The 62,500-nt window shown below is 43.0% G+C and overlaps 1 protein-coding gene across 1 annotated transcript; it reads right to left on the reverse strand.

The window, feature by feature from the left end:
- Positions 1 to 21,108: 21,108 nt before the first annotated feature.
- LOC138363110 (calcium-binding and coiled-coil domain-containing protein 2-like) lies at positions 21,109 to 48,201 on the reverse strand. The gene is made up of 2 exons (XM_069322099.1): positions 48,154 to 48,201; positions 21,109 to 22,071 (listed from the first exon to the last, which is right to left on the reverse strand). The coding sequence occupies exons 1-2, from the start codon at positions 48,199 to 48,201 to the stop codon at positions 21,109 to 21,111; spliced, it is 1,011 nt and encodes a 336-aa protein (XP_069178200.1).
- Positions 48,202 to 62,500: the final 14,299 nt, after the last annotated feature.

Here is a 62,500-nt window from a genome sequence, read left to right on the forward strand (position 1 = left end):
TGGCAATTAATAAGCTTATTAAATATAATCTCTAGTTTCCATCCTAACAACCTAGCAATAAGCTTAATAAATTTTAAGCATTTCTTATTATCGGCTTTATCAGTATATATAAAAATCATGTATGTTTTGATCATATCTCTATCCCGTTTATCCCTTCCCGTCATCACATTTCATCACACAACTCATACGCTATCGAACTCATCTTCGAACGTTGATGGTTAGGCACAACCACTCTAAATTTTACAGTTGTCGAGTCGTGAGAACGAAGTGTTTTTATTCCAGTGTGGTAAAGTCTGGCTCCATTAGCCTCTCCTCGAGGCTGAGCCACGTAAGTACAGGGGACCAAGGTCCTACTCCGGTAAAACAAGCCAAAAGATTAATGTAGAGAATGGCCGAGGAGTTCGTAAAGCTGCAGGATAGCACAGTAAAAGTGAGTGAATGCCGCCAGCCATTTAGGTAGATTGAGACAGACGCAGCCAGTCTTTATTGTGGCAGACGGGCGAGGGAGAGAGAGAAGGAGAGGGAGAGAGAGACAGAGAGAGACAGAGAGAGACAGAGAGAGACAGAGAGAGACAGAGAGAGAGAGAGAGAGAGAGAGAGAGAGAGAGAGAGAGAGAGAGAGAGAGAGAGAGAGAGAGACAGAGAGAGAGACAGAGAGAGAGAGAGAGAGAGAGAGAGAGAGAGAGAGAGAGAGAGAGAGAGAGAGAGAGAGAGAGAGAGAGAGAGAGAGACAGAGAGAGACAGAGAGAGAGAGAGAGAGAGAGAGACAGAGAGAGAGACAGAGAGAGAGAGAGAGAGAGAGAGAGAGAGAGAGAGAGAGAGAGAGAGAGAGAGAGAGAGAGAGAGTGAGAGAGAGAGAGAGAGAGAGAGAGAGAGAGAGAGAGACAGAGAGAGACAGAGAGAGACAGAGAGATACAGAGACAGAGAGAGAGAGAGAGAGAGAGAGAGAGAGAGAGAGAGACAGAGACAGAGACAGAGACAGAGAGAGAGAGAGAGAGAGAGAGAGAGAGAGAGAGACAGAGACAGAGACAGAGAGAGAGAGAGAGAGAGAAAGAGAGAGAGAGAGAGAGAGAGAGAGATAACGCTGGATTAGGGTTTCGCGTCTCCATATTAATTGTGACCTTTCGGCTTAGAATGCATTTGCGCTTATTAGGGCTTATTGCTTGTCTGTTGCAAGCCTCGTTTGGTTTTGGTAAGGGGAGGTGGGAGGCTCGAACTGTTGTTTCTCATATTAATTTATGTAGGTTAAATTGCTGTGTTTGAGCATATCAATTGTTGTGTTTGTTAGTCGTCTAACAACCCATCAACTGCTGTGTTTGTTAGTCGTCTAACAACCCATCAACTGCTGTGTTTGTTAGTCGTCTAACACCCCATCAACTGCTGTGTTTGTTAGTCGTCTTACAACCCATCAACTGCTGTGTTTGTTAGTCGTCTAACAACCCATCAACTGCTGTGTTTGTTAGTCGTCTAACAACCCATCAACTGCTGTGTTTGTTGGTCGTCTAACACCCCATCAACTGCTGTGTTTGTTAGTCGTCTAACACCCCATCAACTGCTGTGTTTGTACATCGTCTAGTACTGCAACTATGATCTCGCGAGTCAAAAGGTAAATCCAAAACAATAGATAATAGCAAGACGCATCTGATCCACCACGTGTTGCTGCGCTGGCAACACACACAACACGTGTCAATCAAAACGTACAGAACACATGTCAACCTAAAACACACACAATACCTGTTAACCTTACAAAACAAAATTCCCGTAGTGTTTTCGTTATTTTTCATGATATGTACAACTTCTGCCTTAGAATTGACATGTATTTACGCGTTCGAGGTATTTTCTACGAAATAAACATATTTTATAGTCAAAAACTTTTGGCTCTATAAACTTCGATTCTTTTTAAACAGAAGACTGTTTCAAATTCACTTAAACAGCTGCTTTAACGTAGAGGGGAAAGGTTGTATACCTCACTATCACGCAAGGGTCTGTTGGCTGGGATCTTGGAACTCCTGGTAGAGGCTGCCACGCCAGTCTGCCAGGGGGTTGAAGAAGAAGTGAAAACAAAGCTGCCTAACCCAGAATTGGGATGTCGTACGGGTCGTTTAATCCACCCACCAGAGTATTTGCTCCTATGGCCACTGTGCGGAGGAGGGCAAGATGTCTGGGTCAGGGATGGTGTCTTCACTCCGGTACCTACCGGCGGCTGAATTAGAGTGCTCTCTTCAGGTAGGATTGTGTGAACATCTCTGTGAACGAGATCTATACCCGGCCAGCTGTTATCAGCGCTCAGCCTCCTTGTTATCCTGGTAAGGGGTATCGGTCACGCTTGAGATGTTAAACAAATGACTCAAGGGTCCAGGACGGACCGAAACGTCGTCAGTTCCTTTATTTTCAGAGGTGTGAGGTGGGTGTCTAATTTTTAGCCCCGTTATTGGAACACATTCTCTGCAAATTACGCTGTGATTGTGGCTTTCCTTGTATTGGCGCATTCGGGCTAGTGGTAATTCGTCGCCAATTTACGAAGGGCTCGGAGGGAGGCTTGAAAGGAAAGAAGAGAAACATTGAGAGAGTAAAAGGAGGCAAAAAGGGAGGGACGGAGGGAGGGTGGGAAGGAAGGAAGGAAGGAAGGAAGGAAGGAAGGAAGGAAGGAAGGAAGGAAGGAAGGAAGGAAGGAAGGAAGGAAGGAAGCGAGGGAGCGAGGGACAAAAGAAAGGATGGAAGTGAGGGAAGGAAGGAACAATAGAGGAGGACCTTTGTAGTTCTCCACAAAATCCTTTCATATTAAGAGCCGAAAGAATCGCCTCACTCACGCTTTTGATTCCTATAGTATCTTGGACCACTGTCTTGACGTCCAAGAGGGTGGGGGGAGGGTGGGTTGTGGGTGGGGGAGGAGTGTCCGTGTTCGTGTGGTTGGGGGTGGGAGGGGAGGAGTGCCCGTGTTCGTGTGGTTGGGGGTGGGAGGGGAGGAGTGCCCGTGTTCGTGTGGTTGGGGGTGGGAGGGGAGGAGTGCCCGTGTTCGTGTGGTGGGGGTGGGAGGGGAGGAGTGCCCGTGTTCGTGTGGTTGGGGGTGGGAGGGGAGGAGTGCCCGTGTTCGTGTGGTGGGGGTGGGAGGGGAGGAGTGCCCGTGTTCGTGTGGTTGGGGGTGGGAGGGGAGGAGTGCCCGTGTTCGTGTGGTGGGGGTGGGAGGGGAGGAGTGCCCGTGTTCGTGTGGTTGGGGGTGGGAGGGGAGGAGTGCCCGTGCTCGTGTGGTGGGGGTGGGAGGGGAGGAGTGCCCGTGTTCGTGTGGTTGGGGGTGGGAGGGGAGGAGTGCCCGTGTTCGTGTGGTTGGGGGTGGGAGGGGAGGAGTGCCCGAGTTCGTGTGGTGGGGGTGGGAGGGGAGGAGTGCCCGTGTTCGTGTAGTGGGGGGGGGGAGGGGTTATGGAGGGGAAGTGCGTAAACTGTTCACTGGGAGAGGGGGGGGGTGTGAGGAAGAATGAGTTTGGAGGTATTATTGTGTGTTTAATGTTGTGTTTCTTCAGTACCAGCCACTGAGAATAGATCACTTTACAAAGATTGAATGGTTGTTCATAAGCAGTTTCCGTGTTTTTATAGTCAGGAGTGTTTTCTCCGGTTGTTAGTATGTGTTTTTGTATGTTTTATTTGTTGTCTAAGTTTTTTTATTAATTAATATCAGTTATATATATTCCTTTTCGGTTTAAAATTAATTTGGCTTTCCGGTATCGTTAAATTTTTATTTTCTTTTGTTAAAAAATAGTTATTTTATATCCCAATTTAACTACATATATTTTTGTGGGCACTTTCTTCATTTTTATTAATATGGTAGTTTTCGCTTAGTCTCAAATGTTAAAACAATTATCAATTTATCTTTTTTTTAATTTAATTTTAAATTTTTTTTTCTATTTTTACATGCAAGCATGCAAGTTAAAGACAATAAAACAACAGAACACACCATACATCAAGACAAGATCAGAACACAAAATAGAAAACAATGTAAACAAGCAATCATATCAAGCAAATAATGACAAGAAAACAAAACATATTAACAAATGAAACAAATCAGACAGAAGCACCGGCCGGAAGGGCCGACAACAAAGCACAACATGAAATATAACACAAGAAAACCATAATAATACAACATGTAAGACAGAAAATAACTCACAGGGCATAGTAACAACACTGAACAAACACATGAACAAAAACACGCACACCAATCCACCTGCCTCGCAACAAAATATAGGGAGAGGCATGAGCACATAACACAGTAGGGCAAGCAAACAGCCAGAGGGGCATACATCACCACATAAAGCACAGAAATGAAATCAGTGAACATACTTTCCCGGAAAACAGGCCCGCGGGAACCGCACATTAAACGCTTCTAAGAGCATCCACCGCCAAGGGTCTCGGCCGTCCACTGGGAAGCCATAACATCTGGGACCCTGGCAACAAACACCCGCAAACATGGGACCCAGATGGAAGTACTGATGAGGCGAGTAACCGCCACTCGTCCCCACATGCAGGGAACGTGCCCACCATGAAAGTTCTCCGGTTCGTCAGACAGCATCCACTCGGCAATCGCTGACCAGTGACCCAACGGCATCACAGACGCTAGCAACACGTCCCCTAGTTTCCCAACGCGCACCCTCACAGGAGTGAACTTGCGCACATCCTTCCGTAATGTCACTACCAAGCTACGCCCAGCACCAGTATCCACACCATCCCTGGCAGCGGAAGCCACCACCTCCACTGCGGAGAGTCACCTGGCGGAGAAAGAACCGAAGGCACGTCCGAGACACTGGCACCAGCACCAGCAGGCACATGGACTTCCGCCACCACCAACTGCGGAGACACCGACGTATCCGGATCCACACCATCAACACCCGAAGACCCACAGTCAATGAAGTCCCCAACATCGGCCCAGGCAGAAGACGAACGCCGGGAACGTTTGGGCTCCGGCAGGATATCATCAGAGCCTGAAGCAGACTCAGAAACACGGGTACCACTAGCCGGACGAACCGACGCCCGACGCAGAACGGCAGCAGCCTCTACCACAGGGGGAATCGGGCCACACACAGCAGGAGGCTCCGCAGCCACCCCAGCACCCAGCACAGCTGGGACCCGAGGCGAGGATACAGGGCCAGGCGCTGCAGCCGAAGACGAGGGAGAAGACGGCGACGCTTCACAGTGATCACCAGGAAGGCCCTCAGGAGCAGCGGAGACAGTGACAGGAGCATGTAGACCATCCGACGGCACTGCAAGACCCGGAGGAGGGTCTGCAACAACCGGAGGAACGTCGGGCGACGCATGGGGAGCCGCATCTGCTAACTGGACGCTCACCTCCTCATCCCCGGAGACCTCCTGCAGAGGGAGCGGCGGGAAATCCTATTCCCGGAACAAGTTAACCGGATCCGCAGGGCATCCGGCAGCCTGATGCCCCCAACATGCCACACCGGAAACAAGTACGGGGTTACCGGGCATAATACACCCGCACGTAGTACCCTAAAAGACGGACAGAGGATGGAATGTCCGACCTCAGGCGCATCCCGAGGGTACGAATGTTCGTCTTTACTCCTGTATATTTCCCAGAAAATAGCTTGTGCATCCTCACACTGATGATGGCGCCAAATCTCTGGAAGAAACGCCGGAGTAGGGACTCAGGAAGCTCCATTGGGGCTCCATGGACACTCACATACGTCACGGCACCGCTCCGATCTGAAATGGCCACAGATCCAGTGCCATCCAGCAACTTTAAGGTACGTTCCTCGTACCACCGGAGAAAGTCACAGTACGCCGCCTCTCCCACAAACTTGATGATCACCCGGCGAGCAGTCACCAGCTCAACCTCGTAGATCTCCAAGACCGGGACATGGAGCACGTCACACATGACCTGCTCCACGAGAGGATATCCAGCACGGCAAGTTAACTCCAAACCCATGGAGTTTACCCACACAACAGGGGGAAGATGGCCGCTCATCGCAAAAGCGCCACATCAACACCAGCCAGGGACAGCAGGGAGGGTAGAGACACCCACACCCCCTGCCGACGAGAAAGGCAAACACCAATTTATTTATTTTTTAATTTTAAACTGGTGTAGAACGACGATAAGTGAACGCGTCGTGGCGTGCCCTCGTCATGTCCTTAACAACCTCTCCAAGTTGTTTACTCACTCGACCAGTTCGTTAAAAAAGCGACGTTATTATTAATCAATTACAGCACCTCAATATTGACGTTTTTGTATGCATGGGCCTCAATAGGTTAGGTAGGTTACTTGGGTTTGAATGTTTATGGCAAAACAGTTGCATTTTTGTACGGAGTGACAGACTGTGAAAACATTCTCTTTATCGACCGCTTCACCTTTACTGTAGACAATATATTAATCACATTTTCCCGGCTGCGTTCACGGCATCAAACGCTGGTGGTGTAAATAAATATTTTTTTTTTTAAATAGTTCGTCCTAAACGCTGGGAAAAAAATTCTTCGTAAATTTTAATTTGGGCGGTCTTTGATCAGAACAAAATAATTAGAGGTTATGTGTAGGCTGTATGTTTTTGTACGGGACTCGGGGAGGGAGGGAGGGAGTTGGGGGAGGGATGGTACGGGAAGGGAGAATGGGTGAAGATGGGACGGAAGGGGTGAGTGGGAGAAAATGGGACGGGTGAGGAGGAAAAGGGGTGGTAAGAGGAGGTAATGGGGGGATGGGTACTGGAAGACGGGTGGGGAGGAAAGGGGGTGGTGAGAGGAGGTAATGGGGGGATGGGATTTTTTTTTTTTGGGGGGGGAGACACAAGAGAGGAGCGGGGAAGAAGTGTTAAATAAATTCAGAAGCAACAGTGTTTTTCAGACTCTTTTAACTGTAATTCGGAGTACAAACGACGCTTCCTCTTTGGCTAGTCCGCTCTTTAACAGACCCGACCTATACAACAACACAATAATATGTATATTTGCGTGTGTTTATATAGTCACCTACTTGTACTCACATATTTGTGCTTGCAATTTAAAGCTTCAGCTCTTGAATCCATGATTTATCCAGACACTGGTTGTTTAATTCAATATCTCCCGACCTAAATTTCTCCTGACTGACTCTGTGAGAGGTAAGTGATTTTCCGTGTTTCAATATATTTTATTGTATTTCCTTACTCTTGTTAATTAGTGACTGTGTTGTGCTTTCTGAATATCCATGTAGTTTAAGATAATTTACGAATGATTTAGGATAGATCAATAGATTTAGATTTTGGATAGATCAATAGATTTAGATTTTGAATAGATCAATAGATTTAGATTTTGGATAGGTCAATAGAATTAGATTTTGGATATATCAATAGATTTAGATTTTGGATAGATCAATAGATTTAGATTTTGAATAGATCAATAGATTTAGATTTTGGATAGATCAATAGATTTAGATTTTGGATAGATCAATTGATTTAGATTTTGGATAGATTAATAGATTATAATGTATGGTTCAAAGTTTTAGGCTTGTGCCTAAATCAACCCATTGACGAACCAATAAAAATGCGATAAGATTCAAATACCAAAAGTCAATCTTCAGTCAACAATGTTATTATTAAAATTCAAAGGCAAATGCACACACGTGATTGGTAGTTTCGGATCATCTGACGTTCCGAATGTCGGCGAACTGGAAATTTCCTTTATCAGGGGTCGTTGAATTCCAGGAATGGCGGTACTGGAAGAGGCAATTGTCTGAAGCACCGAGCGGTAAATGGGCCTTTTCGGGAGCTACTCAGCATGGATGCTTTTGGAAAGAGCATCCTGGAACACCAACAGGTGCTGCTGGGCTACTGAGGCCACCATCCTGGAACACCAACAGGTGCTGCTGGGCTACTGAGGCCACCATCCTGGAACACCAACAGGTGCTGCTGGACTGCTGAGGCCACCACCCTGAAACACCAACAGGTGCTGCTGGACTACTGAGGCCACCATCCTGGAACACCAACAGGTGCTGCTGGACTACTGAGGCCACCATCCTGGAACACCAACAGGTGCTGCTGGACTACTGAGGCCACCACCCTGGAACACCAACAGGTGCTGCTGGACTGCTGAGGCCACCATCCTGGAACACCAACAGATGCTGCTGGACTACTGAGGCCACCATCCTGGAACACCAACAGGTGCTGCAGGACTGCTGAGGCCACCATCCTGGAACACCAACAGGTGCTGCTGGACTACTGAGGCCACCATCCTGGAACACCAACAGGTGCTGCTGGACTGCTGAGGCCACCATCCTGGAACACCAACAGATGCTGCTGGACTACTGAGGCCACCATCCTGGAACACCAACAGGTGCTGCTGGACTGCTGAGGCCACCATCCTGGAACACCAACAGGTGCTGCTGGACTGCTGAGGCCACCATCCTGGAACACCAACAGGTGCTGCTGGACTGCTGAGGCCACCACCCTGGAACACCAACAGGTGCTGCTGGACTGCTGAGGCCACCACCCTGGAACACCAACAGGTGCTGCTGGACTACTGAGGCCACCATCCTGGAACACCAACAGGTGCTGCTGGACTGCTGAGGCCACCACCCTGGAACACCAACAGGTACTGCTGGACTGCTGAGGCCACCACCCTGGAACACCAACAGGTGCTGCTGGACTGCTGAGGCCACCACCCTGGAACACCAACAGGTGCTGCAGGACTGCTGAGGCCACCATCCTGGAACACCAACAGGTGCTGCTGGACTGCTGAGGCCACCACCCTGGAACACCAACAGGTGCTGCTGGACTGCTGAGGCCACCTCCCTGGAACACCAACAGGTACTGCTGGACTGCTGAGGCCACCACCCTGGAACACCAACAGGTGCTGCTGGACTGCTGAGGCCACCTCCCTGGAACACCAACAGGTGCTGCTGGACTGCTGAGGCCACCTCCCTGGAACACCAACAGGTGCTGCTGGACTGCTGAGGCCACCACCCTGGAACACCAACAGGTGCTGTTGGATTGCTGAGGCCACCTCCCTGGAACACCAACAGGTACTGCTGGACTGCTGAGGCCACCATCCTGGAACACTAACAGGTGCTGCTGGACTGCTGAGGCCACCTCCCTGGAACACCAACAGGTGCTGCTGGACTGCTGAGGCCACCTCCCTGGAACACCAACAGGTGCTGCTGGACTGCTGAGGCCACCACCCTGGAACACCAACAGGTGCTGCTGGACTGCTGAGGCCACCACCCTGGAACACCAACAGGTACTGCTGGACTGCTGAGGCCACCACCCTGGAACACCAACAGGTGCTGCTGGACTACTGAGGCCACCACCCTGGAACACCAACAGGTGCTGCTGGACTACTGAGGCCACCACCCTGGAACACCAACAGGTGCTGCTGGACTACTGAAGCCACCTCCCTGGACCACCAACTCATACAGCTGGACCACTTAAACCACCACTCTGGAATTTAACAGACTGAACATTTTTATGCCTTGTGTTATATATTATATAGGTTGGATGCCGAAGCTCCTGGAGTAATCGATAAACATTTTTTAAATAGTATTAATTTTTTGTTTACATATTGCCTGTGATCCCAAACTGTATATACAAACATTCATGACTTTTTTCCTCTCGTGTTGAATTTTCAGTTTATATGATTATTATTATTATTGTTGTTATTATTATTATTATTATTATTATTATTATTATTATTATTGTTATTATTACTATTTCAAGCAATTGAGAAGATTTTGTATTTAATTGCTCCTAAAGATTTTTCATTTTTCATTTACTAATTAATATATTCAACTGGGAGGTAATAGCAAGAGCTCCTTATACTCTGCAAATTTCCCCTGGGATTCTTTTGATCTCTCCTGGCATACTTAAGAAGGTTTGGGAGCTCTGACCACCGGCTCAAACAGCACTTCCGCATGCACCTTGTACTTATACTGCTTCATGTAACTCATACCTGTTGCAACATTGCTTCTGGTAACTCATACCTGTTGCAACATTGCTTCAGGTAACTAATACCTGTTGCAACATTGCTTCAGGTAACTCATACCTGTTGCAACATTGCTTCAGGTAACTCATACCTGTTGCAACATTGCTTCAGGTAACTCATACCTGTTGCAACATTGCTTCAGGTAACTAATACCTGTTGCAACATTGCTTCAGGTAACTCATACCTGTTGCAACATTGCTTCAGGTAACTCATACCTGTTGCAACATTGCTTCAGGTAACTCATACCTGTTGCAACATTGCTTCAGGTAACTAATACCTGTTGCAACATTGCTTCAGGTAAATTATACCTGTTGCAACATTGCTTCAGGTAAATTATACCTGTTGCAACATTGCTTCTGGTAATTTATACCTTTATGAAACATTGCTTCAGGTAAATTATACCTGTTGAATCATTGTTTCTGATATATATTTTTATATTAGTATATTTTGGTAGCAGTCTTTCCTGTAAACATATATTGTTAAATATGACCGAAAAGGTAAGATTAATCATTCTAACACGAAATTTCTCAATATTTCTTATGTTTTTCTTAACTGTCGGTGGTAATGGAAATATCAATTATCCCAAATTAATTTTTAACTATGTTATGACGCCTGTACGCGTTTCGTAATGGCTTATTACGTTAGTAATAAGCCATACTCGGCTTATTAATAATGTAATAAGTACTCGGCCTACTATGCAAGGCCCGATTACATGATCGGGATCGGATATAAAAAATATATATGATTTATTTAAAGGAACGCATAACACTTTTAAAGATAATAATTTTTTATTTAAATTTTTAATCTATTATATATATTTTGAACATTCCTTTTTTATTCGAAATTATTTACCTTTAGCCAATTAATTTTCGTTAAAATCGACAGCTTTTTACATTTCTCACTTAATCAGATGCGTTAACCTGAGAGCATTTATTGTTATTTATCTCCAGGTCGTATAGTGTTTAACCTGGGGTTATATAGTGTTATCCCCCAGGGAGGGGAGGCAATTATCAGGGGAAAGCACCAAGCCATTTGGACTATATATGGCACTTGGAAGGGGTCAGGATAAGGATTCGGGATGGGACGGGGGGGGGGGGAGGAATGGTGCCCAACCATTTGGACGGTCGGGGGATAAACGCCGTATTAACCCTGGGTTATATAGTGTTAACATCGGGTTATATAGTGTTAACATCGGGTTATATAGTGTTAACACCGGGTTATATAGTGTTAACACCGGGTTATATAGTGTTAACACCGGGTTATATAGTGTTAACACCGGGGTTATATAGTGTTAACACCGGGGTTATATAGTGTTTACACCTGGTTATATAGTGTTAACACCGGGTTATATAGTGTTAACACCGGGTTATATAGTGTTAACACCGGGTTATATAGTGTTAACACCGGGTTATATAGTGTTAACACCGGGTTATATAGTGTTAACACCGGGGTTATATAGTGTTAACACCGGGTTATATAGTGTTAACACCGGGTTATATAGTGTTAACACCAGGTTATATAGTGTTAACACCGGGGTTATATAGTGTTAACACCGGGGTTATATAGTGTTAACACCGGGGTTATATAGTGTTAACATCGGGTTATATAGTGTTAACACCGGGTTATATAGTGTTAACACCGGGTTATATAGTGTTAACACCGGGTTATATAGTGTTAACACCGGGGTTATATAGTGTTAACACCTGGTTATATAGTGTTAACACCGGGTTATATAGTGTTAACACCGGGGTTATATAGTGTTAACACCGGGGTTATATAGTGTTAACACCGGGGTTATATAGTGTTAACACCGGGGTTATATAGTGTTAACACCGGGTTATATAGTGTTAACACCGGGGTTATATAGTGTTAACACCGGGGTTATATAGTGTTAACACCGGGGTTATATAGTGTTAACACCGGGTTATATAGTGTTAACACCGGGGTTATATAGTGTTAACACCTGGTTATATAGTGTTAACACCGGGGTTATATAGTGTTAACACCTGGTTATATAGTGTTAACGCCGGGGTTATATAGTGTTAACACCGGGGTTATATAGTGTTAACACCTGGTTATATAGTGTTAACACCGGGGTTATATAGTGTTAACACCTGGTTATATAGTGTTAACACCGGGATTATATAGTGTTAACACCGGGTTATATAGTGTTAACACCGGGTATATAGTGTTAACACCTAGTTATATAGTGTTAACACCGGGTTATATAGTGTTAACACCGGGGTTATATAGTGTTAACACCGGGTATATAGTGTTAACACCGGGTTATATAGTGTTAACACCGGGGTTATATAGTGTTAACACCGGGTTATATAGTGTTAACACCGGGGTTATATAGTGTTAACACCGGGTTATATAGTGTTAACACTGGGTTAAATAGTGATAATCAACTTCATGTCATGTATTTTTCACTTTGGTGAGGGACCAGAGTTCGAGGGACCGAGGGAAGACTTTCTATACACTTCTCTCTCAAATTTGATATATTTCAATTATTTACATTTTCAACAAGGCTTGTACGTTATGCCGCGGATCACAGAGTACTCAGTATTCATGATTTGAGAAAATTCATAATAATTTCCTTTGTCGAGGACACGTGAGACTACTTAGGCTTATCCTGCATCCCCCCCCCCACCTAGGGTCTAGGCCTACTACTAGCAACCCACAACAATTGTCTTGCTTCCTATATTTAGGCAGCAAGGTGAGAAGTGGCATAAGGTGAAGGGAAACGTGCCCAAATGCTTTTGTTTTACCCGGCGAATGAACCCGGGTCCTTTATTGTTTACCGAGTACTTAATTCGTAATGTTATTAGGTTTCCAGAGCTATTTGTGTGCTCAACCCAGTTTTTAAATGTACAAAATAAATATTCGTGAACTGTTTTGTTCTAACTCAGACAATATAAGAATAGATTCCGGCTTTAATGGTTCGGCTCATCAAAATACATTTATTTCAGTTCTCTGTTAAAGGGGAGCCATTGTTCCCATTTTAGCTTCACAGTATTGCAATAGCAAGTTAGGTATCGCAGTTTCCGATATCCGCTAATCCTAGCGCACATCCGATGATCCTGTCGCAGTGATATGTCCTCACATTTTGAGAAATTTTGACGATATCAACCGTTAAAATGCCGATGCTTTAGTAAAATATAAAGCACCGTGATATTGACGATGCTTCGTACTATAGGGCATCGGTTTCGATAGGTTAGGCAGGTTGCCCGTGGTGGCTCAGTGGTAACACACTCGCCTTGCGAGCTATTCATCCAAGTCCGAATCCTGACTATAGAGTATTATCTAAGCGTCAGTCCGTAACTGTTTGCCCCTGTTCACCCAGCAGTAATTGGGTACCTGGCTGTTAACCGATTGGCGGGGTTGTGTTCCAGGGGGAAAACCAATGGGTAGGACTTACCATGAGCTATGGGAAGGAAAAGCCTTACCAACTACGGGAACTCTCAGCCGAATAACAGGTGTCAAACGTAACTCTCAGCCGGATAACAGGTGTCAAACGTAACTCTCAGCCGGATAACAGGCGTCAAACGTAACTCTCAGCCGGATAACAGGCGTCAAACGTAACTCTCAGCCGGATAACAGGTGTCAAACGTAACTCTCAGCCGGATAACAGGCGTCAAACGTAACTCTCAGCCGGATAACAGGCGTCAAACGTAACTCTCAGCCGGATAACAGGTGTCAAACGTAACTCTCAGCCGGATAACAGGTGTCAAACGTAACTCTCAGCCGGATAACAGGTGTCAAACGTAACTCTCAGCCGGATAACAGGTGTCAAACGTAACTCTTCCTGTACTCACAACTGTAAAAAAGAAAGGAAAAATGAAGCTCTGCTTTGGCAAAAACAGACTTGAAAATTTGACGATTGTCAAATCGTGACCAGGGGCACGTAGCTGGTTTTATATCTCAAGTTGTAGGAGTAATTTCGAGTTTTAATATTTTAGAGCCGAGACATAATGTGTTATATGAAAAGGAAGGGTAGGGAATTATCAGGCGAAATCGCCAAGCCATTACAACTATATAGCACTTGGAAGGGGTCAGGATAAGGATTTGGGATGGGACAGGCGGATGGAATGGTGCCTAACCACTTGGACGATCGGGGATTAAACGCCGACTTGCCTGAAGCCGACCGTCGTTCTACCGTCCACCCCAAGTGGTTGGACTAGAGACAATTCGGTTTTTGCTTAACAGGTTTATATGTGTGTTTGTGTGTGTGTGGGTGTGTGTACTTAGATTACTTAGATACTCCCTTATCCACTGGAACACCTTAACCTTTACTCCTGCCTGTTTCCCAAACTTTTGTAAGTGCCTTTTATGGGGTACTGTGTCAAAAGCTTTCTGACAGTCCAAGAAAGTGTATTCTGCCCATCCTTCTCTTTCCTGCCTAATTTTTGTCGCTTGGTCATAGAATTCTATTAAACCTGTGCGGCACGATTTACCATCTCTGAACCCATACTGGTGGTGTGTTACAAAGCTCTTTCCCTCCAGATGTTCTACGAGTCTTTTCCTCACGATCTTCTCCATCACCTGGCATGGTATACAAGTTAGGGGGACTGGCCTGTAGTTCAGTGCCTCTTGCCTCTCACCCTTTGTGCATGCGTGGGTGTGTGCGTGCACGTGGGTGTGTGTGTGTGGGTGCGTGTGTGTGCTTTTTTGGCTGACTCGTTATTTTCTCTTTTTTTGTCGTTTATTCCCTTTTATTGTTAGTGTTTTTCATCACCTACGTTTGTCTTGTGACCCTGTTTTATCACCACTATACTGCTCTCATTTTCTTTATTGCTGTTTTATAGCTCTTATGAGTCTATTTGGGGCCCCTATGTTGTATGTTTTGTGTCCCCTGTGTTGTATGTTTTGTGTCCCCTGTGTTGTATGTTTTGTGTCCCCTGTGTTGTATGTTTTGTGTCCCCTGTGTTGTATGTTTTGTGTCCCCTGTGTTGTATGTTTTGTGTCCCCTGTGTTGTATGTTTTGTGTCCCCTGTGTTGTATGTTTTGCGTCCCCTGTGTTGTATGTTTTGCGTCCCCTGTGTTGTATGTTTTGTGTCCCCTGTGTTGTATGTTTTGTGTCCCCTGTGTTGTATGTTTTGTGTCCCCTGTGTTGTATGTTTTGTGTCCCCTGTGTTGTATGTTTTGCGTCCCCTGTGTTGTATGTTTTGCGTCCCCTGTGTTGTATGTTTTGCGTCCCCTGTGTTGTATGTTTTGTGTCCCCTGTGTTGTATGTTTTGTGTCCCCTGTGTTGTATGTTTTGTGTCCCCTGTGTTGTATGTTTTGTGTCCCCTGTGTTGTATGTTTTGCGTCCCCTGTGTTGTATGTTTTGTGTCCCCTGTGTTGTATGTTTTGTGTCCCCTGTGTTGTATGTTTTGTGTCCCCTGTGTTGCATGTTTTGTGTCCCCTATGTTGTATGTTTTGTGTCCCCTGTGTTGTATGTTTTGTGTCCCCTGTGTTGTATGTTTTGTGTCCCCTGTGTTGTATGTTTTGTGTCCCCTATGTTGTATGTTTTGTGTCCCCTATGTTGTATGTTTTGGGGCCCCTGTGTTGTATGTTTTGTGTCCCCTGTGTTGTATGTTTTGGGGCCCCTGTGTTGTATGTTTTGTGTCCCCTGTGTTGTATGTTTTGGGGCCCCTGTGTTGTATGTTTTGTGTCCCCTGTGTTGTATGTTTTGGGGCCCCTGTGTTGTATGTTTTGTGTCCCCTGTGTTGTATGTTTTGTGTCCCCTGTGTTGTATGTTTTGTGTCCTGTGTTGTATGTTTTGTGTCCCCTGTGTTGTATGTTTTGTGCCCCCTGTGTTGTATGTTTTGTGTCCCCTGTGTTGTATGTTTTGCGTCCCCTGTGTTGTATGTTTTGTGTCCCCTGTGTTGTATGTTTTGTGTCCTCTGTGTTGTATGTTTTGTGTCCCCTGTGTTGTATGTTTTGTGTCCCCTGTGTTGTATGTTTTGCGTCCCCTGTGTTGTATGTTTTGTGTCCCCTGTGTTGTATGTTTTGTGTCCTCTGTGTTGTATGTTTTGTGTCCCCTGTGTTGTATGTTTTGTGCCCCCTGTGTTGTATGTTTTGTGTCCCCTGTGTTGTATGTTTTGCGTCCCCTGTGTTGTATGTTTTGTGTCCCCTGTGTTGTATGTTTTGTGTCCTCTGTGTTGTATGTTTTGTGTCCCCTGTGTTGTATGTTTTGTGTCCTGTGTTGTATGTTTTGTGTCCTCTGTGTTGTATGTTTTGTGTCCCCTGTGTTGTATGTTTTGTGTCCCCTGTGTTGTATGTTTTGGGGCCCCTGTGTTGTATGTTTTGTGTCCCCTGTGTTGTATGTTTTGTGTCCCCTGTGTTGTATGTTTTGTGTCCCCTGTGTTGTATGTTTTGTGTCCCCTGTGTTGTATGTTTTGTGTCCTGTGTTGTACTTCCCATGTGTTGTATGTTTTGTGTCCCCTGTGTTGTATGTTTTGTGTCCTGTGTTGTACTTCCCATGTGTTGTATGTTTTGTGTCCCCTGTGTTGTATGTTTTGTGTCCCCTGTGTTGTATGTTTTGTGTCCTCTGTGTTGTATGTTTTGTGTCCCCTGTGTTGTACTTCCCCTGTGTTGTATGTTTTGCGTCCCCTGTGTTGTATGTTTTGTGTCCCCTGTGTTGTATGTTTTGTGTCCCCTGTGTTGTATGTTTTGTGTCCCCTGTGTTGTATGTTTTGTGTCCCCTGTGTTGTATGTTTTGTGTCCCCTGTGTTGTATGTTTTGCGTCCCCTGTGTTGTATGTTTTGTGTCCCCTGTGTTGTATGTTTTGTGTCCCCTGTGTTGTATGTTTTGTGTCCTCTGTGTTGTATGTTTTGTGTCCCCTGTGTTGTATGTTTTGTGTCCCCTGTGTTGTATGTTTTGTGTCCCCTGTGTTGTATGTTTTGTGTCCCCTGTGTTGTATGTTTTGTGTCCCCTGTGTTGTATGTTTTGTGTCCCCTGTGTTGTATGTTTTGTGTCCCCTATGTTGTATGTTTTGTGTCCCCTATGTTGTATGTTTTGTGTCCCCTGTGTTGTATGTTTTGTGTCCCCTGTGTTGCATGTTTCGCGTCCCCTGTGTTGTATGTTTTGTGTCCCCTGTGTTGTATGTTTTGTGTCCCCTGTGTTGCATGTTTCGCGTCCCCTATGTTGTATGTTTTGTGTCCCCTGTGTTGTATGTTTTGTGTCCCCTGTGTTGCATGTTTCGCGTCCCCCTGTGTTGTACTTCCCATGTGTTGTATGTTGCGTCTGATATATTCTATACCGAGTCGCCAATGTTGGATTAGTCATGTGGATGATGCTACGACTACTGATATGCTATGACTGCTATGCTGCTGTGATGCTGCTATGACTGTGGACGTATTAAAAGTATCAACATAAGACAGAATACGAAACAATGGATATAAATTGGATAAGTAAAGATTTAGGAAAGATTTGGGTAAATACTGTTTCGGTAACAGGATTGTTAATTTGTGGAACCAATTACTGCGTAACGTGGTGGAGGTGGGGTCCTTCGATTGTTTCAAACGTGGGTAGGACATACATATGAGTGGGATTGGGTGGTTATAAATAGAAGCTGCCTCGTATGGGCCAATAGGCCTTCTGCAGTTACCTTTGTTCTTATGCAGGCGATGAGTCACAATAACGTGGCTAAAGTATGTTGACCAGACCACATACTAGATGGTGAAGGGACGACGACGTTTCGGTCCATCCTGGACTATTCTCAAATCGGTTGTGAACGATTGTGAACATAAGAACCTTTGTTCTTATGTTCTTAACCAGATGTAAGCTAACCTTGACTGGATTGTGGGGCAAATACCTTCGCTGTTGCCAGATAGGTATTCTAAAGGGCGTTGAAAAAGAGAAGGCAACAGCTGAACTACTTCTAGACGTAATATGAGTAATCTTGGGGCCTAATGAGCACAATACGAGGTTTAGGAGTGATTTGAGTAGGTTGTTGCCCTCTTTCTAAGTCCCTTTGTAATACGAGTAGTACAAAATGAGCGCCAGTCTAAATTTTGTACATATATTCCCTGAAAAGGTGGGTACCGGGTGTTGAAGCACTGTTATGAAAATACTTGAAAAAAAAAACTGTTAGGAAAGAAAACTCACAAGAATGGACGCACGCACGCACACGCACGCACACACACACACACACACACACAAACACACACACACACACACACACACACACACACACACACACACACACACACACACACACACACACACACACACACACACTAATACAAAGTGGTCACTGGCCCCCTATTGGCATTTCATGGTCGTTGCTTTCAATGTCCATCTCGTTCTGGGTGACAGCCAGCGCTGGCCCGGGTCGTAGCTCACATCTGTGTTTCCTTCCAGATATGATGTTTTAGGACGTTCTTTTCTCTTATATATACCAGCATCATTATTCGTGTCTCTTCCGAGAAGAGTATTACGATAAGTAATGCGGGTAAGAACATAAGAACAAAATTATAAAGGTAACTGCAGAAATCCTGTTGGCCCATACGAGGCAGCTCCTGTTTATATCTATCCAATCTCATTCATATATATGTTTAAAGAGACAGAGACAGAGAGAGAGAGACAGACAGAGACAGAGAGAGACAGAGTTAACTTAGGCTTGAAACAATGAAGGGATCTTTCTTTTATTATGTTACGCGATAATTGGTTCCACAAATCAACAACCCTGTTACCAAGCTAGTATTTACCCATGTCTTTCCTAAATCTAAACTTATCCAATTTATTCCCATTGCTTCGTGTTCTATTTTGTGCTGATACTTTTAATACCATATTAATATCCCCTTTGTTATACCCATTCAGCCCTTGTTAACCTCTATCATTTCACCCCTAATTCTTCGCCTTTCTAGATAATGTAATTTAAGCTTTGTCAATCTTCATGTGACAAGTTTCTGATTTGCGAGATTAACTTTGTCATCCTATACTGGACGCGTTCAAGTGAATTTATATTCATTCTATAGTATGGCGACCAAAACTGAACTGCATAATCCAAATGGGACCTAACCAGAGCAAGATACAGCTGAAGAACCACACCGAGTGTCTTATTACTAACGCTTCGAGAAATAAATCCCAGTGTCCTATTTGCCTTATTACGAACATTTATGTATTGAATTTTGTATTTAAATTCTTATTACTCATAACTCCCAGATACCTTTCGCAATCCGACTTCGCAATCTCAACACCATCTAGCTCCTTTCTTGTATCACCATTACCTAGCCTCAAAACTTTACATTCGTGGCATTAAACTCATCTGCCAACCTTTTGACCATTTCAAAACCCTTTTTAGATCGTCTTAAGGTGATAGTAAATCTTTTCCCTGTGTATTTCTCTCCCGACTAATGGGTAATGGGAGGTTATTTAGGTCAATGGGAGATAATTCATGTTAATCGGAGGTTATTGAGGTTGATGAAATGTCAAAGAAAAACATGAATCATGACTTCACCATCCACTCTACCTGCTGAAATAATTAGAAAAAACATATATAATCATATATTCCTATGACCGTTTAGACATTTTTGAGATGATTGTGATGATTGTGGTGACAGTGATAATTGTTGTGACAATGATGATAATGACGGTGAAAGAAAGATCCCTATATATGTTTTAAGTGTAATAATTTCCGTCTAAAACCCTTCATCCTTTCTCAAGGTACTGCATACAATACTCTGAACAAGAACCCGGGAGTTTGCGTCTATAAATCTGGCAGAGCGCCACATTTGGCGTCCATCATTAGACGTCGTTGTGGTTATGCTGCTGAGGGAGGTCCAAGTTTCGGGAAGAATGTTGACCAGACCACACACGAGAAGGTGAAGGGATGACGACGTTTCGGTCCGTCCTGGACCATTCTCAAGTCGATAATTTAGCCACGTGTTACGAACCCGATTCCATCGTCGGAGCACGGAGCAGCGACGTCAATGCCATCTGTGAGTCCGCTCCCGAAACCCCGACAAATTGGATGACGCCATCTAGTGGCGACAGGATGATACCAGCAAGAGGCGCTCGATTCCTGTCCTAGTCAGCTGGAGAGGTAGCTGGTGCTGACCTCTGGTGAGGTGGCGCCTAGAAAATCAGCGCCATCTATTATAGGAGGAGTTGTATGTCTGTCAGAATACGTAACTGACGTTTCCTAGTGTCCCATGTACTGACCAGTGTAATAATGACGTGTCTGTATCCACAGAGGCGACGTAGGGCTGCTGTGGTACGAGGACAGTCTACCCAGGGCAGCCAATAGCTCTCTACTCCCTTCTGCTTTACGGAAGCAGTGAGCCGCCGCCGGAGAAGAACTGCGTAGTGTTCTACTGTCTGCCTGTGAAAGTGGCAGTGACAGAATTCGGCGTACCCGGGACTGGCTAGCGGATGAGACGACTGACAGTAAGGTGCTACGGAGGAGTATAACCAGCGAGTTGCAAAAAGCTCCTGCCAAGGGTTCGCTACCCTGGTATTTGTTCGTGTAGAGGCCCAGCAGCACGAGGCTGATGTTCTCTGCCAGCTCCAGGCTGGAGAGTGATTGTGGGCGTTCACGAAGAGCACCTGGTGAGACTGTGTATAGGCTGGCCCGTGGCTAGGGTAGACTCGTTGGTGTTTCCCAGTACTGGTTGAGGACGGTACTGTGTGTTGAGGAAACACGGTAGCTGACAAGTCTGCATCGATTGAGCATCGAGGAGCATTTAGTGTCCCATGAGAGAGACACTTGTGTATATATTAAGTGTAGTAAAACTTCCTTTAGGATTATATATGAGGTGATGGGAAAGTGTTTATATGTGAATATATTGATATTTGATGAAGTGTCGTATTCAATGCACCTCCCGCATTGTGTTGTACTTGCATTACCGAGCTCACTCCTTGAAAGCCATTACTAACTTGGGGCCAGATACCAGAACTTTAGTTCCACCAGCAAAGAACCCGGTTGCGACCCGTTGTGGCCGTAACACCACGTTATTGTGACTCTTCGCCTGCTTCGGGAAGAATGCTCAATTATCCTGACTTCTTGGAACTGTGGGAAGGGTTCTGGGGAATCACTCTTCAGCCCCCCCCCCCCCCGCCCCCCCACCCAACGCTGAACCTGACTTGTTCGTCTGGGCTTATATGAATTTATGAGATTAGTTAATTTTGCTTCCGTAAGAATAATTTTACGGTTAATTGGATCCATTTTACTAAAATTTATTGTCCATTATTGTGTCCATAGAATCTATATCTACACCTTCTATTAGGCGTTCTCTTTGATATTAAAGAGATGAGGCCACTGTGCAAAGTGGCTTTAGTGGCTTTGTCTTCTTCAACAGTGGCTTTGCCTTCTTCAACAGTGGCTTTGTCTTCTTCAACGGTGGCTTTGCCTTCTTCAACAGTGGCTTTGCCTTCTTCAACAGTGACTTTGCCTTCTTCAACAGTGGCTTTGCCTTCTTCAACAGTGGCTTTGCCTTCTTCAACAGTAGCTTTGCCTTCTTCAACAGTAGCTTTGCCTTCTTCAACAGTAGCTTTGCCTTCTTCAACAGTAGCTTTGCCTTCTTCAACAGTAGCTTTGCCTTCTTCAACAGTAGCTTTGCCTTCTTCAACAGTAGCTTTGCCTTCTTCAACAGTAGCTTTGCCTTCTTCAACAGTGGCTTTGCCTTCTTCAACAGTGGCTTTGCCTTCTTCAACAGTGGCTTTGTCTTCTTCAACAGTGGCTTTGCCTTCTTCAACAGTGGCTTTGTCTTCTTCAACGGTGGCTTTGCCTTCTTCAACAGTGGCTTTGCCTTCTTCAACAGTGACTTTGCCTTCTTCAACAGTGGCTTTGTCTTCTTCAACAGTGGCTTTGTCTTCTTCAACAGTGGCTTTGCCTTCTTCAACAGTAGCTTTGCCTTCTTCAACAGTAGCTTTGCCTTCTTCAACAGTAGCTTTGCCTTCTTCAACAGTAGCTTTGCCTTCTTCAACAGTAGCTTTGCCTTCTTCAGCAGTAGCTTTGCCTTCTTCAACAGTAGCTTTGCCTTCTTCAACAGTGACTTTGCCTTCTTCAACAGTGGCTTTGCCTTCTTCAACAGTGGCTTTGCCTTCTTCAACAGTGGCTTTGCCTTCTTCAACAGTAGCTTTGCCTTCTTCAACAGTGGCTTTGCCTTCTTCAACAGTGGCTTTGTCTTCTTCAACATTCTCAAATTATATTATATCGCGTGTCTTGTTCGAAGTACATTTCATCCGTCAGAGAAGCAGTAAGGAAGAAATTATATGACCACGATGGTCTTCCTCGCCTGCAATCTCTTGTAAACCTAATTTCAACTAATCACCATATCACGAGCACGAGAAACTATGACATAACACACAGTGAAGGCTGTCATAGTTCACTGTGTACAGTGACCAGATGTCGCTTCCACTCGTACGTCGACCTCAAGCTTCGATGTCATGTCATATTTTCCGAACATCAGTCGTCGTCTCCTGGTACTGACACTAACAGTCTGGCAGGTCACACTGAGGTCTCAGCACCAGGGCAATCACCCACACACCACCTGGTCTTTCATAGACAATACGGCTATTATATCTAGTCTTTCATAGACAATACGGCTATTATATCTAGTCTTTCATAGACAATACGGCTATTATATCTAGTCTTTCATAGACAATACGGCTATTATATCTAGTCTTTCATAGACAATACGACTATTATACGACTAGTTGTGACCTGACCTGGAAATTTTCTGAGTAATAGGCAACCTCCACAGGCTCTTGTTGTTCTTGAAAACCTATGATCATCCGAATTCCTGTGAATAACAGTTTCAAACATCAGTCGCTTGATCCCCATGGCTCAACGTTCCCTGATGAAGCGACTTACTCATTTAACATTCGAAATCGAAAGATTAAAGACAACCCTTCAATCTTTACAACTCTGTTCACCCATTTGCCTTTTTTCCTTACGTAGTTCATACATTTTCTTGAAGCCGAAGCTTTCAAATTTAGCCTTATATACTATTGGCCCATTGTGTTCACTCCAACCGGGAAGAAGACGTCTTATCTGGCAGCACAGCTGATCTAGGTAAACATTCTCTCATTCACTACTATATTTCATGGGTATTTAAGTTTTTTTTTTTTTGAGATATATTCAAGAGTTGTTACATTCTTGTACAGCCATTAGTACGTGTAGCGTTCCGGGCAGGTCCCTGGAATACGATCCCCGCCGCGAAGAATCGTTTTTACAACCAAGTACACATTTTACTGTTGAGTTAAACAGAGGCTACAGTTAAGGATTTGCGTCCAGTAAATCCTCCCCGGCCAGGATACGAACCCATGACAAAGTTCGTATCGTATTCGTAAGTTAATATGAGTTCCCAGGCCCTCGAGTCCCAAACCCTTGTGTTCCAGGTCAGTAGAGGTCAGTGCCAAAAAATACAAGAGGGGTGGCCAGAGGTCGTGATATCCTTGAAGGAGCGAGACAGGTCTAAGGTCTAGATGATGTAGGTGTTCGATTAACATGCAAATTTTGTGTGCAGGAAGAGGAGCAACCATGGCCACTTAAAGAGTTTTAATGTGAACATCATCAGGTGTTATCACAGGCGGTTGTGTACACAGGAGGAGTGGCGGTAGTAAGTAGTCACCCTGTTGTGCCTGTTGGTGTTGAGCTTCAGCTCCCTGGACCCGATCAAGCTTCGATTCAATGATTTATACTGATTCTTGGGCCTTTTTGGGCGACATTTGTCATTTGGGCAACATCTAAGTATAAATTCAGATACAATCAATTTCTTTTTGTTCACAATGACAATTAATGTTTCTAATGTCTTTGTCGTCCAGTTAAGTACTTGGATTCCACCTTCGAGTGTGTGTAGAGGGGACTCTGGGAGGAGAAGGAGAAGGGAAGGATGATAGGTAGTGATATAAACGTGTATATAGAAGAGGAGAGGAAGATGGGAAGTAGGTGGTGAGAGAAAGGAGTTTGCAGGCGAGGTGTTCTGTAGGCTACACGTGATTCATCAGATACGCCTGGATCAGGAGGCTTACTGTGTGATAGTCTTGTACCGTTGCATCAACGTCAGAACGGTTGAAGCTGCGTCAGAAACGGTTGAAGCCGCATCGGAACGGTTGAAGCAGTGGCAGAACGGTTGAACCAGCGTCAGAACGGTTGAAGCTGCGTCAAAAACGGTTGAAGCAGCGTCATGACGGTTGAAACAACGTCAGAACGATTGAAGCAACGTCATTATGGGTGAAGCAACGTCAGAAACGGTTGAAGCAACATCAAAACGGTTAAAGCTGCGTCAGAACGGTTGAGGCTGCGTCAGAACGGTTAAAGCAGCGTCAGAACGTTTGAAGCAGCGTCAGTAACGGTTGAAGCAGCGTCAGTAACGGTTGAAGCAGCGTCAGTAACGGTTGAAGCAGCGTCAGTAACGGTTGAAGCAGCGTCAGTAACGGTTGAAGCAGCGTCAGTAACGGTTGAAGCAGCATCAGAACGGTTGAAGCAGCGTCAGTAACGGTTGAAGCAGCGTCAGAACGGTTGAGGCTGCGTCAGAACGGTTGAAGCAGCGTCAGTAACGGTTGAAGCAGCGTCAGAACGGTTGAAGCAGCGTCAGTAACGGTTGAAGCAGCATCAGAACGGTTGAAGCAGCGTCAGTAACGGTTGAAGCAGCGTCAGTAACGGTTGAAGCAGCGTCAGAACGGTTGAAGCAGCGTCAGTAACGGTTGAAGCAGCGTCAGTAACGGTTGAAGCAGCGTCAGTAACGGTTAAAGCAGCGTCAGTAACGGTTGAAGCAGCGTCAATAACGGTTGAAGCAGCGTCAGTAACGGTTGAAGCAGCGTCAGTAACGGTTGAAGCAGCGTCAGTAACGGTTGAAGCAGCGTCAGAACGGTTGAAGCAGCGTCAGTAACGGTTGAAGCAGCATCAGAACGGTTGAAGCAGCGTCAGTAACAGTTGAAGCAGCGTCAGTAACGGTTGAAGCAGCGTCAGTAACGGTTGAAGCAGCGTCAGTAACGGTTGAAGCAGCGTCAGTAACGGTTGAAGCAGCATCAGAACGGTTGAAGCAGCGTCAGTAACGGTTGAAGCAGCGTCAGAACGGTTGAGGCTGCGTCAGAACGGTTGAAGCAGCGTCAGTAACGGTTGAAGCAGCGTCAGAACGGTTGAAGCAGCGTCAGTAACGGTTGAAGCAGCGTCAGAACGGTTGAAGCAGCGTCAGTAACGGTTGAAGCAGCGTCAGTAACGGTTGAAGCAGCATCAGAACGGTTGAAGCAGCGTCAGTAACGGTTGAAGCAGCGTCAGTAACGGTTGAAGCAGCGTCAGAACGGTTGAAGCAGCGTCAGTAACGGTTGAAGCAGCGTCAGTAACGGTTGAAGCAGCGTCAGTAACGGTTGAAGCAGCGTCAGTAACGGTTAAAGCAGCGTCAGTAACGGTTGAAGCAGCGTCAATAACGGTTGAAGCAGCGTCAGTAACGGTTGAAGCAGCGTCAGTAACGGTTGAAGCAGCGTCAGTAACGGTTGAAGCAGCGTCAGAACGGTTGAAGCAGCGTCAGTAACGGTTGAAGCAGCATCAGAACGGTTGAAGCAGCGTCAGTAACGGTTGAAGCAGCGTCAGTAACGGTTGAAGCAGCGTCAGTAACGGTTGAAGCAGCGTCAGTAACGGTTGAAGCAGCGTCAGAACGGTTGAGGCTGCATCAGAACGGTTGAAGCAGCGTCAGTAACGGTTGAAGCAGCGTCAGTAACGGTTGAAGCAGCGTCAGAACGGTTGAGGCTGCATCAGAACGGTTGAAGCAGCGTCAGTAACGGTTGAAGCAGCATCAGAACGGTTGAAGCAGCGTCAGTAACGGTTGAAGCAGCGTCAGTAACGGTTGAAGCAGCGTCAGAACGGTTGAGGCTGCATCAGAACGGTTGAAGCAGCGTCAGTAACGGTTGAAGCAGCGTCAGTAACGGTTGAAGCAGCGTCAGTAACGGTCGAAGCAGCGTCAGTAACGGTCGAAGCAGCGTCAGTAACGGTTGAAGCAGCGTCAGTAACGGTTGAAGCAGCGTCAGTAACGGTTGAAGCAGCGTCAGTAACGGTTGAAGCAGCGTCAGTAACGGTTGAAGCAGCGTCAGAACGGTTGAAGCAGCGTCAGAACGGTTGAAGCAGCGTCAGTAACGGTTGAAGCAGCCTCGGAACCTCTGTAACGCTTCTATAATTAAAACAGATCCTCTTCATTATTGCACACTTTTCATCTTAGCTCTTCAAAGCTAAGCGAAGTTGGATGGAATGAAAGATTAAAGACCCCTCCAAGAGAACCTAATTGGCGATTCGCACCTGATTTTTCCTTTATTAGAGCGATACCCTGTCCATAATACCCGGAATATCGCTCAGGATTTTGATATTTTTAATACTCATTCCAATAAGATTAACCCCTTACTGATACTGATTGGATTAGTCGAGCAAATGAAAGCAACACTGAATTATGAATTATTATGTTGGTATAGTGTTTGTGTTGACGTGTTGGGTGTTGAGGGTATTTCCAGCTCCAGCTGTGTGAATTTTATGGCATCTTGAGTTATTAGTAAGGTTATTATCCCCCTTATTATGGTTGGCCTTATTGGTCAGTTTGCTGTAACCAGGGATCTGAACCCGCATTGTAGCCGGGCTAGGAATTGGCTCTCTGTTTTGATAAGCTGAATACAAGGCTTATTCATATCACTTTATAGCTCTGTGCAGGTCTCTGATTATGTCCTTATGATTGGCATAGAGCTCAGATTTTTTCGTTATGATTAGCGAGGATTTCTGAACATTACTATATGCTTCATTCAGGGCGCTTGAGCATTTCATTATGCTTGGTATAGAGCTTTGAATATATTATTATACTCGGTACAGGGCTCTGATTACTTTCACGCTTGTTGAAGGCCTTTGGATGTTTCTTTACGATTAGCACAAAGCTTGGAATGTTTCTATATGAACGCTGGATTGTTTCAAGCGTAGGACGTTGACTTAACCTTGATAGGTTGAAAACAACAACAACTTTGTAAGCCCAGTGTACCTGTGGCAATTCAACAGAGTGAAAATATCCAGAAGAATGTTAATAACAGTCAAAATTTTTGTTGTGTTTAATGACATGTATATATAGATATATATAAATATATATATATATGCACCAATGATCAAAAAACACTGATCCAAGTATGTAGAATAACCTAGTAGCCAAGGTTATTATAACCATAATTATAACCATATTAGTATAACCATGCCCACATACTTGGCATAACCAAGTATGTCGTACCTAGTAGCCAGAACGCACTTCTCGGCCAACTATGCAAGGCCCAATTTGCCAAATTGGCCGAGTGATTTTCTTTATTTTCAACAAATTGTTTCCATTTGGTTTATTTGAATTATTATTATTATATTATATTAAGAACATAAATTATTGACGAAGTTATGATTAGGTTAGGTTAGATTAGGTTGGGTTGGTTAGGTTAGGACACATATCTACCTTAGTTTTAACTCAAATTAAAAAATAATGAACTCATACATAATGAAATGGACAGCTTTATAAATTCATAAGAAAAAAATAAAAAATACATAAATTCAGGAAAACTTGGCTTATTAGGCAAATCGGCCGAGCTTGATTATCAAGCAAGCTCGGCATCTCACTCACTTAAAGTTCGAGAATAGGTTGAGGACGTTTCGTCCCCAAGGCTTCTAATCATTCGCTTTACCGGATGAAATTCCTCTCACGAGTTTCAGCTATCCTGAAACCTATCAAATATTTAGAGAGTCTTACGAGATGTAAGAAAGAACTTCCTAACTGTGAAACAAGTAAGCAAAAAGGATGAGCTGAAGGAAGAGATAGTTGATGTTAACTCATTCACATTTTCAGTAGCTCGTATGATAGAGCCCAAGAGGCGACCGATGACTGGCAGGCGAGGCTCAAGCGCTGCAGCTCTCCCTGCGGGCACACGTAGGTGAGGAGAGTGTACACACTCAGAATAACAACATGTGATTTCAATGTTGTGATGGATGCCATCTCTTCTGACGCTCAGTTCGCGGGCGTAATGAGACGGTTCTATTTAATATTGGCCCGGGGGGGGGGATGATGATGTCGTCTCGAGACTTTCCCATCCTCACCATCAGGTCACCCTCCCATCCTTCCCATCTCTCTGCCTTCCCAACTCTCAACCAACCCATCAACCCCTCAACCACGTAGCCATCTCACTACATTTTCATTTAACGTCAACTTCCCCCTCTCCCTCACCAAGAACCTCCCTATTAACCCTACTCCCTCACCCCAACGAACCTCTGCTCTCCCCCCCCCCAACAGCCATCTCCCCATCCCATCCCTCTCCCTCATCTCAGAATAAAATTATTCTAAATTCCGTAATAACATTCTTAATTGCCTTTGGGATAGGTTCTCAGTTTTAATTTATCAATCAGTTGAACACTAAAGGTAATTTCACCGTGACAGGCGTGGGAAAATTTCTAATTGTTTGATTGATTTATAGTGAACAGAGAGACAGAGGGAGGGAGAGAGAGAAGGGAGTAGAGGGATTAGGAGAGAAAGAGGAGCAGCATGAGAAGCGGTAGCAGCACCAGCACACACACACACGCACGCACACACACGACACTGGAAGACAGAAGAGTTAGGTGAGACATGATCACTATCAACAAAATTCTCAGAGGAATTGACAGGGTTGATAAAGATTAACTGTTTAACATGGGTGGTACAAGCACAAGGGGACACAGGTGGAAACTGAGCACCCAAATGAGCCACAGGGACGTTAGAAAGAACTTTGTCAGTGTCAGAATAGTTAACAAGCAGAATGCATTAGACAGTGATGTGGCGGAGGCTGACTCCATACACAGTTTCAAATGTAGATATAATAGAGCCCAGTAGGCTCAGGAATCTGTACACCAGTTGATTGACAGTTGAGAGGCGGGACCAAAGAGAGGAGGTTGAACCAGAGCTCAGCCCCCGCAAGCACAACTAGGTGAGTACACACACACACACACACACACACACACACACACACACACACACACACACACACACACACACACACACACACACACACACACACACACACACACACGCCACATAAAACAGGAGAAACATTCCTTAGAACAAGAGGACACAACAAACCTCAAATAGTTCACCCTTTGTTTATTCTCCGAAGAACACAAGAACATTTCCCGGACCTTTCTCTGCTTCCCTCTTTACCCATGCGTGTTCCTCTTATCCTGCTTCACCCTATTCTCTCTGCTCCTCTCTCTACCTCCTCGTGTTCCTCTTATCCTGCTTCACCCTATTCTCTCTGCTCCTCTCTCTACCTCCTCGTGTTCCTCTTATCCTGCTTCACCCTATTCTCTCTGCTCCTCTCTCTACCTCCTCGTGTTCCTCTTATCCTGCTTCACCCTATTCTTTGACTGATCTTCTGGTTGAACATGAACCCTCATAATGTTCTATTCTTCTTCATCCTTCTCCTTCTTCTTCGTTCTTCCTCCTCAAATCCACTTTACGGTCTTCCTTCTTTTTCTCTCATCTTTCTATTTCATCTCCATAACATTGTTTCTCTCCATCCCGCTTCCTTCATTCACTTACTCCAGCCATCTTCTCTTACTTCCTTATCTCACTGTTCCTCTTCCATATCTCCTTTCACACATACCTCGTCTCCCCCCCCTCCCATTTCTCTTCTTCCTTCCCATCGTTCTTCTCCCAGCGTATCCCTCTTCTCCCTTCCCTTTTACCCTGTCCATCTTCTTCCCTTCCATCCCATCTTCTTGGCTCCCATCACGCCCCTCCCCTCCTCTCCCCTCTTCCACCGGTCACGTGACACAGCTCTGGGAGGGTAATCGGAATGTTGTCGTAATTAAACTTTGCAGGAGTGTCCAGGTGACGAAGGAGCGAGACCCCCGTCCCTACATCTCTCTCTCTCTCTCTCTCTCTCTCTCTCTCTCTCTCTCTCTCTCTCTCTCTCTCTCTCTCTCTCTCTCTCTCTCTCTCTCTCTCTCTCTCTCTCATGACATACAATCCTCGTCTCCTTCCCCCCTCCTCCTCCTCCTTCACACTCCTCAGCTCCCCCATCTCTCACCACCTTGCACAAACTCCTTCCCTTCCGTGTTCCAACTGCCAAGTTTACTTCCAGCTTCCAAACTTTCCGGTGCATTGTGTGTGTGTGCGTGTGTGTGCGTGTGTGTGTGTGTGTGTGTGTGTGTGTGTGTGTGCGTGTGCGTGTGCGTGTGCGTGTGCGTGTGCGTGTGCGTGTGCGTGTGTGTGTGTGTGTGTGTGTGTGTGTGTGTGTGTGTGTGTGTGTGTGTGCGTGCGTGGGCGCATCAGCTGCGTATACAACAGTATTTGTATACGCTAATGAGATTGCTTACAAACGTGCCTAATTGTTTTAGGTACGCGTGCCTGCCTCCCCAGATACCTCTCTCCTCCAACTCTGGTTTCGACTGAGGCCACCGCAGCGGGAATTCGATCTCAGTTACCGACACATCCTGGAAATGGGCGAATCATCGTGGTGGTTCTGGAATGTGTACCACTGTCCAAAATAACTTTAGAACTGTCGATTTCTGACGCCGTTTAGTACATATATACAAGTACACTTGTATGTACACACTTGCACGTTAATATTTTAATTATTTCCACCCTTCTCTCACCCCTCTTTATTGCCTCTTCCTTCTCCGCCTCTTCTTATTCTTCTCTCATCCATTCCCCCTGCTCTCCTCTTACTCCCTCCCGGCATCTTGGCAAGACATAGGGTCCGCGTGCCAGTACCCGAGGCCGGACCTCTCTGGAACTCCTCCAGGAGACGCCGAACCGCTCTTCCAGTTCGAAGCGGTATGAGGCATTCCAGAGGAGGAAGCTGGAGCTGGGAATGTAAGAGGGAGAGGAAGCTGCGGGGAATGTAAGAGGGAGAGGAAGCTGCGGGGAATGTAAGAGAGAAAGGAAGCTGCGGGGAATGTAAGAGAGAAAGGAAGCTGCGGGGAATGTAAGAGGGAGAGGAAGCTGCGGGGAACGTAAGAGAGAAAGGAAGCTGCCGGGAATGTAAGAGGGAGAGGAAGCTGCTGGGAATGTAAGAGGGAGAGGAAGCTGCCGGGAATGTAAGAGGGAGAGGAAGCTGCCGGGAATGTAAGAGGGAGAGGAAGCTGCCGGGAATGTAAGAGGGAGAGGAAGCTGCCGGGAATGTAAGAGGGAGAGGAAGCTGCCGGGAATGTAAGAGGGAGAGGAAGCTGCCGGGAATGTAAGAGGCAGAGTTAGCTGCGGGGAATGTAAGAGGGAGAGGAAGCTGTGGAGAATGTAAGAGGGAGAGGAAGCTGAAGCTGGGAATGTAAGAGGGAGAGGAAGCTGCGGGGAATGTAAGAGAGAGAGGAAGCTGCGGGGAATGTAAGAGAGAAAGGAAGCTGCGGGGAATGTAAGAGGGAGAGGAAGCTGCAGGGAATGTAAGAGGGAGAGGAAGCTGCAGGGAATGTAAGAGGGAGTGGAAGCTGCCGGGAATGTAAGAGGGAGAGGTAGCTGGAGGGAATACAATAGGGGAAATGAAACCTGTGGAAATGTAAGAGAGGAAGCCAAACTAGGAGGAGCTAAGAAAGAGTGGGGGGGGTGGGGAAGGGAATCTGGTAGCTGTGTTGGGGAAGGGATGTGGGAAGGAGAGAGGGTGTTATAAGGGATTGCTGATGCCAATGGAGGGAATTTAGGTTAGTGAAAATAGTGGTAAGAAAAGGGGAAAGTCATGTAGGGTGGCAAAAGACGCTTGTGGACCACTTGGTCGTGTGACAACGGTACTGTTGTCAGGAACTGTCAAGTTTGCCAGCCACCCACCATGGCTTACCAACCTATCTTGATATCACCATAATAAATTTGTCAATAAGACTCCAGGTTCCACCATCTCAATCCGGCTAAAAAGAACATATATATAATACCGTCGAACTGCAGTTACCAGCAGAAAACCAGTGGTTACATTACATCGAGATTCCGAACCTAAACCTGTCCTTCCATGGCGGTGTTGGCAACATACCTGGACATGTGGCCAGGATTGCCAACGTCGTCTAAGAGACCAAGAATTCCAATTTAACAGTTGCTCAAGACTGCCAATTGGAGGTAATTTCCTTAACTAATAACTAGAGTCGACCCCCACAACCGGCCAGCCCGACTGATTGCAAGGTCCACGGGAGAGGTATGGGGTGCATAATAAGGAAAGAAATTGTAATTGTAATTGATTGCAAGACCAGTTGGTGGGTAGATTAGTGCAAGGGCTACCTACCTAAGCTCATCTCTGGATAAGGTATACCAACCCACCCGACTCTCTCTCTGGATAAGGGATGCCAACCCTGCCGACAATCGTTCGGAATACTGCCTAAAGGGTATAACTGCCTAGTATAAATTTAAAGCCAAAGTAAAGCCTAGTATTTAATGCCAAATTTAACAATTAAAATCTATCCAAGTCAAGCTGAGGTTAGAGATATGGCAAGAGTCTGGGTAACTATAGGCTGACTTGTATGCTCCGATATGCTTCCTGTTGTCTTCTTTATTCTTAGATTTTTATATCTAACCAAAATAAAACTATACCAACTCTAGCCTAATTAAAACCAGACCAAATCAACTCTAGCCAAATTAATCCTAAACCAAACTAATTCTAACCTGATTCTAACCATACCTAATCTTTCCATACCTTTCAGTCTCCGTGGTGTAGTGGTAAGACACTCGCCTGGCGTTCCGTGAGCGCTATGTCATGGGTTCGTATCCTGGCCGGGGAGGATTTACTGGGCGCAAATCCTTAACTGTAGCCTCTGTTTAACGCAACAGTAAAATGTGTACTTGGATGAAAAAACGATTCTTCGCGGCAGGGGATCGAATTCCAGGGACCTGCCCGAAACGCTATGCGTACAAGTGGCTGTACAAGAATGTAACAACTCTTGTATATATCTCAAAAAAAAAAAAAATCTAATTTAATTGGATTGCCTCCCTAGTCACCCTCTCAATCTCCGTCTGAGACTGTCAGCAGGCACTCGGCTGCAGGATACACAATGCCACCTAAAAAATAACTTACTCAGAAATTTATTATGAAAGGAAGACACTCGAATCTCGGCGTAATATGACTTACTACTGCTGCGTCTAATTTTGTGAGGGAGCGTGTTAGACGCTAAGGTGAGCTTTGGCATAACTCGTATAAAACTAGTCTGATCTGAGAATCGCTAGCAACCATAAGAGTGTGAACTGTGTAGAGGGCGACGCTCATCAAAGAGCAACGTCAACCAAAGCGAAACGTTACAAAGAACTGGAAAAACTGCTGAAGACTCTATGGAAAACAAATCCCCGATTTCAGATTCCATGAAAATTGCAGTGTGTCGCTATAGATGCCCATATTTCTTAAAGGATGGCACTTTGGCCGACTCCGACTGGCCTATGACATTAACATACCCCAAGTGTTTCATCTTGGAAAGTTGGGTGAGGCCAAGTTTCCAAGATAACTTTCCAACTCCACGTGTCTGGCCTCCTGCTTTGGACAGACATTTTATTTTATAGATAAATACGATATGACCCCAGATATGTCACTGAGGTTTCTACTTTAAGTAATAGATAATTTAGAACACAGTTCCTGTTTCAGAGGAAAGAAGAAATGAGTGATATGACATTATGACATTTTTTATTTGTATCCATATTTTTAACTCAATACATGTACCAAGAGCGTCCATACACACACGAGGGACTGTACAATGAACGATTAACGATCAAGAGGATTTTTGTCATATGTTACTGCAAAATGAATATATTGTTTAACCCTAGGATAATATGTTCAACAGATGGCCTGGGTGAGCTCGAAAGTCACTAATGATGGGGAGAACATAGGAACAATGGAACATATTCCATTACACGAGACAAAGTATGCCTTATATGTATATATATATATATATATATATATATATATATATATATATATATATATATATATATATATATATATATATATATATATTTATATATATATATATATATATATATATATATATATATATATATATATATATATATATATATATATATATATATATATATATATATATATAATATATAGCTAAAGAGAGGTACACCGTTTCTTACCATCCACGGACACGGGTTCGATTTCAGGGCCGTGGCAGAAACAAATGGGCAGAGTTTGCTTTGACATGATGCCTTTGGACTCATAGAAGTACATAGGTAGCTTTGGGTCAGTCAGCTGTTGTGGGCTGCATCCTGTAGGGTGAGGGTGGGGGTGAGAATTATGCAGCGAATATAATAGAGAAAAATAGATCGGGAGTTGTTAGTACATTAGAAAACCGACGGTTAGAAAGGCGGAGTCGAGGCTGACAGTTCAGTCATGCAAGCACAGCTAAATAGCAAACACACACACACGCGTGCGCGCGCGTGCTCGGTGGAAACAGGAGACCAGACACAGGATACAGAATGGGAGATGAAGTACTTCATGAAAAGGACAAAGAGAAAAATCTAGGAATTGATATCACACCAAATCTGCCTCCCGAAGCCCACATGAAAAGAATAATATCTGCGGCGTATGCGAGGCTGGCTAACATCAGGACAGCCTTCAAGAACCTGTGTAAGGAATAATTCAGAACCTTCTATACCACATATGTAAGACCAATCCTGGAGTATGCGGCCCCAGCATGGAGCCCGTATCTTGTCAAGCAAAATACGAACGTGGAAAAACTTCAGAGGTATGTCACTAGGATAGTCCCAGAACTAAGAGGCATGAGTTACGAGGAAAGGCTGCGTGAAACGCACCTCACGTCGCTGGAATACAGGAGAGCTCGGGGCGACATGATCACTACCTACAAAATTCTCAGAGAATTGACAGGGTAGATAAAGATAAGTTGTTTAACACGGGTGGTACACGAACAAGGGGACACAGGTGGAAAAGGAGTACCCAAATGAGCCACAGGGACGTTAAAAAATACTTTCTCAGTGACAGAGTAGGGTTTCTTAAATTTATTTTTTTAAGAATATTCCTGGGCGGGCCGTAAGCCTCTGGCTGGCCCACTAAATGTTGCTTGTTTATGTTTTACTTGGGCGGAGTGTGAGTGTTTATGACTCGTATGGTCGCTTCAGTAAGATTTTGTCCCATGTGTTTAACAACTTCTTCTGCTCTGTTGAATCTAAGTTGAAATCTTAATGGGTTTGTAACTGTGCACTGTGTCAGATAATGTTCCAGTGGTCTGTCGGGCATTTCTCCACAGTGCTGACATTTAGTCAGAATAGTTAACAGAAGGAATGCATTAGGCAGTGATGGCAGACTCTATACACAGTTTTAAATGTAGATATGATAGAGCCCAGTAGGCTCAGGGATCAGTACACCTGTTGATTGATAGTTGAGAGGCGGGACCAAAGAGCCAGAGCTCAACCCCCGCAAGCACAATTAGGTGAGTACAATTAGGTGAGAACACACACAGAGACACACACACACAAATCTTATCACACTTACCAACTAGGTAAGTACACAAGAGCTGGGGTCCAAGAGCTAATAGCTCGATTCTGCAGATATAAATAGTAAGTACATAAACACACACACACACACACACACACACACACACACACACACACACACACACACACACACACACACAGTTGATTGACAGTTGAGAGGCGGGACCAAAGAACCAAAGCATAACACATGCAAGCACAACTAGGTGAGTACACAGACACAATTCCTAAATTTTGGTCTGACTAAATTGACCCATTCGGTGTTTACATTCCGGTAAGTAACTGTTGACCTCAATCAGCCATGAGCATAGTTCGTGGTGTTACCCCTGCCACTAACTCTCCGTAAAGATTTACAACCATGAGACAAAAACTATAAATATTTAAAGCGAAAAGAGTCAATGAAATGGACATGAGACGGAATGAGGAGTAGGGGAGTAGGGGAAGTGGAAAAGGAGTAACTGCTGGGAGTTGATGAGTTGATGAGGTTGTAGGTGAAGTAATGCATGGAGGTTTGTTTGTACAACTTGGACTGGCTTCTGTAGAAGCCTCCAGACATCCTGTGGATTCAGTGGAAACCAAAGTTGTATAACTTATAACAAGTCGTGGTACAGGGGTAAGGTACGCGGCTGGGAGTTGTTTGATCGCTGGTTCAAGTCACCCTATTGGTCCAATTGATGTTCTCATTGATATACATCACGTTAGTGTGATTTCTTTGTGTAAATCATGGTAATGATATATGTAAACAACAATAAAATAACAATGAGAATCAGAGTAACGATAACAATAATAATAGTAATTATTGTTATCGCTACTCTAATAATAGTAACAATAATAATTATTACTCTAATAATTACAATAATAATAGTAATAATTATTGTCAAGTGAAACATTTATACATTATCGGTTGCTTTTACAAATTGTTCAGATTTCCTCACTTAGCATCTATAGTATAACTTACGGTATTACACAACTTATGATAGCAAAAACAACTTAGATTTACTGTCATATTTCCTACCTAACTTCACGAAACATTTAAGTTGATCATCACTTAAGCTGAAACGTTATGAGCACCTTTAAGTTAAAAGCTTGAATAAAATATATTCCTAAAATACTGTAATGGGTGTGACAAATACATACGTATAGTATAGTTAGTTATTTAAAGAAAAAAAAAGAAAAAAATAATTTAAATAATTTAAAATAATTTAAAATAAAAAAATAATTTTAATAGTTTTCCTCGTTCCCATGCCCCATCCTCTTTAAGAATTTGAAATCCTCACCCTCCTTCCTTCCCCCAATCTTTTCCAAGCCCTTTGGACATCGAAGTTGTTGTTGATATAAACCATAGAAAACGTCACAGCTCTGTAACTGTTAGAAATCGCATGATATACACGACAAACATAACCTTTAAAATATTTAATATAGAAATGAAAAAAAACAGAGTAATTACCCTTGAAATATCTTGCTGTTACATGTGTAGAGCAGCGATACATTTGACAGCATTGATGACGATATATGACTACATTTAGCCCACTAGGGAACTAAAGAGGCGATATCTCTGGACCAGTCTGACCTCAACAATGACAAATCGACCGATATCTAAACGACAAGTCTCTTCAAGTCTGACCCTTGGCAATATTTATTGGTCAAACATTAAATGAGGGAGAACAATTTTAACGCTATGAGTCTTAGAGGATATTGGAATTCTTTTCTCTAAACTGCTTTTGGTAATTATCCCGGTTAGAATTCTTTTGAAGTATGCCCGCGCTAACTGACGATGGTGGGGGGAGGGGGGAGGGGGAAAGGGAGGGAAAGGGTTATTATGGGAGGGAGGAAGGGGAAAGGGAAGAAGGTGGGAGTAAACGAGGTATGAGGGGAGGGGAGAGGAAGGGAATATTATATTGGAAAGAATCTGAGACGATATGAGAAGCGATAAGATATGGATAGAAAAAATATATTAAAAGGAAGTAATAGAGAAACGGCCAGGAACGAAGAAAGGAAAGAAACAGTAGCATTAGAAGAGGAATGAGCATAAATAATGATGAGATATAAGAGAAAGAGAAGAGATGAACATTAAGGAGTATGCAGAAGGTGAAGACGAATGCAACAAAGGAAGAGAGTAGGTGAGACACGAAATTAAGAAAAAAATAAAGGAAAGTGAAGAGACTGTGTGAAAATATACGGAGACCCTGGAATAAAGATGGAAAGGAGCTAATAAAGAGTAAAAATAATACGGTAGTGAGGAATGGGAGGGAGAGATCGTGTGTGTCGTTGTCAGTACTTAGCTAGCACAGTTTACAGCATTGAGTTCCAGCTCCTGGGCTCCGGATTTCTAACAGTTCGGCATGTGATGCAGTAAATGTAGGTTTATGGCACAGTCTAATTTATTTTAAACATTCAGTTTATATAAGTCTGTTAAATACGGCAAAAATAGCTTGTACGTTTGGATCATATTTATTCTAACACAAGTTCTGAAGTGAATCCCTGATCTCTCTTGATTTTCTTAATGTTGAAAACTAAAAAAAATAATGAAATTATATAATAATATTATTAATACCAATACAAAAATATTATGAAATAACTATGCGAACAAAATCCACAACACTAATATCGACAACATTAACAGCATCAACAACAATAACAACAACGAGGTACCCTTTCACCGAGGCCAGAGGAGCGACACACAAGCACGACTCAGGTAAATTCCAGGTAATAGATCAATGGAGCGCTCCATCACGGTCACCGATACCGGGGAGAAAAGGAAGGAGAAAGAGAGGGACGGAGGGAGAAGGGGTGTAAACAAAGGCGAAAAGTAGGTTAAAGGATAGGAATGAAACGGAATCAATATTAAAGAAGTCAGTTAGGGCGAGGAGGAGGAGGAAAGTGATGAAGAGGAAATAGGGAGAGAGAGAAAGAGGGAAGGCAATAGATGGAAAGAGAGGAAAGGAAGGAGATGGAGCAAGGAGACCGAGAGAAAAGTGATGAAACATAAATAAGAATTTAAAACAGAAAAGGGCAATATACATGTGTGTGTGTATATATATATATATATATATATATATATATATATATATATATATATATATATATATATATATATATATATATATGACAATGTCAGACCACGGAGGAAAAATGAAACAGGAATTTCCTTAAGTACTTTCGTATATTAATACATCTTCAGAAGGAGTCATTAATCTATTAATATACGAAAGTACTTAAGGAAATTCCTGTTTCATTTTTCCTCCGTGGTCTGACATTGTCACATTTTTAATCACGTGTTTACTTTCGTGATATACACACACACACACACATATATATATATATATATATATATATATATATATATATATATATATATATATATATATATATATATATATATATATTTATGTATATATATATATCCTTCACTTCCCCCTCACCTTTCCCACTATCAATACCCCTCTCCCCTCCCCCTCACAGCAAAATAAAGTCTTTGACTGGACAACTGAAAACAATTGAATTTTTAACAAGGATAATGTCAAGATACTTAAGCAAGGTAAAAACTAATACTTTACAACGAAATACATTACAGGACACAATCAGCTCACAGGAGAAAAACCGCATATAAAGGATAGGAAAATAATGATGTCAGACGACCTGACGTTTAATGAGCATAACAAATCGAACATATCAGCCAGAAAAATAATAGGATGGATTACGAAAACGTTCAAATCCAGAGATTCCATCGCAAGGCTCTTGCTTTTCAAACCGTTTGTGCTTTCTCGTCTTAACTACTGCTCGGTACTAGTCCCCCTCCCCCTCCCTTCAATAAGGAAAGAGTTCTGAAATAGATGGAATTCATAGAACATACACAGCACGCGTAGGTAAAGAATAAAGACCCTACATTATATGTTTCTTTGAGATGTATATTTTCTTGTCTCAATAAACATACTTGAACTTGAACTCTATAATATTTGGACCGTCTCAAAACACTCAAAACGTACTCTCTAGGAAGGAGACGAGAGAGGTCTCATCTTCTTTCTAGACGAGACCTCTCGCGTACGTCCAATATCGTCCATGGAATGTGTATATGGACGATACTGGAAGGCCAGGTTTCTGATATGCACAGCAAAACAAAAAACATGCTGGAGCGATACGGTAGGAAATGCAGAACAGACCTAGTGAAGAATAGAGATGGCCATTGGCACAATTAGAGAACACTATCAACATTAGAGGTCTGCGGCTGTTTGAAATTATTCTAACAAATATTAGAAACTTTGCCAGAACAAGGGTGGACGTGTTTGAAAGAAAAAACTAGATACATTCCTACAGGAAGTGCCGGATCTGCCGGATTATAATGGATATGTGAGGGCTGTTGACCGCTCCAAGGAACAGCCTTTTAGATCGAGATATCACAAGACTAGCCTGGCCTCAGGACTGGTTTGGGAAATAAAACTACCAGAACCCATTTCAGGAATATACATACATAAATATATTGATTAATTTAAATTGGTTCCACTCTGCAACAAAAATCCTAAAATTTAAAAGACTTCAACGGAAACATACCGACATAAGAGAAATTTAAACTGCATTTATAAGTGTTACTTTAAATTGTAATTTAAGTATCCCCCTGCAAAGTAGGAATGTTTTCATACTTTTCCTGCGTGTATTTTTGCCGTTATCATTCTTTCTTGGGTATTATTATATTTTCTTGCTCCGTCTCCATAATTCCTCTTCTCGTTGACCTGAAATATGAGATACTTACGTATCGAAATTAAACTTTTTATTTAAACTGAGAAATAATGCTTTCAGAGGGACCGATTTCAGAACCAATTTCTTGTTTTACAGGAAGCTTTCGCCTCTTAAAGTGGCCACGCTTATTCTCACTGCAGGCAACCCTCACACCTGCACTAACAAGGCGTACACCCACTCTCCGAGAGGTGTACACGATGTACACCTCTCGAAGGTGTACGTAGCGTAGATATGTACATCTTCGTAGATATGTACATATGTACATTTAGATATTTACATAGATATGTACATTCTCGGTGAATATACATACATAGGGAATTTATTTTAGTCCTGGACTATGACTCGGACTAGATTACACGTGCTGGTTGGTCAGTGTGGCCTTAATAACCCTCCAGAGTTTCGAAGACCTTAAACGCAACACCAAACCAATTATATATACTAATTCTAAACATTGAATTATAAACAATGATTATACATAATTGCCGTAGCACAGTTATTGCTCACCAGATCACGTGATTAACACCCCTCATGACTAAAAATTATAATCTTGTCCTTGACAACAAACTTCTGTCAATTAATGAATCTAAAGTTGACACGCTTGCTTTCTCCGCAACCATTCAATTGCATCTAAGTAGGTTCCCCTAATATTAATAGATTGCAAAGATATTATCATACTGGAGTAAAGACATAACAAACATAAAATCAATAACCAATGTTACGTATTTGATCTGAACTGTGTATATTATGCATTTCTAAATTGACTTATATTTACAAGGCCACATAGTTATCAAGAAATTAATTAATCTTTTTTTCTTCTTTTTTTCATGTTCTCCAGGAGGGAAGATGGGTGAGTATTGCATGTCATGTTGTCACAGAAAATGGTAGTCATGTCAACAAACACAAATTATGTGACATAAAACGGTAATAATAGTGAGGGATTCAAACCTAATGAGATTGATTGGAACGATTTTGATTGGACCGTTTAGCTTAGCGATTTAGCGATCTGCGCCGTTTCAACCGAGACATATTTGATTAGGTTTGGGTGGGCTTTGATTTTCTGTTTGTTGACCATCTTTTTAAAAAAAAATTATTTACGCTTATTGTTTTTGTAAGTTTGTTTTTTAATAAATAAGTTTGTTTGAATAAATGAGTAAGTTCCAAAACAGAGTTTAGATATGTACATATAATTACATCACAATCATGAGAAAATTGCAACGTTTGAGGCTGAAAAATGTTAATATTAGTGGAGAAAACATTAAGGTTAATATGTTTTATCTTTGGTTGTTATGAGAGGGGGGGGTTGATGGTTGCTTTCATCCATTTAGCAGGAAATCTGTCATCCTGATAAGATTATAGTTTTAAAAGTGAGTTGCATTCCAATTGCTGTTAACAGGTTTACTTTTTCATGGTGTACCATTCTCCCAAGGCGCTGTTAATTTACCTTTCTTAATAGCACGTAAGATCCCATGGTGTAAGATGGTTGTGGTGCCTGGCGAGTCACTTTTTGTATTTAAATACTTAGAGAAAACTTCTGGCCTCAAAGTTGTTATCGTACATTGCTAACCATTGTTTACATGAGGGATATATTAATATCGTGCAATTTTTTTGCAATGTAAACTATGATTATGCTGATGGTTTAAACTTTGGTTTTAGTTCCAATTAATACATTTCCTACGAAAGATTGAGGAACTGTATGATCATTTATGACAGTTTTATCCGATAGATTTAGCGAGTGAAATTTTTAACATGTGCGAAAAGAAATGATCGACTCTTGCGAATTACTACAAATAATTATGGTATTACTGAATAATGTGTGTGTGTGTGTGTGTGTGTGTGTGTGTGTGTGTGTGTGTGTGTGTGTGTGTGTGTGTGTGTGTGTGTGTGTGTGTGTGTATGTCTGTGTGTGTGTGTGTGTGTGTGTCTGTGTGTGTGTGTGTGTTTTGTACTCACCTAGTTGTACTAGCGGGGGGTTGAGCTTTGGCTCTTTGGTCCCTCCGTCAATCATCCGTCAACCGTCAATCAACTGGTGTACAGATTCCTGAGCTTACTGGGCTCTATCATATCTACATTTGAAACTGTGGATGGAGTCTGCCTCCAACACATCACTGCCTAATGCATACCATTTGTTAACTACTCTGATACTGAAAAAGAATTTTTCTAACGTCCCACTGGCCCATTTGGGTAATCAGCTTCCACATGTGTCCTCTTCTTCGCGTACTCCTCGTGTTAAACAGTTTATCCTTATCTAGCTATCAATACCTCTGAGAATTTTGTAGGTAGTGATCATGTCTCCCATTAGTCTTCTGTGCATTTCTCGCAGTCGTGAGGTGCATTTCTCGCAGCCTTTCTACGTAACTCATGCCTCTTAGCTCTGGGACCAGCCTCATGGCATACCTCTGAACTTTTTCCAGCATTTCTATACCCTCTGGGAAATCATTTACATTTATCAGAAACAGTATAGGTCTATCGACTGAACCCTGCGGGACTCCACTGGTGATACCTCGCCAGTCTGAGGCCTCACCCCACACAGTGACTCGCTGTCGTCTGTTGCTTAGGTACTCCCTTATCCAGTGGAGTACCTTCCCTTTCACTCCCGCCTGCATCTCCAGCTTGTGCACTAGTCTCTTATGTGGTACTGTGTCAAAGGCTTTCTGGCAAGTGTGTGTGTGTGTGTGTGTGTGTGTGTGTATTCCATGCAAAATTCAAATTATTAGTACTTAAGTTCAGTATAAAGAACAGTATCTGTATAAACAATGATTATATTTACAAATTGCGTCTTTAAGAATTTTGTCTTTTATAATTTAACATTGTGTTTGTTTTTTATGTTGCCCCGTTGTATGTTGTAAGTAATTGCTTAAGTTATTTAATAAGTGTCTCTCTTATCTAAAAAGTTAAGTATCAACTTCCTTGTTAATTGCACGAGGGAAAAATTGAATGAAAGTCTTGTTTACGGCAGACAGCTGTCTGTGTGGATACTGTGTAACGGGACGTTGATTGGCTCATTGCCTGGCACAAGGCGGTTCTGATTGGTTCGTGTAAACGCGATGTTGAATGGTTCGTGTAAGCGCTTTGTTAAATGTGTCTCTTAATCTTGGTATTGATTGGTTCGGGCAAGCAGTGTTGAATGGAGTTTATTTTCATCTTTGTGTTGAATGCTTTATATAAGCGATGTGTTGATTGGTTCATGTAAGCTGTGGTTTATTTATTAAGCAAATCATTAACTGTGTATGTAGAATGGGCATTGATTAGTTCGTCAAATAAGCGCGGCGTTGAGTGGCTTAATCTAAACTAGCATTGTTTAGTTTGTATAAGCGTAGCGCTGTTCAACGTAAACGGTGTGTCGATTGGTATATAAAGTGACGCGTTGATTGGTTTATGTATTCACTGGGCGCTGATTGGCTTTGTCAAATTGTGTCACTCATCATTTTTATTTTTCATCGTGCAACGTGTTACTACGACAACTTTATTTAGTTTAATACTAAAGTTATCGAAAAAAACAGTATTTAGTGAACTTAAGATTGGAACACCAACGCAAGTTGTATGTATTTTGTCAACATTACCGCGCATGCGCACTCCCAATCATCCAGCCCAGTTAGCAAATTTTCGCTATATCACTAAATGTGTTTTAATTATGTTTACCTCTCTTAAATGTCATCCTAAGACCCAATATTCCCAAAATGGAGGAACAGAAGGCTGTATTGCGTCCCTCTCTTTCCATTGGGCCATTATTTCCCAGACTGGAAATGGACTCTCGTTTGATATCGAGCTAAGAAATGAATGCTCGTTTGACATTGGTCCCGAATTCCAAAACACACTTCTTTCTCTCCGGTCAATATATTTCTTCTCGCGGCAAAGAAGAATGGCAATGGAATGCAGATTTGGAATAGATGACAGTCTTTCCCCATTCCCGATTCCCTGATTCCAAGTTCTAAATCACCCCGGGAGACGCTTATTGAAATATGTGCCGTGGCGGCGTGGCGGCGGTGGTGAGGAGAACCGCAAAGAATTTTAATCCTTCCGCCATTGTGCCATGGAGGTTATTTTCACAGAATTATAAAATACGCGAAAAAATTCATTCAGACGTTTGTATGAATCATATTCGGCACGAGAGAAGCGCCTAGGTATGTCCTCGTTGCTCGGGGGAAAATGGTGCCTATTGCATTAATACCTAAGGTTAAAAATAAGATGTGCTTCTCTTCAGACGATTGACCTGCACTGAGAGTAGTGTCAGTGGACATATTTTTTAAGTCTTCCAAAAGGAGTCACAAATTTTTCCTGACATCTCTCCTGCCGTTGTGTCATCATAACTGCCAAAAGAGAGCCTTTTCAACATTGACTCTACTGGTTGACTATATGTAATCATCACATAAATCCAGCCATAACTCAAAACAGTATTGGAACATTCGGAACATGATTTAGTGATCAAGGTTCCAATATTGTTTACAAGATTTTGGCGCGCTTTCAGTTGTATTTACGTAAGGCCGTATAGCTGTCCGGCGATATAGGTATGTTCACTGAGAGGTTTTTCCGGCTTCTCATTGTATATATACACTGAGAATTTACCTAAGTCCTGACCTTTGTTTAGGGCTAAAGTATACATGATGATTGGTTAGTTAGATATTGTGGTGGCCTAATAACTCAACCACTTTAGGCGGTCTTAATGTAGCAGCATCTGTGAAATTTAAGTCAATAACCAGCAAATCTTCAAAATATAACTTCTGTATTAAATTTTCCTGACTCTAGAGCAACGAAGATAGAAAAGTCAATTGTATCATATTTTGAGATGAAAGTCTCGTGAGGAGCAGAAAGGTTCTATAGCCCAAGAACTGGTGAAATATAATAAGTGTGAGGTATGGGAGGTAAAGTGCCTCCAGGTGAGAGAGACGGAGATGTCGTCGGCTCACAACCTCTCAGTTGTGAGGCGACAACTGATTGAGATTTAGACAGATAAAGAATTTGGAATCTGTATGGCTTTAGACACAAGTAACCTTGCACACGTGGGTCATTCATTTAGTTCATATCTGTGCTACTGTGCTGTCATACTGAGGAGCTTGTGGCATGAACTCCGCACCCTTCTTAACGACTTCTTATTCCTTGACGACCCTTCCCGACCCCCCCTTCCACCTCACTACCCAACACCTCCACTCACACATCTCCATCACCCCCACACACACACACTCAACAGATGAAGTGGAAAGAGAGAGAGTGCGGCGGGATGAAATAGCTTTATCGTGAAGGCAGAGAGCGCTAATATACGTCCCACTCCAGAAAGTAAACACCAGGGAGGGAGTCAACACAGACCTCCCTCTCAGTCTCATTGTTAGGACGCTCATAACCCATAATAAAAATCAAACGGTACAGCTTTTGTTAGGTGTATTGTAACGTTTATTTGTACGGTGAAAAGTTTAGCTCCTGGACCCTCTCTCTGAGCCACCGATTGTCTTGTAGCTTACTTATCTTAAAACTCTGTAAAGTGTCCATCTACATCACTATGGCTCATCTAAGTTCTTTATTTCCACCTCTGCCATATTTTTCTTCCCTTGTTCGGAAAACCTTTTTTCTAGTTCTTTTCCGTAATTTTTAGAGCTGATATTGAACACTTGGGCGACATTCACTAGTGCTGGACTAACATATCTCGGGTAACTTGCTAATGCTTGGTGATGCTTATTTGCTTCCAGATTATCTTATTTTTTGTTGATAAAGACTTGGTAGTGATGATGGCTGGTGAGTTGAAACCAAGCAAGCGGTGAACCTTATTAAAAAGACCAACAGACTTCTACATGCGAATCTTAAGATGCAACATTTTTTTCAGTTACAGCGAAACTGTTTTATTCCAACGAAGCATGAGTCGTTTTCTGTAATCGAGAAGTAAACATCTGGAAGTTCCTAATAAGTGATATAATTTAGAGCAATACCATATACAATATACATTTAAAAATAGATTAGACAATTTCTTCTACTTAGATACACACCTTACAATGTACAAGAAGACAACCCGTTAGAATATAACGGTTTAATGCTGTTTGAACTACTTAGAAATTTTCAGTGAATAATAATGATTGTAAAAAGCTAACGCTAACGTAAATAAATGTGCCACTAACATACAAGTCAAAATTGGTATCGAATTTGTCTCAATTGTCCATCTTGTCGTTGATACAAAATGATGTTTACTGCAATTAGTTGCCAACTCCTGTGATTAGGATCCTTACCTTGTGGCTAATTAGATTGCTGTCCCTAAATTTGAGAGCAAGACGGAGAAACGACGACGTTTCGGTTCGTCGTGGACCATTATCAAGCTGTATGTGATGGGGGAGAGAAATTGTTGTTGTTGTGTTTAGATTTAGCTACTCAGAATTAAATGTTCATGTAGCACCGGCTATAGTGAACCCGCAATTGAGATCAGTTATTCACGATAACCTTGTTACTGTGATTTTTGCATCCAAGTTTTATATAGAGGTGGGGGGTTTCCTCCTTTTCCCCTTCCCCCTTTTTTTTTTTTGCTTCTGTTTTCGCTCACTGGTTTTAGTCTTGTTTTAATAACATTATCTTGGTGGCGGATATAGATACACAGTGTTCACTAGTGTGTCCTATTCTTCAACTTTCTAATCATTGTAGTCGCTGTGGAATTTGCATCTAATGCAGCTGCTGTCGTTGGATTAATGGTGAGCTTGATGCGCAGGGCTTCAGTTGCTTCACAAGAGAAATTGATTGATGAATATTAAGACACCCCAAAAGGTGGCACGGGCATGAATAGCCGGTAAGTGGTGGCCTTTTTGAGCCAATACCAGTATCAAGAGTTGATGCTGGAGATCTGTGGAGGTGCGACTGCACCCTGCGTGACTGGCGATGTCTCCCGTGCACAAGAGTGATTGATTGATTAAGACTAAGCCTCCCAAGAGGTGGCACGGGCATGACTAGCCCGTAAGCACAAGAGAGGAAGGGACGGGCAATAAATAAGGAAAGGGTGAGGTGAGGAGCAGGTAAGTGAAGAAGGCAAAAATGGAGCTATGATATGTGTTTACCAAATCACATGTGTTTACAAGACTCCAGATCACATCCAGATACCTTACTGGTGTACTACTGAAGTGTTAGTCTCAGTTGGGTACCAGGTAGGTACTTCTGAGATCCTTGCTTATTGTGAACTTCCATGGCTTGGTTGACATAGCAGCTGTCTCGCACTTACTGAGGTCCGAGTTCGAGTCTTCGATGGTCTAAGTGAAGGAAATGTTATTGTCCACGTTACTCTGAGGCCCACAGATAATTATGAAGCTGTTGAGTTACACTATGCAGCTGGAAACTAACACACTGACTCACTGTAACATACACTGTGACATACACACTGTGACATACATTATGACACTGACACACTACCATCACCACAGGTACTAAAACTACCCAACGTTCCTAGTCCCAAATTCTTTCAGGAACTCAACCATCACCCCATCTTCATATATCCCCATCTCTTCTTACCCCATCACCATGCCTTCCCTTTATTCCCCTTCCCTCGCCTCCACACTCCATATCCAACCCCCCCCCTCCCCCACCCTCCCTCACACCGATCTCTCCAGTTCTCCTCACTACCATCCTCATCCCTCTATCTTCTCCATCGCCCTCTTCCCCCTCTCGGTTGTTCCCTCAAGCTTCCCCACCATCATCTATCCCAGCCTTACCACACCTCTACAGGGATGGAGGTTGTCCCATTAACCCCAGCTGTCTCCATTACGATGTATCTGGTCAGTGAGGGCAATCGAGTTTGGTTTAGATCGAGTCAGTTCTGGAGGACGTAATACAGAACGAGAGAGAGAGAGAGAGAGAGAGAGAGAGAGAGAGAGAGAGAGAGAGAGAGAGAGAGAGAGAGAGAGAGAGAGAGAGGGGGAAAGAGAAAGAGAAAGAGAGAGAGAGAGAGAGAGAGAGAGAGAGAGAGAGAGAGAGAGAGAGAGAGAGAGAGAGAGAGAGAGAGAGAGAGAGAGAAGCAGGCATTTATCCAGGTAGGGAGATTAAGAGAAAGTACACGGAGATGCTAGCTATGGAGGTGATTCACTCTCATGCGAGGGAACCAATTATTTACATAATTCCTAACATTGTGGCGGCCACTACTCACCCACACTTCCTCCGTGCCCTTGATCCCATTCTCTGCTTTCGTGGTCATAATTGTCAATTAACCTGACACTTAGCAGTTGTGTCTCAATATTTAATTGTTGATCAAACTTCACCTCAAAACTGTTTCTCCTAATTCTGTATCTATTATTCTTTCTCTCTTCCTGCCTTTTTCTTTTAATCATACTTTTTATTTGAATACATGAGCAGGACGGTAGAGCGACGTTTTCGCTTTATGCAGGTCGGCGTTCAATTCCCTACTGTTCAAGTGTCCGGGTACCATTCCTTTCTCCCGTCCCATCCCAAATCCCTATCCTGACCCCCTTCCAAGTGCTATATAGTTGTATTTGCTTGGTGTTTTCTCCTGATAATGCCTTCCCTCTTTATTTAAATTGATATTTTAAGTAATATGCAATTTATTGATGGGTTGCCGAAATTATTTGTATATAAGATAATTTATGGAATTTTTCTCCTAAATTTAATATTTGTCTTAAAAAAATAGACATATTCAACTATATTACTGAATGCTTTATCTTCGCGTGTCCTCGATGTTATCTGAAATAGTAATCGATATCTAATTCCAAACACAATCATCCTAATATAATTAGTTGAAACTTAATATCCAAATATTTTGTGTGGCCAAAGTCTTGAGTAGTTAGACTTATGTTCCCATTCGACGCTTGTTTATATAGAAATACATATAATCATGCTGAAAATGATATGTAATGATAAATAAATAAATAAGTATGTATTGTTACGGTAATCGGCTTAGGCAGGAGATCCTATCTGTTTCCTATACTGCCTATTCACCAACGTATCTGCATGCTCCAACATAAGAAATCAACATCAACGACAACAACAATATGTTGTCAAACGCCTTAGTGTCTAGACAGACACCTCCCCCCCCTCGTCCATCCTCTGGTACCCGAGACGCCTGGACACCTGGTGTCTGGACAGAGGCCCAGATGCCACTCGCTAGTCGACCGGACGCTAAATGCTTATTTAACTGCCGGCCGATGGTTACGTACAAGATTCGCGCCATCTCTGACGTCATTGGCCTGTATATCTACAGCTCGCCAGCGTTCAGTCATCCAAGTTACAGCATCGCTCCTGTGCCAGGTAAGTTCACTACGGGCTCACCATAGCCCGTGCTACTTGGAACTTTTTGTTCCTAGTAGCTGAATCTTAAACAACAACAACGTTCAGTCATCAGAATACACTTCGTGCTCTCAGCAGTAACATCTACTCTCGCCTTCCCAGGAGACAGTAGATGTGTATACCTTTTGTATAAAGTCATTGCACCCCCTTGTGATTAACGTAAAATCGTGTAAACATTTCTCTCATTAATTTTGTGAAAAGCCAAGGGCTAAGGGCTTTGTTTTTTATTAAGTATTACTTATTGTTTTGTATTAATATTTTTGTTATATTAAATGTTTAAAGTTTTTAATTTCTTTGGTTTTTACCCTCAGCTCTCACACTAGAGGTCAGAAGCAGTCTTATTTACTTTATATTACGTTTCTTTTATTACTGTGCGATTGGCTCAACACCAGCCAGAATAGCCTCTGCTTTATTTCAGATTATCGTCACAGTATAATGTGACTATATAATATATATATATATATATATATATATGTATATATATATATATATATATATATATATATATATATATATATATATATATATATATATATATATATATATATATGTATGTATATATATATATATATATATATATATATATATATATATATATATATATATATATATATATATATATATATATATATATATATATATATAACCTATTCAGGCATGGAGGCGTAAAACTGAAGCAATCGGCCACATAAGGCTAATCAACTCCGTGCTACCGGCTCCTGCCTCAACCCGTTCTCGCAAATTCGTAAAGTCAATATTGACTTATTAACTACGTGCATAGGTGATATACTAAACATAATAGATACCCTTAAAAAGATTCATAGAAAACACCGACCTTACCTAACCTTGTTAGTATCTTAAGATAAGCATCTTATTGCTTCGTAATTACAATTATTACTTAACCTATACCTATTATAGGTTAGGTAATAATTGTAATTACGAAGCAATAAGATGCTTATCTTAAGATACTAACAAGGTTAGGTAAGGTCGGTGTTTTCCATGAATCTTTTTAAGGGTATCTATTATGTTAAGTATGTCACCTATGCACATATTTAATAAGTCAATATTGACTTATTAAATTTGCGAGAACGGGTTGCCTGCCTACACCAGTATGCTTTTAGCGACGTCATTCTCATACTAGGAAGAGGAAGGTATGGCTGGTGGATATGTCTGGGGAAGGCGCGTGTCAGACTCTTGTCTAGGTGGAAAACACAACAGGTTACTTGAACACCAGTAAATAAGGAGAGTAAAGGAATAGTTGAGACAGCGTTTGAATCCTGTAAAACAGGTTCCACACTTTTTTAAATATGTTTTCGGAAATGTTCTGTACAACTGTATGAAATTATTATTATTATTATTACTATTATTATTGAGAAATTCAGAAGGGGCTATGGGGAGGACTCAAACCCTCGCACTTGGTACTCTCAAGTACAAGGGGGTTCGAATTCTTCTCACGGTTCCTACTGATTTTCTCATTGACACGCCTAGTTAATGTGATTTAATTATTATTATTATTATTATTATTATTATTATTATTATTATTATTATTATTATTATTATTATTATTATTCGATTTTATCCAAAAGAGGTATTTTCTGACGACGACATTAAAATAATAACAATAATACATTCCCATTCACTGATACAAGACAAGGAGGATTTACATAACAAAAAAATATATTTGTTTAAATATCTCCAATTTTGTCTAAAGATGAAATTCTTTTTACTGGATATTGACACAGATATTCTTTACCCACAGAGGTATACACGGAGAGGTGTTTCCACATTCTCGGTGTATGTACACTGAAAGTTTACTTTAGTTTCGGACTTTATTTAAGGCTAAAGTATACTTGCCGGGTGATCAGAAAGCTATTATGGTGGTCTTAATAACCCTCCACAGGTTGAGGAGACTTAAGCCCAACATCAAGACGAATTATTCACCATTAATATCAGTGAAATATATTTTAAGGGGTCATATACCCCTCTTCACCCCCCCCCCCCCAAAAAAAAAATAATAATTCTGCCATACTTTTATATATTATTTAAGTATATTTTCCCCGACCCGTCCTCTTACAAATAACATCACATTTCGCTCGTATGCGTTACATAAGGCTAAAAACTGTCGTACTAGAAAATGGAAGAGGCTCCCGAATGTGACGTACTGCCCCGTTTTCTGTTTTGGGTCCTCTGGTAGATTAGGAGAGGACACATTAAATTGACCGTTTTCTTGACGTTGGAAAACCTTGGGAGGACGGGCTGTCTTCCCACCAACTGAACGAACACAAATAAGAAGCAACATACGTAAAAAAACAGGACAAACTTTGGTCAATCTTCAGATGTTACATGAGACGATCTCTTTGATTTTTCGCTAAAGGACGAGGGTGAAATTTGTTAGGAAACTTGAGTTATAGGAAATAACGACGGAGAGTCAAGCTAAAAAACCTTATAATGCTATTTAAGCTTGTCTGAGACTGGCGGGAGATGGGATCGGAATGTTTCAATTGGATCGGGGAGGAGGCCGGGAGCGCGGACTAACATCCACTCCTGCAGAAGTTACAGAAAACGTGATGGAACTACGACCTAATTTTTAGGGCCAACTCGGAAATACACACACACACACACACACACACACACACACACACACACACACACACACACACACACACACACACACAAACACACACACACACACACACACACACACACACACCTAGGGGCCGCGTAGCCTGGTGGATAGCGCGCAGGACTCGTAATTCTGTGGCGCGGGTTCGATTCCCGCACGAGGCAGAAACAAATGGGCAAAGTTTCTTTCACCCTAAGTGCCCCTGTTACCTAGCAGTAAATAGGTACCAGGGAGTTAGTCAGCTGTCACGGGCTGCTTCCTGGGGTGTGTGTGTGTGTGGTGTGGAGAGAGAAAAAAAAAAAGTAGTTAGTAAACAGTTGATTGACAGTTGAGAGGCGGGCCGAAAGAGCAAAGCTCAACCCCCGCAAAAACACAACTAGTAAACACAACTTGTAAACACACATACACACACACACACATACACATACACACACACACACACACACATTCACCACATTCAAGATTCTGAAGGGGATTGATAGGGTAGATAAAGACAGTCTATTTAACACAAGGGGAACACGCACAAGGGGACACAGGTGGAAACTGAGTGCCCAAATGAGCCACAGATATATTAGAAAGAACTTTTTTAGTGTCAGAGTGGTTGACAAATGGAATGCATTAGGGGGTGATGTGGTGGAGGCTGACTCCATACACAGTTTCAAGTGTAGATATGACAGAGCCCGATAGGCTCAGGAATCTGTACACCTGTTGATTGACGGTTGAGAGGCGGGACCAAAGAGCCAGAGCTCAACCCCCGCAAACACAACTAGGTGAGTACAACTAGGTGAGTACACACACACACACACACACACACACACACACACACACACACACACGAAAGCACACTCCCTCTCATCATGTCTTACCTATTGTCCACCTACTTACCAGTAGGCATGCTGGTAAGTATGACTACTTAACAGAAGGCATACTGCCTCCCACATGTCTCCGTACCCTCCCCCCCCCCACAAGTCGCCAGCCTACCCTCTATAGCCCTTAGCTTGCCCGTCCACCCATCCCATCTTACTAAGGACTGGCTAACCCTTATATCAACTCTATCCCGTATCAACTTACCCAACTATCCCACCTCTGCCCCTCTCTTCTGCCTTTGACCCATTGTATACCTGCCTACCTTTGACATATAATCTCCCTTCTATAACTTTGCTACTTCCCGTCATTGTGTTTTCTACCTTGCGTCAACAGTTTGAAAATCTATTACTACAACTTACCAACACTTCGTCTAAAAATTACCTTAATCTAGTATATATATATACCTTAAGCTAGCTGCCAGCCTTAATAAACTCTGTTTATTCTCTCCCTAGTTTCTTCGTCTTTTCTTTCTTCCTACCTACCTACTTCTCTCGTCTCTCCTTTCTCCGCTCATCAATCTCATGTTCCTTCTCTTTTTCCTTCACACTCTATATTTTTTCCTTTTCTCCTTCCTTCTGTTCCACCTTCTAACCCACAGGATAGAAAATATCCTCCAGCTGGAATAAGCTCTCTGGTACAAGCACATTTTATAACCCAGACGAGCTTACTTACAATAAAGGCAGAAACAGATTAATATTACCGAAGCAGGCGAAGGGTATTCAGGGAGATTATTAGTTTAGCGGGGAAGTCGTCCCTTCTGTAGACTCCCTCCTCGCCAGGGCTCTTCCATGCTACTTTTTTTTCAAATGTTATCTTCCATATCATCATTTTCTTCGTTGTCAATAATTCCCGTTACACGTTTATACCTCTCTTCAACAATCATTTCTCCTCGCCTTTACATCTCCATCACTCTCATACCCCTTCAGTTTCTTTTTCTTTCCCCTCTATCTCCTTATTTTCCATTATACCTCTTTTATTTCCTTCCTGTTTCCTCCAGCTATCTCTCCCTGCCTCCCGCCAGTTCGACACTTGCCATAGCCAAGCCTCAAGATTACGAACGTTTTCTGTTAACTCAGGAAAGTTAGCACTTCGCGATTTGTAAATATTAATTTATGATATTACTTCATGATTGTCAATTTAAATAAAACAGCTTGAAGAATATATATATATATATATATATATATATATATATATATATATATATATATATATATATATATATATATATATATATACGGTATTTCATTCAGTGGTTATGGAACATGCATGGCTTTTAGATACATAGGAACATAAACATTAACCTACAGAAAGCCTATTGGCCTATTCGTGGCAGCTCCTACTTATATCTACCCAAACATATATATATATATATATATATATATATATATATATATATATATATATATATATATATATATATATATATATATATAGAAGGGGTACCACCTCTGGTGCAAATGTAGGGACCCATAGCCTCGGAGAAGAAAATAAAGAGTACTCAGAGAAGACCTTGTGGATCCTCACTGAACACTTAGATATTTTCTTCTCCTACCACCCCCATTCCCCTGTTAAGTGTGTATATTTATCTAACTTTATTTGAAAATGTCATTACACAAAAAAAGTTACAATATTGATTACATACAGGGTACAAGGCTGCTTGTCACAAGTTGAATAGCTCCTCCAGCTCCTCAGATGGCGGGCAGGAACCATGGATGCAGTGAGCATTTCCTCTCTGGATTGCCACACTAAGGCGCTGAAAAAGAAAACTGGCAGCTCTGGGGTCTCTAGTTGTTTCGATTAGCTTAGACCCCAACTCCTTTAAAAAGCTAGCAGCACTTTTACCCCAGGCACCAAGTGTCTCTGAGGCAATGGGGACAAAATTGTAGTGGTGCTCAAGGTCTCTGTATTTACGTGACTTGGCCGCTTCCCGGTGATTGGCAGCTCCTCCTGCTTGTGTAGCACTGAAGTCAACATAGGTACTGGCCAAAGTTGAAACGCAAGTGTAGTCCCACACCAACTGTCTACCATTCTTCCAGGGGTTCACCGTAATTCCGTCTGGGCGACCGACAGGCTCATCAGAGTTGCGGGACATTAGGTAACGGGGCTCTCTCTCTGCTGGACAACCGGCTGTGGTAAGGCTCCTCTTAATAATGTCATTAACCTCGCCGTGTCTTGCATGCCATCCTCCCGTCCTTTGGCAAAGAAGGCCATGCCGTCCGTATCTGTCGGCCTCTGCCTCGCCGCAAATACACCTGTATTTGGTGTGGATTGGGGCAGCTAGGCGGAGAGCCACGGCAATTCGGAGGGCCTGCGGTGTGAGACGGGTGCCGGTTGCTGACATTGGGGTTGCTAATAGGAAATCACCTGCATGGGGAGCTGCTACAGCTCTAAGTCGGGCAGTGTCATGTGGTGTCGTCGCAGCTTCTAGCAAAGTTGCAGCTTCTTGGTCGGCAATGGGGCGATCCCAGCAGGATTGCTTATGGGCTTCAGAAGGCGGTGTATATATATATATATATATATATATATATATATATATATATATAGAGAGAGAGAGAGAGAGAGAGAGAGAGAGAGAGAGAGAGAGAGAGAGAGAGAGAGAGAGAGAGAGAGAGAGAGAGAGAGAGAGAGAGAGAGAGAGAGAGAGAGAGAGAGAGAGAGAGAGAGACGTTGTTGTCTTGCCTATATAATGAGATCTTTGGGGCTGACAGTCCCCAAGTGGGTGTGTGAAGGCATAGACGAAGTTGGTCTTTCTTAAGACGTTCTGTTTGATGTCTGGAGAGTTCTTCATAAGTAAGCTGGCGGTCTTCTTGTTTTTGTCATATATTGTGGATCCAATCTCACGAATTTAATAAAATTTCAACCATTGCTGGAGGATGTCGGGCAGTATGGGGGAAAAGGGACGAACTGTGTATTTTTAGCGTGTGATGAGACTTTTGGCACTGGGCCCAACAGGAGACAGTCCATAAAAGGAGGAAACAGGCTACGGTGCCAGAAAATGTTCTTCACTGGATAAAGGAACACCTAAGTACAATTGTGTATGTGTACGTGTGAGCGCTCACACACACACACACACACACACACACACACACACACACACACACTCTCTCTCTCTCTCTCTCTCTCTCTCTCTCTCTCTCTCTCTCTCTCTCACTCTCTCTCACTCTCTCTCTCGACTCTCTGGAATTGAGGTATGATCAAAATTATGACTATCAAAGCCACCACTATTTCTCTTTCCTCTCTCTCTCCTCATTAACATTTCCTGCCCCCCACCCATCCTCCAGCCCTGCTTCTCCCTCACCTGTCCTCCACATCTATCTTTCCCTCACCCATCCTCCGCCCCATCCCCTCTCACCCATCCTCCATCCTTGCCTCATCATCACCCATCCCTTTTTTTTTAACTTATAATATCACTCCTTCTACCTCTACATATCTCCCTTATCTAGTCCTCTATCCTTCCTCTTCTCTCGTTCTCCCTCTTCGTCCTACGTCGTCTCTCCTCTTCCCCCCCCCTCCCTTCTTCTCCCTCCAGCCTCTTTCGCTGGTTGAGGACACACACTCAATCGGCTCACCACCAACACAACCAATGTGCCTAAGTCTTAAGAAATTGTCCTTGAAAATTGTGTTTATATTCACAAGTTCTCTCTCTCTCTCTCTCTCTCTCTCTCTCTCTCTCTCTCTCTCTCTCTCTCTCTCTCTCTCTCTCTCTCTCTCTCTCTCTCTCTCTCTCACTCTTCCTCTCTCTCTCTCTCTCTCTCTCTCTCTCTCTCTCTCTCTCTCTCTCTCTCTCTCTCTCTCTCTCTCTCTCTCTCTCTCTCTCTCTCTTCCTCTCTCTCCCTCCCTCTCGCTCTCTCTCTCTCTCTCTCTCTCTCTCTCTCTCTCTCTCTCTCTCTCTCTCTCTCTCTCTCTCTCTCTCTCTCTCTCTCTCTCTCTCTCTCTCTCTCTTTCTCTCTCAGGAACCCATTAGGCGGATTGAGACAGCGATAGAAACCAATAACAATGCTGGAAGAAGAGTACCTTGGGATGAGAATGATTTAGAGCATTTTAAAATGGAAATGCCTCCCAGAGGGTCGTTCCCAATCTTACCCAGTCTTTCACCGGGCAAACGGCCTGGATCGCCAGTCTCTACGCTTAGGCTGAAGCTAAAGGGGTTAAGGCAAGGTGCAGTACCGCCATTTGAGGAGATCTTGGCCCCCTCTCCTCTCTGGTGCTGTTGATTGTCTCTTAAAATGATTCTGGTCCGTTTTTATCAATTAATTTATCTGCTTTTGAATCGTTGAAACTTTTGAAGCACTACATTGATTACTTTTAGAACTTTCTTATCTAGGTTTGTAGTTCATTGAGTGCCTATACTACTTTCCCTTACTGATTGCGTGTACTAATTTACCCTTGTAGTTTATTGATTGTTTGTACTACTTATCCCTTGTAGTTTACTGATTTATGTAGTTTACTGATAATTGTACTTTATAAACATTGTCTTACCACTCTCACAAAATTTTATTTCATCACTTCCCTGTAGCTCATTGGTCTCACTAGCCTCCGGGAATGTTGACTCTCTCCCATGTGGTTCATTCTTTTTGCAATTCTGTCAATTCCCTTAAGTTTTTATGTCGATCATGTTACCTTTATCTCTTCTGGTTTTTACCGTCATTAGGTCCAGCATCCTCGGAAATTCCTTGTATGCAAATTCAGGTTTTTATGGGATGAGTCTGCCAAAAATCGATTGAATTTGTTTAGTTTAGTTTTTTGTGGGGAGACACGACCCTTGGGGGTGAGTACTGTTGTGTGATGTGCATCCCATGTGAGTACTGTTGTGTGATGTGCATCCCATGTGAGTACTGTAGTGTGATGTGCATCCCATGTGAGTACTGTGAGTGGTGTCTCACACGAGATGTGTGTAGACCTGAATGTGTGTGCGTGTGCTTCCCTTATCAGTGTGTACTTAGGGTGAGATTATAGCTCTATGTGTTCTTCCTTCTAATTACTTGTGCCTGGTTCGTTTTCATTCTTTTGACGTGTTCGAATTGTTAGTTTTATTAGCTCATAAATTAATTGAAGGAGGCGACCACATCTTCTACTCCACTCAGTGGATTTTACATGACTACCTAAATAGCGTATAAGTTCTCCTTTATGTTTCTCGGGCTCATTTGCTTTTCCACCAAAGCCCTCTCTTATTTAATGTCAATTGGAAGAGGTTGTTTTTGTCATCTTTACTCACCTTAGTATGCAGAAGATGAGTCACAATAACGTGGCTGAAGATATGATGACTAGACAACACACCTGAAGATGATGAAGAGACGACGACGTTTCGGTCCGTCCTGGACCAGTATCAAGTCGATTGTCTTACTACTCGATTGAAACGTCGTCGTCGCTTCATCTTCTGGTGTTCGGTTTGTTCATCACTTCATCTTAGTATTTTGTATGTAGTGATCGTATATTGTACCTTCTTGTTTTTCTCTCTTCTAATTGTTAAACTGAGTTCCTTTAACTTGTCCTCGTAACATAGAGCCTTAAATTTGAGCACCAATTTTTGTGCTAACCTCTATACTATCTCAAGTATATTTTTTATGCTTCACGAAGTGTGTAGTGTATGTGTGGGTGTGTGTGTGTGTGTGTGTGTGTGTGTGTGTGTGTGTGTGTGTGTGTGTGTATGTGTGTGTGTGTGTGTGTGTGTCTTAAGTTCTTCACCTGGAAAGGAAGTCGGAATATTATCTCACATAAGCTAAAAATTACTGACTGATGAGGATTAAGCCACCCAAGAGGTAGCAGCATGGGCATGAATAGCCCGTAATAAAGATTAATAAAGCTCCCATTAGTATATAGGCCAGATAAAGGGGTGTGAGAGAAGAGCTGTGGTTATCCTGCTGAGAAGACAGGATAATCTTAGCCTCAATTCTCGTCAGCAGTATTAGTAGGATGTAAACTGGCAGGTCGATCTTGGTCGAGGGGAGGAGAGGACGAATTTAGACGTGAGCTGGTTGCTGGTAATTGGTCGAGTGCCTTTGATCTCAGGAGCTTGTGCAATGTCCAGTGACTTAATATCAAACTAGTTGTTGATTATTTCTGTGTTTCTGGTCATGATATCTTTAGTGATGGTCTGTTTTTGTAGAGATTATATGATCTTTGATACAGCCTTACTGTTTGTGCTGGTGATTGCATGGTAGGGGTATGATTGGTTTATTCACATCTTAGGGGTGGGGAGGGATGGGGTTAAAAAGGGGAAGGGGTAGGTTCGCGTCTCAGGGGAAGGGTAAGCAGGTTTCGCATCTTGGAGAGAAGATTTCAAAGAGGCTTACTCATGTTTAAGAAACAGGTACACGCGGGCGATGGCTTTGGGGTAAGGTAAGGAGGTGTTTCTATCTCTGGAAGGAGGTGTTCCCATCTCTGGAAGGAGGTGTTCCCATCTCTGGAAGGAGGTGTTCCCATCTCTGGAAGGAGGTGTTTCCATCTCTGGAAAAAGGTGTTTCCATCTCTGGAAGAAGGTGTTTCCATCTCTGGAAGGAGGTGTTTCCATCTCTGGAAGGAAGTGTTCTCATCTCTGGAAGGAGGTGTTTCCATCTCTGGAAGGAGGTGTTCCCACCTCTGGAAGGAGGTGTTTCCATCTCTGGAAGGAGGTGTTCCCATCTCTGGAAGGAGGTGTTCCCATCTCTGGAAGGAGGTGTTTCCATCTCTGGAAGGAGGTGTTTCCATCTCTGGAAGAAGGTGTTTCCATCTCTGGAAGGAGGTGTTCCCATCTCTGGAAGGAGGTGTTCCCATCTCTGGAAGGAAGTGTTCTCATCTCTGGAAGGAGGTGTTTCCATCTCTGGAAGGAGGTGTTCCCATCTCTGGAAGGAGGTGTTCCCATCTCTAGAAGAAGGTGTTCCCATCTCTGGAAGGAGGTGTTCCCATCTCTGGAAGGAGGTGTTCCCATCTCTGGAAGACGTTGGAGTGAGGTGGTGCCAGCGACGAGGCTCACGCTGGCGTTGAAGCCGTTCTGAGAGCTTCACATGATCAAAGGCAGAGCTTGCTTTACGTAGATGTTTTTCATGGCTGCCTCTTCTGTTCACTTCCGCCTCCGGAAGACGGGGGACATATAGGAATGGTGGGGAGACGAAACAAGCAGGAAGGTCAGCGAGACGAGCACGAAGGAAGGATGGGGAGACGGTCGTAATACTAGGGAAGTCCATGAATGGAGGGAGGGACTAAGGCCAGGAGATGGAGAGAGGGAAACATTACGATAAAGGGAGGGAGAGACCAAAGTTGAGAGGGGGAGGGATCAACAGGGAGTGTTAAGGGTAGGCATAGGGGCTGTCTCTTTCTCTTTCTCTCTCTTTCTCTCTCTCTCTCTCTCTCTCTCTCTCTCTCTCTCTCTCTCTCTCTCTCTCTCTCTCTCTCTCTCTCTCTCTCTCACCGTGGATACTGCAAGAGATAAAAATGCATGTATAGCAAGTGCGAAGTTTAAAAATAATAGTTCTCCACACACACGTGTTGAGAACTATTATTAGAACCAAGCCTAAAGCTGTCTTCAAATATATATAAAGAAGCAAAACAATCTTTTAAATGCGGGTGTGTTGACTCGCAGCAATACAGAAAGGGCTTCAACGCAACACTTCCCTCAGTTCCATCAGTTCAAAACATACGAGAATATCCGCACTGCAAATCCTCGCCGAAGAGCCTGGAAATGACACATTAAATATTAGCGCTGTCAGCAGTCTCGACAGATTAAATTATCTAGGAGAGGCTGAATGTAAACAAATTAACGAAATCAGACGGAAAATCTGCCAGAATCTTCAGGGGGGTCATATGTCAACTCATTCTCTCGATATGCAACTCCGTCAAAACTATAATTGTTTTGCCTAACCTGAAACGGACGAATCCAAGCAACAGACCTAACCAATCGAGGTTGATGTATAGACGACGGCTGGGCTTTAATTTCTACTAATACGTCACATTTATTACGGATTGGAAGATTATATAAAAAAAATTGCGAGGCATTAAGGTGCATGGACCGCATGCTGCCTCCGGTTAGTTTAGCGAAAAATATGGAGCTGTTTTACGTAGCCACGTGCGTATACACGTGCATATAGTCACAGGAATCGTTAATATTACTGGTATTTCATTTTACTAACGCCCCGGAATTTGGACGCTCTGATAGTCAAATTTGCGGTGATATTTCTCTCCTCCCTCCATCATTCCTCCTCTGCCCCATCACCCTTACACACACACACACACACACACACACACACACACACACACACACACACACACACACGCACACACACACACACACACACACACACACACACACACACACACACACGCACACACACACACACACACACACACACACACACACACGCACACACACACACACACGCACACACACACACACACACACACACACACACACACACACACACACACACGCACACACACACACACACACACACACACACACACACACACACACAGACACACACACACACACACACACACACACACACACACACGCACACACACACACACCATTTCTATTAAAGTGGTTTGAACATAACGATTGTTCCGGTTGACAACAAATAAATTTAGTTATATGTATTTTTGCAAAACACAGTTTCTTATAAACTTAAACATATTTTAAACAATAAGTTATCTAGATGAAAAATTTATCTTGGTATTTTCTGTGATAAAAATATTACTTTTATTACACCTCTATTGTACTAAAAGACATATATCTATGACTCCAAATGCCAAGTGTGTCTATAGAGTACATGGGATAACGCTACATGGTGAAGTTATGTAAATTACAATGTGTTTATAAAGTTGGTAATTATGTTAGGTAATTGCCTAGCTATATGGAGGATCATGTAGGCTGGAATGAACACGCACAGAAATTGTTAAAGAAATGTTGGGAAAACCACTTATGACTAAAATCAAAGTAACAGTAACAGGATCTCAAACTAAGTAACAGTAACGGGTCTTAAAGTAGCAGTAACTTGTCTTAAAGTAACAAGCCTTGCCGCTTGTAGATGAACACACACCTAATACCTCAGCCCGTTTTCTCTATTGGCTATTCCGTTAGAAATGTAATTGTTTTGCCCAAGTAGAAAAGTCGATGCTCAGAAAAGATAAGTATTACGGCTCTATAAAGTTAACTAATAGGTGCCCTTCTTAATGGATTAGTAGGCGAGAGAACGGGCTCAAGTACCTTAGTTTAAGAAATATTCTCGGAATGCTTGCAACTAACATTTATTAAATCCAATATTAATTAATCATGAGACCCTATCAGAGAATCGTCAGAGGGAAAAAGTACATCATCAAGTGTCATTGATGGAGACTAATACGCAGCCGAATACACAAATGAAACTATTTCAGCATTTTGTCCTCCTTACCTTGAACTTCGAAAGTTCAATAGCATTGTTAGCTCTGTGGGTAGTTCTTTATTTGTTACGTTAGTTATTTGTATATTAAATGGTAATTAATGGTGTTTGGTAATCCTAATGAAGCAGGAATTGGGCTGCGTCAATCACTGTTCCATTTATGATGAACAACAATTTGCCATTATGGAGTTATTACGTGGCTCTTCATTCAAGTAGATCCAGTACAGAAGTGTGGGAAGAACTTATGCAGTGTTGGAGAATATTATTGATTATTGCATTTCCATGACATATATGCGAATATATAAAGGCTTACAATTCAATTTATTACATTTCTGATGGTCGAGGTGTAA

The sequence above is a fragment of the Procambarus clarkii genome, chromosome 10, assembly GCF_040958095.1.
Source record: "Procambarus clarkii isolate CNS0578487 chromosome 10, FALCON_Pclarkii_2.0, whole genome shotgun sequence".
NCBI classification, from domain to species: Eukaryota; Metazoa; Arthropoda; class Malacostraca; order Decapoda; family Cambaridae; genus Procambarus; species Procambarus clarkii.

Coding starts and splice junctions, on each gene's coding strand:
- LOC138363110 (XM_069322099.1), bottom strand. CDS start 48,201: ATGACCACGAAAGCAGAGAATGGGATCAAGGGCACGGAGGAAGTGTGG. Junction 22,072..48,153: donor AGGGCACGGAGGAAGTGTGG/GTGAGTAGTGGC, acceptor ATATAATTTGAG/AATGTTGAAGAAGACAAAGC.